The 72089-nt window shown below is 45.1% G+C and overlaps 1 protein-coding gene across 4 annotated transcripts; it reads left to right on the top strand.

The window, feature by feature from the left end:
* The first annotated feature begins 5525 nt into the window (after positions 1 to 5525).
* C12H19orf25 (chromosome 12 C19orf25 homolog) lies at positions 5526 to 37199 on the top strand. 4 transcript variants are annotated; one of them, XM_086946651.1, is made up of 3 exons: positions 5526 to 5775; positions 29853 to 30016; positions 35797 to 37199. In XM_086946651.1, exons 2-3 carry the CDS (start codon positions 29881 to 29883, stop codon positions 36006 to 36008), a joined length of 348 nt encoding a protein of 115 aa, XP_086802777.1. In that variant the 5' UTR covers positions 5526 to 5775; positions 29853 to 29880; the 3' UTR covers positions 36009 to 37199. The 4 variants fall into 4 exon arrangements, with proteins under 4 accessions (XP_086802777.1, XP_086802776.1, XP_086802779.1 ...); XM_086946650.1 differs by having other exon boundaries at positions 5752 to 5811; XM_086946653.1 differs by lacking the exon at positions 5526 to 5775 and adding an exon at positions 5782 to 5806.
* Positions 37200 to 72089: the final 34890 nt, after the last annotated feature.

Raw genomic sequence — 72089 nt, forward strand, 5'->3', positions numbered from 1 at the left:
TTAAAGACCTCCACTGGCTACCCGTCAATAAGAGGATCACTTTCCGACTGCTTACCCACGCACACAAATCACTCTACGACATCGGACCAGACTGCCTCAACTCACGACTGTCCTTCTACACCCCCCCCCGCCAACTACGTTCTTCCAGCCAAGCCCTCGCCACTGTACCTCGCATCAACAAGACCACCATGGGAGGCAGATCCTTTTCATATCTGGCTGCCAAAACATGGAACTCACTCCCCGCTTACCTTCGCCTCACCCCGAACCACCTAGCGTTCAGAAAGCAGCTTAAAACGTGGATATTTGACAAATAATCCTCCTCCCCTTCCTAAGCGCCTTGAAACCCTCCGGGTATGTAGTACGCTATACAAATCTTATGACTTGACTTGACTTGACTTGAAGAATTAAAATCAGTTGATGCGGAGTTCCTTATGCCAGATTTCAGGCAGCTATAAAAATGTCAAGATGACTCGTGATTAATGTTCCTGCTAAAAAGAGGGATTCAGAGTTTTGTTTAGTGGCAGTTTCGAATTGCCATAAAGTAGCACAGAGGGTTAATATGCCTGCTGCAAAGAACAGATCTGTATTTAAAGTGGATAGTTGAGTTGATTAGTAAAGCCAGACTTTACCAGCACTTTAAAACAAATGAAATGTATGAGAGAGAAGGGCTATGGAGAGATGAGGGGCCCTTTTGCTGTGTGATAGTGAGGGAATCTGAGGAGGAGGTAAGAGGGGGGGGCACCAGCACAAAAGCCGTCCCTGAAGCTTACGAAATCCTGCAGGCGGGGGAGGGGCGGGGGGATTTAGGGGGTTCTCTGTGGCAAGATATTCTTGTCTCCAATAAACACCACACTGACAATCCTCCCTCCATTTGATACTTACCACATTCAGTTGTGGAGCTAGGAGAGAGCCCTCACTGGTTGAGTAAGTGACTCTGGCAGGGCAGCTTCTCTAAAACCAGGGTCTCTGGAATTTTGTGGCAGTGGAGGACACATTATTATATGGTATAGTGTCATTTGTATAGCACTTCCTGTCCCTATCTGGGTCGCTGAAGCACTTATCCACACGGATAGCACGCTACCCTGCATGGGGTCTGCGTGGTTGGAAGAGAGTTGTCTCTCCGTTGAGCCTATGTAGGAAGTGTTTCTATGTCACGCACAAGGATCACTGAGGTGCGGCTCTGGCCTGTAGTGCTTGGTGATGTGAAGGATCAGGAAATCTGAGAGAGAAATGTTTACTTTGTGGTATGCTGGCAGCTCTGATTCGCGCTCCAATTCCATTTTTTATATCAGTAATTTCTAGTTTTTGTTCTCAGTCCAGTTTCCTATGCTAGCAGTAGCAGGATGTTCTCCTCTCCATTATTTGGATCCTGGGTGGGTTGGGTTGCAGGTGGGGAGAAAGAATGAGGGGATCAGAGGTCTGCCCAGATAGACTGCGCTTGACTACCTTTACATGATTGCCAATAAGTAGGGAGAATTGCCAAGACGCACTGCACCATGGTCGTCCTTTTATTGTTGGCTTTATAAAGTGTCAGTGCTCAGAGTTCGTGACAGTTCTATTCAGACTGATAAAGACTTACCAAAGGTGTGCACTGGTTATGCCATATTTAAACCAGTGGTGTAACAAAACTTGAGGGCCTCCCCTGCAAAGTAAAAAGAGGGGGCCCCCACCATCCGGACCCAATCAGGAGCTCTCAGGCCAGGGGCGGTCTGTCCCCCTAGGAGCTCGGGCCCCCCGTACCACAGGGGCTGTGGGGCTATTGTTACGTCACTGATTTAAACATATACTAAAACCGCCTCTGCTATAAATCAAGTCAGTCTATGTTTGCAGACCGTATGAGTCTGAATGTACAGGATGGATCAGTCATCACAATGATTTTTTATTACTTTGTGATCCAAAAGAACATAGTTTACAATCACAATGCTGGAGCGCCTCATGAACAACTAGGGACATTCCATCATATCAAATTATCATTCATTTGATTTCAACAATACAGAACACATTTGTGCAAAGGATATCTAAAGTGACAATAACCCATCACCGTTGTGGAAGGGTTTTAAGGGCAAGAAATGCCCACAGAATAATATTTTGCAGCAGATAAAAACAACTGTTTTTTGTATGTTGTTGTTGTTGTTGCATTTCTTATATAGCGCCAGAATCAACCCCCGAAGGGGTATCTCCGCGCTTGCCTTGGGAACCCGTCCTGGTTTTTCCCTGTGAGATAGCCCCTATAGGGCATCCCCAAGGTGAAAGCCAGGCATCCCGCCGCGGGGGGCCGTTGTGGAGATTAAGCAAGCTTAATGCCCAGAGTTGCATAGTGTGAACCTATGATTAGGTCAGGCACCGAAGCGAGAATTATCGAGTCCGTGGACATTTGAGCTCAACACCCTGCCGCGTCGGGAATCGAACCCTGGTCCCGGGTCTGACCTCTGCTTCAGGGTCTGCTTGCTCTAACCAGTGAGCCACACTTCTCCATAAAGGTTAGTGGCCACCAGTCCATCGGTTTGGATTTCAAGTGGGAGTATTGTTTCATGTAGTTCTTCAGAGGATGTAGTATCTTTCCCACTGTCAAAGCGAGATTTCCCCTTTGGGTAAATATTCTACAAAATACACATTCACATACACTCCATTCACTTCAAAGAGGAGCAAAGAGGAAAATAGAAAAATTATAATGGCTTCATAAAAAGTATACAATTTATTCAGATACAAGTTAAAAACATACTACACAGTACAATTTGATAAAAATAAAACAATAGTACACAAAATTATACATCAGTGGGAGACAAAAAAAAGGAAGATATAATTCCTATTAAATTGAGGTAGATACAATAGTCCAAGCCACAATCCTGCTCTAGCACATGTATTACTATCTTGGTTAGAGTCGTTGCTTCACGGACTTAGCGTATCGTATTGCATCAACGCGTTTCAGTGGGCATATATTTAAAAAGCTAACACCTTCTTCAGGATAAAATGTATGAATCCCACAACAATATAGAATATCTGAAATATATAAAAAAACAGTACATACAATAAGATACATCTTTATAAATTCCATACTAGCAGAACATTCTTTTTTTTTAAAAACACCACAGTATTTTTACAGAACCTCAGAGCTCCAAACTTTGTCACCTATTTAACATTCGTACATAAATTGAACTATTTGATCGCTTTAGCATAAACAAACCTTACTTTTCATAAATTACAGATAGGCATCCAAACATACTTAGACTGGATCACTATATGTATACCGCACATTTTAGGTAGCAGTATTAAACGCAGTTATCTATCACTATATACATATAGATAATAGAAAATGTATCATTACCTCGATGATCTGCCTTTGGAATAGAAAAATATATTTTTTCTATCCCAAAGGCAGATCATCATACAAATCTATTACGGTATCGTGACGATCTGTGTGGATATCTGGAGGTTTGGTGAAACCCCTTTTTCGAGGTAATGATACATTTGCTATTATCTATATGTATCTACTTATAGATAACTGCGTTTAATACTGCTACCTAAAATGTGCACAGCATTACCTCCTTAATATTGATTAAAACAATGCCCAATATGAAATAGCTGGTTATAGAGGTGGGTAACCCAATATACCCTTGCGGGCTTGGGCAGTCAAAGTGTTTAAGGTAAAGGTGCCAGCAAGGGATTTGTTTACTGCTTAAAGTTTAACAGTGTAGTGAAGTCTGTATTATTTAGACTTATCAACTGAGTGGAACAGCAACTGTTCAACGTGTTTTCAATCTGTTTCAAAACTCTATAGAAGCTACCACACTAGCCCCATATAAGTGCAACAACTTGAACAGATTCACAGCAATTTTTATGGTTATAACCAATAAATGAAATATTGGAAACATATTTGGAGCACGAAGCCTTAGTTCGTGCTCCAAGGTTCCTTAGTGTCGTTTACTTGTAGAGGCAGACACCTTCAAACACGGAAGAGCGGCAACCTTTGTGGATAACTAGGAGAGACAACATAAAACACCCCGGGGAGAAAGGAACGCGCATGACTGAGGGTTTCACCCGTGATTGATAAATACTTTAAGTAGCGCTTGGAGCACGAAGCCTAACGCTGAAGTCGGGAAGGTTTACCGATATTGCAGTATTACCCTGTCTTGGATTTCCAAACGAGCAGAGAGGTTTTACACGGACATAAGAGCCAATTGAATAATTATAAAGTGTTGCCGACTCGAACACATGATGGATTGTAAATAGCCCTAGTCCTGAAGAGGCCAGAATTGATTGGCTGAAACGCGTCGACCATAAAGAGACGGCAGATACATATAAATAATTTTGATTAATTGGAATAGTGTGATGAGGGATCTTTAAGACATTGGGTTTTAAATCATTTTGACCTATTTGTTTTCCTCATATGAGTCTGCGTGATCTCAATAGGAATGTCTGTTTTAGGTTTTGTTGAGACATCCTAACTCAAAACGAAGGGCTTCTATTTTGTTGTATATATGTAAAAAGTATTTGTATATACAAATGTGTTTGAAATTACAATTGAGAGATATATAAACTTGTTTATTTGATAAAAAGAAAAAATAAAAATCATTTGGTAATAACTTCTAACGTGTTTGTGGGTCAAGATGAGATAGGGGACGATATAAAAGAGATATATATACTTAGTTTGGTCACAGTGATACAAACACTAAGATAGGGAATATTTTACTTATATTCCTTACTATTTCAAATTATTATACATACCGCGTACACCAAGGTACCATTTTTGAATTTAAATGTAAATGACAAGGACATTTATTTATCTGTATTCAAAATCAAATCATAAATACAAATTTTGTCATTTACAATGCCAATAGCTCAAACTTTCCAAAGGCGAAACCATTGCATTGTAAATGCTTGTTTTCTGTTTGCATCCTTAATGTAACGCATGTCATCCTAAATCCTTATGGGCCATATTATCAAGAAAGGGTGAAACAATTTCGCCGCTTTTATCGGCAGGAAACTGCCGCTAAGGCAGCGATAATGGGCTTGATAATATGCCCTTGTGAATTCCCATAGAAGCCCATGTTCTGGTGTTAACCTGGGCTTCTATGGTAATTCACAAGGGCATATTATCAAGCCCATTATCACCGCTTTAGCGGCAGTTTCCTGCCGATAAAAGCGGCGAAATTGTTTCGCCCTTTCTTGAAAATATGGCCCTCAGTTTCTCAACTGGTTCTTATGTAAAGCGCTCTGACACCTTCGGGTAAAGATCGCGCTATAGAAAATCGCATAAATAAAATAAATAAATAAATAAAGCACCGGTCACGCGGCCGGCTTGGGGGTCAGCGCCTAGAGGCCCTGGGGTACCAGTGGGCGCTGAGTGGATGTCTGGAGCTGGGGGCGCTCTTCTATCCGCCCCTCCCCCGGGGGGTGCCCGTTACTGGGGGCTCTGGGAGAGCCCTATACAGGCTTTATGGGGCCGTCTGGGGCCCCTCAGTGAAGGGCCACGGCGGCGCCTGCACGCTTCTTCCGGTTTCCGGTCGCGAGCCCTGCGGTTCAAAACACAAGACGTGACGCTGCGTCCGCGCTATTGTACTTCTAATGGCGGAGCGCGGGTCGCGCGACGTCGTGTTGCTATTGGTTACGCTTGCTATTGCACCGCACTGCAGGGCCCCGTGACTCGTCGCTGCTCACGGTCGTTCCTCTCTCGGAGCCGTCACGCTCCTTCGGGTTGGCTGCGCCGCTAGTCCTTCTTCTGTGTCTATGACGGAGCCAGCAACCGGTGACGTGGTGCCGGTGACGTAGGGGCAGGTGAGGTCCGGAGGGGTCTGCAGTGAGGAGGGTGAGGTGAGGCTGGAGGGAGGGGCGTGCAGGGAGATCCGGGTGAGGGCTGGAGGGGCGTGCAGGGAGTGCAATGTGAGGGTGAAGGGAGGGGGGGGGGTGAAGGGACGTGCAGTGAGGGTGATGTCAGGGGGGTGGAGGGGCGTGCAGTGAGGGTGGAGGGGGGGTGATGTCAGGGGGGTGGAGGGGCGTGCAGTGAGGGTGGAGGGGGGGTGATGTCAGGGGGGTGGAGGGGCGTGCAGTGAGGGTGGAGGGGGGGTGATGTCAGGGGGGTGGAGGGGCGTGCAGTGAGGGTGGAGGGGAGGTGATGTCAGGGGGGTGGAGGGGCGTGCAGTGAGGGTGGAGGGGGGGTGATGTCAGGGGGGTGGAGGGGCGTGCAGTGAGGTTGGAGGGGGGGTGATGTCAGGGGGGTGGAGGGGCGTGCAGTGAGGGTGGAGGGGGGGTGATGTCAGGGGGGTGGAGGGGCGTGCAGTGAGGTTGGAGGGGCGTGCAGTGAGGGTGGTGGGGGTGATGTCAGGGGGTGGAGGGACGTGCAGTGAGGGTGGAGGGGGTGATGTCAGGGGGGTGGAGGGGCGTGCAGTGAGGGTGGAGGGGCGTGCAGTGAGGGTGGTGGGGGTGATGTGAGGGGGTGGAGGGACGTGCAGTGAGGGTGGAGGGGTGTGATGTCAGGGGGTGGAGGGGCGTGCAGTGAGGGTGGAGGGGGGTGATGTCAGGGGGTGGAGGGGCGTGCAGTGAGGGTGGAGGGGGGTGCAGTGAGGGTGGAGGGGGTGCAGTGAGATTGGAGGGGGGTGATGTCAGGGGGTGGAGGGACGTGCAGTGAGGGTGGAGGGGGGGTGATGTCAGGGGGGTGGAGGGGCGTGCAGTGAGGTTGGAGGGGTGTGCAGTGAGGGTGGAGGGGTGATGTCAGGGGGTGGAGGGACGTGCAGTGAGGGTGGAGGGGGGGTGATGTCAGGGGGGTGGAGGGGCGTGCAGTGAGGTTGGAGGGGTGTGCAGTGAGGGTGATGGGGGTGATGTCAGGGGGTGGAGGGACGTGCAGTGAGGGTGGAGGGGGGTGGGGGGGCGTGCAGTGAGGGTGGAGGGGCGTGCAGTGAGGGTGGAGGGGTGTGATGGGCGGGGGCATGCAGTGAGGGTGGATGGGGGTGATGTCAGGGGGGTGGAGGGATCTGAAGTTTTATTTATTATTTATTTATTTATGCATTTTTATATAGCGCAGACTTTACCCGAAGGCGTCAGAGCGCTTCACATTAGGAACAGGGGGTGGAGGGGCGTGCAGTGAGGGTGGAGGGGGGTGCAGTGAGGGTGGAGGGGGTGCAGTGAGATTGGAGGGGGGTGATGTCAGGGGGTGGAGGGACGTGCAGTGAGGGTGGAGGGGGGGGGTGATGTCAGGGGGGTGGAGGGGCGTGCAGTGAGGTTGGAGGGGTGTGCAGTGAGGGTGGAGGGGTGATGTCAGGGGGTGGAGGGACGTGCAGTGAGGGTGGAGGGGGGGTGATGTCAGGGGGGTGGAGGGGCGTGCAGTGAGGTTGGAGGGGTGTGCAGTGAGGGTGATGTCAGGGGGTGGAGGGACGTGCAGTGGGGGTGGGGGAGGCGTGCAGTGAGGGTGGAGGGGTGTGCAGTGAGGGTGGAGGGGTGTGATGGGCGGGGGCATGCAGTGAGGGTGGATGGGGGTGATGTCAGGGGGGTGGAGGGATCTGAAGTTTTATTTATTATTTATTTATTTATGCATTTTTATATAGCGCAGACTTTACCCGAAGGCGTCAGAGCGCTTCACATTAGGAACAGAAATGAAACATAATGAGAAACATTACAAAAGAGCAGAGTACAAAAGCATACGTTACTTACATAAGGTAATAGTGACAATTGTGAGCAAACAAAATACATGAGGTAGTAAAAATTGTGAGCAACCAAAAATACATGAGGTAGTAAAGGTAAAAGTGACAATTGTGAGCAAACAAAATACTTGAGGTAGTAAAAATTGTGAGCAACCAAAAATACATGAGGTAGTAAAGGTAATAGTGATAATTGTGAGCAAACAAAATACTAGAAGTAGTAAAAATTGTGAGCAACCAGAAATACATGAGGTAGTCAAAAGTGCACAAGAGGAAAAGTGACAAGTGTGTAGTTATAAGAGAAAACAGAGTATAATTTGAGGTATAATACTGCAATAAGTGCTAGGCACAAGAACAAGCGTTACGTAGGCAAGGTGGCACTTGTGCAAGTATCAAAGGTAAAACATGTGAGAGGTAGCAACCGTGTGTTACAAGGGCAAAGTGGTGTGTGCATGTTACAAAAGGGCACCAAACACAAGTACATGGAGAATACTGCAAAAAGGCAGACACTCCAACCACAGGACAAACACTGGGAAGGCACTTCCATGGTCATGGAAAGTAGAAAATATCAGTAGTGGGAAGTCTTCCTCCAAATAGCAAGAGGACGTGAATTACTTTTGGAGGTGTCTCTGGAGGAGGAGAACTTTGAGGTCCCTTTTGAAGGCCTGGGAGGAGGCGGTGGTCCGGAGCTGAGGCGGAAACGAGTTCCAGATTCTCACTGCGTTGCCTGAAAAGGATTGGGCCATTGTTCTTTCCTTCTTGAAAGTGGGAGGTTCAAGCAGTAGATTCTCCGCATTGCGTGAAGGTCTAGAGCCTCCAGAGAGTTTCGGTTTATTCGCCAGGTAGCGGGGAGAGGAGGAGTGCAAGGCTTTGTGGGTGATACAAGCGGTCTTGTAGATAGCTCTAGCCTCGAAGGGAAGCCAGCGGAGGGTGGATAACATCGGTGTGATGTGATTGCTTCTTTTGGCCCCATAAATGAAACGAGCTGCTGAATGGAAGACAGACTTAAGTGGGGACAGGTGAGATTTGGGGAGGCCAGTAAGAAGAGAATTGCAGTAGTCTAGTCTGGAGAGGACCAGCGATTGCACCAGGGTTATAAGGTCCTGCTGCGGGAAGAAGCAACGGATTCCCCAAAGAAGGCGCAGTTGGTAGCGAGCAGATTTTGCAATAGAATTGATGTGGGGAGTTAGATTGAGTTTTTTGTCTAGAATGACACCAAGGGATTTTGCGCTGTCGACAATGATGGGTTTATTGTTGAGTAGATTCATCTGATCCATCCATGATTGAACCCGGGGAGGAGAGAGTGAGGAGGAGAAGAGGAGGAATTCAGTTTTGGAGGGATTCAGAATCAATTGATGAGATGACATCCAGTTTTGAATGGAGTCGAGAGTGGAGCTTAGGATGGAGAGGTCATGAGTGGAGGCAACCTTGAGGTAGAGTTGAGTGTCATCTGCATAGAGATGATAGTGAATCCCGGATTTGCTTAGGAGGTTTCCCAGTGGTTCTAAGTAGAGATTGAACAATGTGGGTGCAAGTATAGAGCCTTGGGGAACACCTTGACCCACCGCCACAGGAGAAGAAAGACTGTTCGCTATTTTGATCATTTGAGATCTGTCAGAGAGGAAGGATGCAAACCATTTAAGCACAGTGCCCTCCAAGTCCATTCTCTGTTGAAGAATATTGAGGAGGGTGTTGTGATTAACAGTGTAGAAGGCTGCGGAAAGGTCAAGGAGAATTAGCAGACAGGGTGAGTGTGGAGGGATCTGCAGTGAGGGTGGAGGGGGGGGTGTGATGTCGGGGGGGGGGGTGGAGGGGCGTGCAGTGAGGGTGGAGGGGGGTGTGTCAGGGGGGCGGAGGGCGTGCAGTGAGGGTGGAGGGGGTGTGTGATGTCAGGGGGTGGAGGGGCGTGCAGTGAGGATGGAGGGGGGTGATGTCAGGGGGTGGAAGGGCGTGCAGTGAGGGTGGAGGGGGGTGATGTCAGGGGGGTGGAGGGGCGTAGAGTGAGGATGGAGGGGGTGTAATGTCAGGGGGTGGAGGGACGTGCAGTGAGGGGCATGCAGTGAGGGTGGAGGGGGGGTGATGTCAGGGGGTGGACGGGCGTGCAGTGAGGGTGGAGGGGGGTGTGATGTCAGGGGGTGGAGGGGCGTGCAGTGAGGGTGGAGGGGGGTGTGATGTCAGGGGGTGGAGGGGCATGCAGTGAGGGTGGAGGGGGGGTGTGATGTCAGGGGGTGGAGAGGCGTGCATTGAGGGTGGAGGGGGGTGTGATGTCAGGGGGTGGAGGGGCGTGCAGTGAGGGTGGAGGGGGGTGATGTCAGGGGGGTTGAGGGGCGTGCAGTGAGGGTGGAGGGGGTGATGTCAGGGGGTGGAGGGACGTGCAGTGAGGGGCGTGCAGTGAGGGTGGAGGGGGGTGTGATCTCAGGGGCGTGCAGTGAGGGTGGAGGGGGTGATAGGGGGTGGAGGGGCGTGCAGTGAGGGTGGAGGGGGGTGTGATGTCAGGGGGTGGAGGGGCGTGCAGTGAGGGTGGAGGGGGGGTGTGATGCCAGGGGGTGGAGGGGCGTGCAGTGAGGGTGGAGGGGGGGTGTGATGTCAGGGGGTGGAGGGGCGTGCAGTGAGGGTGGAGGGGGGGTGTGATGTCAGGGGGTGGAGGGGCGTGCAGTGAGGGTGGAGGGGGTGTGATGTCAGGGGGGTGGAGGGACGTGCAGTGAGGGCCCGGTGAGGGTGGAGGGTCGAGGAGGCCTGGGTGTCTTCTTGTCTGTCTCTTGCCCGGTGTCAGGCTGGGTTGAATGCACGCGCCATGCCCTGTCCTTTCCTCTGTTTTAAAGGGCTCAGATTATGATGCTGGGGAGACTCTTAGAATTAAATGTGTTGCTGATGAATTGTGTGAAAGACTTTCACTCCAGAAGTGAAGGTCAGAGGGGAGAAGAGGGGTGGAGTAAGTGTGTGAAGTGGGGGGTAGGGGCAGGTGAGAAGTGGAGGGTGGGCATATGAAGTGAGGGGGGAGGGGAGGTTTGTGAAGTGCAGGTGAGAGTTTGAAGGAACAGGGAGGATTTGGGTGCACAAGAAATAGAAACCGTTTAATAATCTAATAAAACATAATATTACAGTGATCTTCTAATCGCTATAGGGTGTACCCGACATGGATAGCGCCTGCAATACCCTGGGTTCTGATCGTGGGTGGGAACTATATGTATCAAAGGGTTTTACCCATTCTGTGTCTATGGGAAAAAGTGTTCATACATATGGTCCTAAGAGGGATCAAGCGAACAGGGTCAGTCAAGGAGGTAAGACGGATAGGTAACATTTGTGCTCACTTTGCCCACCCCGAAACCTGTCCCAGCATGCTTGTTTCTGGTCATAGGGGACCTGGCTTGGCAGTTCGGGCTGGACTGTTCCCATGAGGCACAGGGTCAGACTGATTTGCATATAGCCATGTCTGAACTGGGGTGGCAGAGTGGGCTAAAGAACGGTGATGGATTAAACCCAGATCTGTGACTGGGTGGAGTGTCTGAAAAGTTTCTGCGCTCCGTCCATCATCCCCTTTGGTTTTGCTTTGTTCGCCCTAAGTTGGCAGGGTATGCCCAGATGTGTTTCCCTTGCTTACTTTGCCACTGGATTCAAGCTAGCCTGGCTGATGAGGGGTGTTATCCCGAAACCAATCCCAGGAAGATTGTTTCTGGTTCAGGGAAGACCTGGCTTGGCAGTTCGGGCTGGACTGCTCCCATGAGGCACAGGGTCAAGACGGATTTGCATATGGCTGACTCTGAACTGGGGTGACGAAGTGAGCTAAAGAACGACAATGTATTCAACCCAGATCTGTGACTGAGGGTGACTGTCTGTAAAGTTTCAGCATTCCGACCATCATCTCCTTGTGTTAACATTTGTGCTGTGACCTGAGGCAGCAGAAGAGCTCTGAGAGGAGAGAGCTAGAGCTAATAAATAAGCAGGTGGTGGAGAGACAGGTGACAATTGGTATCAGAGGTGCATAAAGTGAAAGAGCTGTGATGGGTAATAGGGAGAAGTACAAGTTGGGGTTAGTGGTGAAGCAGGTTAAAGTGAGTGAAGTGATCAGGGGAGGTAAGGGACACTGATGAACATTGTAGTAATATCAGGGGACTGGAAAGTCAAACATTGTAATTGCATTTATATAGTGCTTGCTACCCCTGACCACGCATTGAAGTGTTTTTTCGGCAAGTGGCACGCTACTCCGGAACCCATAAAGGATAGTTATTAATTAGTTTGGTGAAATATGGAAGTAATTTGAGTGGTGGATATGTTAGTCAGTTATTTGGATTGAGAAGGCTGGTGGAGTCCTAGAAGAGGGGAAAAGGTTTGCATTTATATAGCACTTGCTACCCCTAATGAGGTGTGGAAGCGCTTTTTCGGCAAGTAGCATGCTACTAGGAAGCCCATAAAGGATTAGTGGTGAATTAGAATAGTGAATTATGAAAGTAATTTGAGTGATGGATAGGTTAGTTATTTGGATTGAGAAGGAAGAGGGAAGGGTCTAGAATGTTTTAATTATTTGGGGGGGAGTTTATAGCAGAAGAAGGGGGATTGGGTGAGTAAAGGGGAGGTGGAGGAGAGTTAGTATAGGGAAATATGATATTTATTTGAGTGGTGGACGCTTTTACCGCCCTGCTGGACTTTTTTTTTCCCTGCTGAATTTCCTGCTGCCTCCTTGTCCTGCTGTCGGGTGCCTTCTGTGGCGAGCTCTGTACCCTCCCTGGGCCACCATTACCATTGCTCTCGCGGACCGTGGGAGCACTACAACCCCCAGAAGGCAGTGCGGCCGCGCGAGAATAGCTGCGAGAGGACCCGCACAACAACATAAAAGCACCTGGGAGCCCCTGTGGGACGTTCTTGCCGCCCTGCGTGACTTTTGTTTTCCCTGCTGGATTTCCCGCTGCCATCTTGTCCTGCTGTCGGGTGTTTTTTGTGGGGAGCTCTGTACCCTCTCTGGGCCACCATTACCATCACCGATGCTCTCGCGAACTGTGGACTGCCGGGGCACTACAACCCCCAGAAGGCAGTGTGGCCACGCAATAATAGACGCAAGAGGACCCGCGCAACAACATAAAAGCACCTGGGAGTCCCCGCGGCGCGGGACGCTCTTACCACCCTGCTGGACTTTTGTTTTCCCTGCTGGATTTCCCGCTACCTCCTTGTCCTGCTGTCGGGTGCCTTTTGTGGTGAGCTCTGTACCCTCCCTGGGCCACTATTACCATTACTGTTGCTCTCACAGACCGCCGGGGCACTACAACCCCCAGAAGGCAGTGTGGACGCGCGAGAATAGCCGCAAGAGGACCCGCGCAACAACATAAAAGCACCTGGGAGCCCCCACGGAACGCAGGCGGGCGGGCCCGTCCTTGCCCGTTTGTGGCTTTCTGAGGCTGGGCTGGGCTTAATCTCTTGGTCATGCCCCTGGAAAACAGCGATTACATCCTCAACAGCCAGTAAGAGTCTAATTACTATCTACCTTCGCCCAGTGAATACTTTTACTTCTTAAGAAGAGACTTGAGACTGTGACTCATTTAGTAAATCTGATCCAGTGAATTGGCAACCAGGGGGCGGAGTGGACTTATATTTTGTATGCATTGGACTTATTTATTTTTCCCTTCCTCTATTTCCACTTCTTATGTTCTGTTACAATTTGTAATATATTAGGAATATGGGGAAAAGGAAACTATCAAGTCCGAAGCAACCTGTAGGTAAAATAGCTATAGATGCCTCATAACAATCTTTACTGAGTTACCTTACAGGGGCCACGGGGGCCATAAACAAGCAGATAATTTCTGTAGAAGAATTCTTAGAGACAGGCTCCTCACGATTAACTACCGCACAAAATCTATCAGATGATCAAGCATCATCGAGGCAACTTGCAGCCCCCAAAAATTCCACGAATGGTTGTATACAAAATATCTCTGACGAGATTTCAATAAGTGACCCCGAATCCCTATCACAACAGCCGCAGAAAAAACACAAGCGCCCATCTCGTGTTGATAGCCTACGTATCGATAAGGCTACGAAAGACCAAAATGACACAGAAGTTACTACTCCCACGCTAACAAAACCCGCTAATCATGGGAAGAAAAGGGCAAAAGTGAGGAAAGGTTCCTGTAGGGGGAAGGAGGACTCTTTTGAGATGGGTCGAATAGTGATATGAAAAGATTAACCACCATAGTGGAAAGATTGGACCTTTATTTCAGAGTGACCTTGGATCAAATGCGGGCGAGATTAACCATTATTGAAGACTTTGTGCCCCTTGAGAAGAAGAAATGTGGCGACTCCACACTAGGTGTTCACGAGCAAAGGGAGGGAAACAAGGGAAATCCCTTGCAGATTAACAACTGTAGAATCCCACAAAAAGCTCACTCGAATGCCAAGGATAAAGAACCTTCCCTAAGGGATACACCCACTCCAATCGTTCGACCAAATCAACCAATAGGAGTCCCCGCCTCCCAGAGGATGTTAAGTAACATCTTACCCACCTTAGCCCCTGATGTTAGGCCCGGGGGCTTAGCAAGTCATCCAAAACACATAGGTCTTACATTCTCTCCATATTCCTTAGAGACTTGTCAACATCCGCCGCCCACTTTTTCAGGCCAAAACTGGGTAAATCCTGGGACAGATCCAGTCCTTGACCTTCCCCCGTGTGCTACACCATATGTTATTGTTTTAGCAAATGCCCCAATTAAAGGTACAACAGAGGTAGAATCTTGGGAATCGCTTAGGAACAAAGCCCTTCATTGGTTGGGTACGAGGACGAGCTCAGAAGGCCAATTGTTTAATGAATTTAAGATGGCGAGAAGGGTGCAGTGGGTGGTTAATACCAGGAAGTCGATGCCGGGAGACTGCATTGTACTTAGTTCAGATCTCCTATGCTGGTCAGGAAAATTCTCTGGGAGGCTGGTAATAATGTTTTGGCACCAGGTATGATAAACATTCTGCCACTTGGTTTTTTCTACCCTCCCTGTAGTAATAATCCAAGTTTACTTAAAACCAGAGTTACTGCCGCAATTTCAGTTGATTATTATGGTGTTCCAACTTCTAACAGATTTAACCTGTTTTCCGGTTTAGAGGGAATAGATTGACTGGCAAATCATAACCATACTGATTCTGGGTTATAGGAACCCTCGATCGAGACGCCAAATAACCAAACAAATAATCCTGCTCTCTCTAACTGCCACACCTATAATAAAGTAAACCGTAGCAAACTGACTCAAATTCCTCCGCCTATAGCGGAGATTTTCGGTCCACCTTTCTTTGTGTCAACTTGCAAAAATCAAAACGGGTTCAGTAGTATAAAGAACTCTGAATTGCATGGTGGACCGATCAATCAAGATCCCGAGCCCCTTGTACCCCCGTTTGACTCGGCTATTAAAATAGTTTTCTGGAACGTAGCAGGTCTGCGTTCCAAACTCACCAATGACATCTGGCTTCGATTTGCGGGACTCTTTCATGTGCTTTGTCTCCAGGAGACATGGGTTACCTTAGCCCTTCATATCGAGGGCTTCAAAACATACTTCTTTAGCGCGATTCCTTCCACCTTTGGAGAGAGCTAAAGGTGGATTGACAATCTTTATTTCTAATTTATTAGTGATTGAGAAAATTGTCTTATTTAAAGCAGAACCAAACTTCCAAATAATAATATTAGATACGGACAAATATGATACATATGACTTGGTAAATTTTTATAATGATCTCGTCCAGACTAATTTAATAGCGACCTTAAAAGAAATCCTGTTTTTATTACAGGATTTAAAAAATAACTCTAATAAAAATGTAATAATTATTTGGGGGGGGGGGGGGGTGATTTTAACCTCACTTTATGCGCGTAGAATGATAATTTCAACTGTGGCTTTCAGGATGAAAATGAAAATACTTTATCTCACTTCCCCCATATAACTAGCGGAGAGCAAATGAATGAAATATTATGTGTTTTGGAACTAGGGGTTGCAAACGAATTAGGGATACCCCCAGTTCCGCTCACAAAAAGTTTTAACGGCAGGGGAGCTTCCAGCATTATAGATTTTATTTCAGTTTTATCCAATGTAGCGTCCCGCATTGTTAATTTTAAAACCCATGACAACTCTACTAGTAATCATTTTGCAAATAGCATCACAGCAACATACTTAACTAATCGACCTAAGTGAAATTCTGTGAGTATATATGGGCAAGGAGCCCTATTGTTGCATAGTTTAAACGGATATTCGCTTAAATGGGCAAAGACCGACCCTACTGAAATCGCAAATTAAATAGTGAAAAACTCGCTCCAGTCAGTTAATGCGTTTAGATCTCAACTCCACTAATGCCGAGATCCTGACGAGTTTTTGCAACATAACATCAGCAGTAAAGGCAGCATTGCATAGGAATTTAAAGAATAGAACGAACAAAAGTAAAGGATGGTTCAATAAAACGTGTTCAAAAGCTGCCCTTCATAAAACGCAAAGGGATAAACAGGACATTGCCCATTTTAGAAGGGAATACAATAAAGCTATAAAACTAAGGAAAGCGGAACTGAAAGATGATTTATGGGCTCAATTGCATAGAAGTTGTGTAACGAAAGATAATATCGCGTTTTGGAAAGTTATTAGGTCACCTTTCCTTTCAGAAGCTAGTAACACTGCGAACATAGATATAGCTATTGATGAATCAACATGGGTCCAGCACTTTCTGGGGATTTTTGGTTTACCATCTCAGGAATCCTCTATTCAATTCCATAATGAGAATTCAAGTCAATCGCCAACTAAATCAGTCTTCCCCATTGCTCTAGAAATAACACACTTGGAGGTAGAACACGCCTTACTAGCCAGTAAAGGTGGAAAGGCGCCTGGTCCTGATGGAGTCCCAGTAGATCTTTTCAAGCATAACTTAAAACTGTGGACCCCCATACTGACCAGAGTCCTTGAGGCATCATGCGCTGTGGGCCTCCTAGATTCCTGGTCGGATTCTATCTTGGTCCTAATCTTTTAAAAGGGGAACCGCCACTGCCCATCTTGCTACCGACCCATATCCCTGTTAAATTCTATCGGGAAAGTAGCGTGTCGTATTATTCTTAACCGCCTTCAGCTTTGGGCAGAAAATAAGTAGAAACTCAAGGACATCCAATTTGGTTTCAGAGAAGGACTAGGAATCACAGAGCAAGTGCTTAACTTGTCTCTCCTTATAGGCAATATGTAAATGCAAGGGGCGGAAAACTTTATATGGCGTATGTTGACTTGACCACAGCCTTTGACTGCTTAAGTCACTCTAAATTATGGCATATTTGAACTGATATGGGGGTAGACTCTTTATTGGTAAACTTCCTTCGGGAGTTATTTTCTAACGCTACAGCTAGAGTGAGGTTTGGGAACAAGGTAGAGCTCATGGCCCCATTCGGCGTCGAGAGAGTGGTCAGGCAGGGATGTGTCCTGGCTCCCTTCCTTTTTCCCCTTTATACCAATGGGTTGGAACTCGCTATGATGGAAGGGTGCCAGGACCTACCCCTTATTAAAGGTTGTTCTATACCGGCCTTGTTATACGCCGATGACGCCGTGATCTTGGCCCGAACCCCCCTAGAACTTCAACGTGGCCTGAAGAGATACCACAGCTACATGGCCGAACTTGATCTAAAAATAAACATTAAAAAAACATTTGTCATGTCCATAGGTAACAGAAGTAAGAGAAACAAGGCTATCTTTGTTGAAAATACTAAACTTGAGACCACAAAGACCTATCCTTATTTAGGTATCCTAATGGACGATAAATGTTCATGGAGGCAGGCAATCGAGGCAAGAAAATTGCTTTTTATGCAGGCAACAATAGCACTGACTAGCTTTGCACAAAGGCTAGGAAGAAGACGACCGGCGGAACTGGTACAAATTTATCGGGCAAAGTGCATCAGTGTGGCGACTTATGGGGCAGGGGTATGGGGTCACGAAAAAGTGGAAGCCCTACAAAAAGTCGAGAATAGCTTCCTTCGATTCCTACTCGCTGTCCCTCGATGCTCTTCCACTTACAATTGCCATTTGGAGCTTGGCCTTTCATATATTACCGACATAGTCAAGCTCCAACCAATACTCTTATGGTACCGCCTCTGGTCTTCTACCATCGCCACTTTTAGCCAAGGGCTTCTAGAGGATTGTCTGTCCCTTGACAACGGGCACAAGATCAAATGGCTCATGTACATTAAAAACATTTTCTATGACCTGGGTCTGGCAAAGTATTATCATTCCAACACGACAATTTCCGAAATACCTAGAAAGGAATTCCAAAAATATGCCTGACCCATCTAGATCAACTCAGGTTGTCAAATGAGGCAAGTAAATCTTCCGTCCAATACGCATTAACAATACAAACAACATTGGCAATTCAACCATATCTTACCTTCAACTTAATCGGTTATTAAAGATTCTTGCTGATATGATTTAGGTGGAATATATTCCACCGCCTGGTATCTTTCCCGGAAACAAATGACTGGTCCATGCATTTAACGACTTGTCCTTGCGACGAAGTTTCAATTCAATCTACGTTGCATACGGCCTTATTTTGTCAATTTTACAAAGAGGCGAGACAGGGCCGGACTGGGAACCAAAACCAGCCCTGGCAAAGTGCTCGGCGACCCCCTCCCCCCACACCACCCTCGGGGGTTGGGGGTGCCGCCGAGCACTCTGCCAGGGTCGGTTTTCGGCCAATTTTGTTACAGGTCCGATTTTGTAGCTATGCTGCAAAAACGTCCCTGTAAGAAAATCGGCCCCCACCCGTTCGGCGCACCGGGGGATTGCCCGGTGCCCGCTATGGCAAGTCCGGGCCTGAGCCGAGAACGCGTTGGTTGATTTCGTTACTAAAACAATTGGGATTAAGGAGATGTCGTCCAGCTTTTCTTGTACTGCAATTTTTGGAGGTTCCTTTTCTGGCGAAAAATATTGTACAATTTTTGAAGTTTTGTGTCAAGCTCAGGGCGAATTTAGGATAGCCATGATTTCTATAGAATTGGAAATAACTAGAACATTGGTTATTCCTGTGTGTTTACAATTATTCGTAGAACTGTGTTAACAATTACTCATAGACGCCTCTTTATTGATTAGTATGCACCGTTGCACTTTGTACACTGGAAATGTAGTCACATTTTTAGCTATCTATATCCCTAGTGGATATTTTTAATTCTTTTAAACCAAGTATTTTTATGTAAATTGTGAAAAAGAAATTGTACCTTTATGGTTTTCTATATTTGAATACCGAATAAAGGATTTTTGATTGATTGATTGAGTGGTGGACATGTCATTCTGTATTTTGGATTGAAAAGGAATAGTGGAGAGCTAGAAGATTTTTTTTGACTTCATAGCAGTAGGAGGGGGTTTGGGATGAGTAAAAGGGAGGTGGAGGGGGAAGAGTCAGAGGGAAGGGTTTAGAAAGGCTTGTTTGGGAGATCTGAATAGTAAAAGAGGTATGAGATGATACTAGGAGGGGTAGAGGAGGTAAGAGTGTAGTTCAGCGCTGAGACACCGAAGGTTATTTGTGCGCTTAACAAATTGCATAAATAATTAAATAAGGGTTACTTTGGGGCTCATGGTAGTGGTATGGGGTTCGGGATGAAAGAGAGAGCAGGGGTAGAGGATATAATGATAGAGGTATAGTGTGAGAAATAGGGGGGGTGCATTGGAAAGAGAAGCAGAATGAGGTTTGTGGATTTTCCTAAGTCATTGGAAGGAATAGAAGTATTTTGGGAAGATTAAAAAAAAACATACATGTAGCAAAAAATATCCATGAAAGCAGTATCTACTGATGATCCAAATCAACAAAGCAAGCCTGCGGTCTGTGACGAAGTAGCTGTACTGTGACAAAGCGGGCAGACTCTAGTGATTACAAAGCGGTGCTCTGAACATCTGTGAACTTGCAAGTGCGGGCTGCACCACCCCAAAGTCCACCCAGGCAGGCAGTGTATCTGAAGTCGTCCATTCCCGCTCCCTCTTTTGCCTACCCGCGGATTCCTCTTCCATCCAGACTCATCATGTCCTTGTTCAGGGCCCTCTACACTCAAGCTGACCTGTGCATTCTGTTTTAGCCTTTGCTTAAGAGGCTGTGATAACAGTGAACACCTTCTAGTGGGGCTGTAGTAGAAAGGGGTGTCTGTTGAGTGCACTACGCGGCAGGCAGTTCTTTAGTAGGGGGCTGATGTACCCATGCCACCCCCAGCACACAGAGCTGACATCTCCATCCCATGAAAAGGTGCCAAGAGAAGCAAGGGGTCCCTGCTGACCATACCTGCATTCACTTGCTCCACACACCACTTCTTCCCTTTCTTCTCCCCTAAGTGAGGATAAGCACTGAGCAGCCTTTCATCAGACACAAGACTTATTCTTCCTTCTGCATCTAAAGGCTTTGAGTTAGGAAGGACAGCGGTTAAAATCGAATTATAAATTCAACCAGTACTGCTCAGTTGTACATTCACATTGTAAGTTCCAGATTGCACAAATAGAGTCTCAAAGCCCGGCTGCAGCCAGGAAAGAAGCCAGGTTGATCATCAGCAGTCTAGTTTTAAAGTGCAGTATTTGATACATGCGCGGTTGCGATTCTCCTGTCGTGGGAGCAGAAAGAATGAAACGCCCATCAAATCAGGCGCCTCGAGTTTCACGTTACCCCTACACCTGCATTTTTGTAACCAGAGTGGATGGATAAAACCTGTATTTTTTTACACCTAATTCAATCCGATCTCTAAGCGGAGGATTGCGTTACATAGTTTATTTATCCACAAGGCTTTCTGGAGAAACAAACACTTGACCATTGCTAATGCATCCCTTCCTAGCGTATCAAGCCTTGAGATCAGGAGTACAGGTCTCAAGTCTTTCTTTTCAGAAAGGCTCAAATGATCAGACATCTGTGGCCAGCAACTGTGCCCCATAAGGGATGAGTGGCACTATTGGAACTCCTGCAACATGGTCCTATGGAGAGCCAACCACAATGTCTTTTCAAATTGAGTAATACTCCCTGAAGAGGAACCAGCTTGTATCGTGGTGCTCTTCATATGCCCCAACTTGTTCAAAGATTAGGAGTTTAATTATTCCAGTATTGTGCCAGACGGTTGCATAGTAAATCTAGGCTTCTTTTTTTTCCCCAAAGACGAAAACATTCGTTTTTGTCTATATCCAACCTCCATTTGTGCTCAGTTGTAGGTTTGAACAGCTTGGAGGATCTGAACAAAGCCAGGTGAAATCTTCCAGGAAGTTACTTTCTTCTAAAGAGTCCTGCGATCGACCCCCGCTGCTCAGTTCAATACTCCAGCCGCCAGGCATTTAACTCCACAGATGATGAAACAATGGTCATTTTTGGAATGACCCTAGTGAAAGTCACCTTGTTCATTTTTTTTGTTTGAATATTTTTTGGGGCTTTTCTTAAGCAATGACATTTATAATTGGTACACAGAGTGATAAAAAGCAGTTGTGGAATATCAATAAGTAGATTATACATCAACCAGTACCACTTCATACCGTGTATGTGAGTGCTCCATCTAGCGACGAGTTGCTCTTAACTTTCGGGAGTTTAAGTGTGTGTCGCATAGATGTTGCAGAGAGTCTAATAAGGCCGCGTGCAGCCTGTCTCTGTATGTGTGTGTCGACATCCGTGTCCGGGATCCGCAGAGCGAGGGGTATAATAGCGAGCTGTGGAGTGGGTCTGGTTGTGTTTCCCAGTGTGTCGCTCCCTCCGGGTGTATCTAGTTGTCTACGTATGCTATATCATACCCCACTGTGACATGTGACAAGGTATTGAGTGCCAGTTGAAGTGTAAATGCCAATTTCTCATATGTAAGTTTTGCAAAGGGAGTCTTATCAACAGCGATAGCACCCTATTGTTAATTACAGGGCCTTCATGTAAACAGTGGGATGAGAGGATTCCGGGAAGAAGGGGGGGGGGGGGGGGGGGCGAGGGTGAAAAATTATCTTCCTATAGGCATAGTAAGTGGGGAAGAGGTAAGTGCAAACTAGGGAGGGGTTCGAAAAACCATTAAAATGAGGTGCGTGCGCTAGTTTCGGTTGTATTTGTGCGTGGATAGTGTCGGTATGGGGGTGTGGGGGAAGGCAGCGGCCAGTGGCGGAGATGGTGATCACATCCGGCTCGTGGGACGGGATGTCCTCCTGGGGGGGGGGGGGGGGGGGGGGGGGGGGGGAGACAGTGTAGCCGGTTTCATGCTTCTGGGAATTGTCCACGCCTATGCGCACTGGGCTCCTGTTCATTATGTGCGGTATTCCCTTCCGGCTTCGCCGTCAATTAGATATGCATGTTGCGTCGTGTAAGTAGGCACAGGTTGGGAGGGGGGCACCGGGCATGCGGGGCATCTGTCTATTCCCATATCTTCCGTCTGTTCCGGAAGTGCATCTAATTTCAGGTGATCCCTTGTGTTAAGCTAGCTTGTTGGAAGGACTTCAGCACGACATCCCAAAGGTGCTCAATTGGGAGTTTTCTCAGTCCCATTGTTTCCTCTCTGCGAAGCACTGTGCCCTCCGCCACTGCCCAGTTAGCGAAAGAGGTGTACCAGTGTCAAGCATGCAGGGGTCTGTTGTTTTTCCAATGCCTAGTGAGTAGACACTTGGCTGTGACAAGTCCCAGATCCCAAAATCGTGCCGGCACCTTATTCGATTTGGTCCTTTTGTAAAGGCCCAGGATGCAAGCCTCCCATGTCTGCGGTATTTCTTCGCCTGTGTATTGTGTCAGCAATGTTGTGATCGTGCTCCAGTATGACTGGATGCTGGGGCACAGCCAGAGCATATGTAACAGGTCTGCTCCAATCAAGGAACATCGTTGGCATGCTGCGTTGGTGACTGAGAAGTATCTGTTAATCTTGTCTGGTGACAGGTATGCACGGTGCAAGATGTAGAACTGCATGGTTTTAAAACGGGAGTTGCATGGGATGTTGACTGGACTTAGTAGCACCATTGCCCACTCTTTGTCCGTCCAGGCCCGCCCTCTGTCCACTTCCCATTTGTCTCTTAGTTGTCGGGTAGAGTGTTGTGTGTGTTCCAAGAGAGCTTGTGCCAGCCAGTGTACCACGTGAGTGCCATTGCCCATTACATGCGGCTATTGCATGAATTAATGCATTGGCGGTTCCTCAGAGATATCGCCCCAGGCGTTCGCCAATGTCCGCACCAGGGAGGCGTGGGTTAGAAATTGACCAGCTGGTAAGCCTGTGTCCGCTGCAAGTGTAGCAAAGGTGAGCAAGGCGCGTCAGCATAAAGGTCCCCCAATGTCTCCACTCCTGCCTGCGTCCATCTCTCTAGCACAGCCTCTGTCATTACTCCATCTCCTCTGGGAGTGCCCAGTAAGGGGAGCACTGGGGCGTATGGTTTCACCACTCGAGTCAGTTTCAAGCAGCGTAGGAAGCATTTGTGTGCCACCGCTGTGTGCAGTTGTGTGGGGCTTTCGCCAGCGGGTGGAACAGCGTGCAAATTTGTGTGTGGGTCCGGCGAGTGGTATCTGTGGCTGTATCTTCCAAATTTCTGCCACTCAGCCATCCCAATACCCATTGCAGTTGTGCTGCCAAATAATACAATTCCAGGTTAGGAACCGCCAGGCCTCCTGTCTCAGTTGTCATATACAACTTCGTCAACGCTACACGGGGTCTGCCCTTGTTCCAGATTAGGTCGCGAAGCAATGTTTCCAAGTCTCGGAACACTCTGGTAGGGACGTAGTTTGGGATATTAGCATAGTAATACAATAGTCGTGGTAGGACTATCATTTTCGTTAGTGCTACTTGGCTTGGCACAGTCAGGGGAAGGGTTTTCCAGAAAGTCACCTGAGCGCGTAATGAGGATATCGCTCTCATCAGGTTCCCATCCAGTATGTCCGTTGGGTGCCTATATATGTGGATTCCCAGATATCGGAACGTAGAGGGATACCAAGTGAGTCGTTCGCCCCCAAGTCTCACGTCGCATTCTGGTGTCTCCTGACTGAATGAATATGCACCCGACTTAGCCCAATTGACTCGTAAGCCCGACATTTCCTCAAAGGTCTGTAAGATTGTATCCAGAGACCTCGGGATGTTGGTCAGATCCTTGACGTATAGAAGCAGGTCGTCTGCATAGAGCGAGACTGCATGTACACCATTGAAAGTCCCCTTGTTGATGAGGGACATTTTTGGACAGACCACTGCTTCAGGGTATTAAGACCATTGTGTTTTAGCTGTGGCATGTATTACATAAATCCGGTGGTATTTACAGTCCTTGCTGGGGTCACTCTTTTAAAACATATTTTAACATTGGCCCCCACGTGAGGAATTCAGTAGATGTAACCCACTAATCAACATGATGGCAAACTTCTACTGAACCAATGTTTTTGGGCCCAGCCACTAGTTTCTCTTCATCAATAAAATAATTGCCTTTTTGCTTATTAGTTCAACGAGATTGAAAGTTCTCTCTTAACAGTAACAGGCTTGCAAAAATAGATTCCCTAAGCCATAAAAAAACAAGCATTTGCAATGCAATAGGTCTCGCAGCATTAAAGTTTGAGTTATTGGCATTGTAAATGACAATGCTTTGAATTAATTTTTTTTTATTAGCAATTAGTATATAACCATTGTTTGTGAATGGTTAGTTGGTGAACTAGTATTACTGATTATACTAGACATGTTTCTGCAGTGCCCATACGCACTTTGGCATGGCTTTGGTGTGCAATAGGCTGTGCAGCCAGCAGCGTCCTTTCATCCGTGGTCCCGAAGGAGGTTGAGATGCTGTGTTACTGCTACCTCTATTATTACTTTTTTTATATTTATTTATTTATTTTATGCGATTTTATATATTGCAAACTTTACCCGAAGGTGTCAGAGCGCTTTACATAAGAACCAGTAGCAAAACATAAGGTCTAAGGATTACGTGCGTTACATAAAAGATACAAACAGAAAAAATTGCAAATGTACAAGATGTAGCATTCTACCAAGTTCTATATATAAGCGACAGAAAAACAAACCACAACAAAAAGTGTTCCTGTACACTTAGGAAGCATAGTGCATTCAATCCCGTCGATTTCGCATTTACTAAGCACATGATTCATAAAAACTCCACTGAACAATGTAGTGGCCAACGACCAAATAATAAACCTGAATTACTGCCCAGTGTAAGGGGGAAACCTGGCAAAATATGATAAAGTCCAGAGAGGGGTACAGCTCTTGCAGGCGCTAAAAAAGTTAGACATTCGCTTTTTAGGGACGGGCGAGCAAAGTCCAGAACATAAAAATAAATGATGCGCTCAGCTTCAGAGGAGAAGCCATTGGTGAGGCGTTTAGTGTGAATTAGGGTAACGTTTATTTAAAGAATTGCAGGGGCAGACGCTGGAAAAGGCAACCATTTGGAAGTTACGGTGTAACAGAACGCTCTGACCCAGCTAGGCAAATAGTATTATCCACAACTGTAGCAGGATGTGCAGCAGATCTGCAAGACGACATAAGTTAACTAAAATTTGTGAATCAAGAAAGAATGACATAAGCCTCTCCCAGGTGCCATAAGCAGTCCACCAGGGGCGACCAGCAACAGAGCAGAATCCACCCAGCGAGCAGACCTGCATGCAGCAGGGCCAAGTAAAGATCGGGACATACGTTATAGAGACTGGACTTGTAAAAGGGCAATGTTGTGATATGTGATCGGAGACAACAGCAACACTGTCTCAAGGTAGAAGAATTCTTAGTGCTTGACAGGTTCCCGGGATCTTTAGGGGGTCTCTCACCAAAGGTGCTCAGCGCCTGGCACCACCCACTGCACTGAGGGACAGACACTACCCCTCCTTCCCTGCCCTGAAAAGCATACCAGGCCTGCCACTCCCACCTCACCAGAACCCCTCCTGCCCCTGGAGTGCTCTCCGTCCTCTAACCTTGACCGTCCCCAAGAACCCTTCCTGCACAGAAGTACCCCTTTATCTCATGTCTACCCACATTCACAACACCCCTGCCACCTGTGGCGTGACTCACCTCGCGAGTACAGGCACCGTGGCGACTCGAGGTCTAGGTCGGAGCTGAGCAGAGAGATGAAGTCCAAGGGCATCGCAGCACGGCCCGGCGGGAGATATACCGCCCCGGGCCCTGTTGCAGTGGCGCGAGGCGCCGGTTGTCCTCCACAGCGGCCCACCGGTTGCCTGCGCGTGAACCTCAGAGCTCGACCCTCCACGGAACCAGTGAACAGGGGGAGAGAGACAGAGAAGAATGCCTTTTCTATTGGTGGACATCCGGGGATCAACACTGCAGAGGGGACAGGGTCCGGAGGGAGCGTGTGCGGGCTCGGAATGAAGAGCCACTGTTTGTCTCTCTACGGAGAGGAGATGCGCGTGCGCACTGAGGCCTGAGCTGGCAGAACAAATCAAACACAATCCACTTTCAAAAGCAGCCCAAAACCGGCACAGACTACCGCTAGAAGCCAGCTGCAAGAACAGTCTCCATACTTCGAGAAAAAAGTTTGAGGGGTCGATTGATTCTTATTCTTAACGTAAAGAGAAGCGGTGTGAGGGGTATGTGTGCTCGCGTGTGTCTGTGTGTGCACGTGTGTGTATGTGTGCGACGGCGGGGATGGGAGGGGTTCTCTGTATGTATGTGTGCGTGCGTGCATGGGCGCTCTTGTGTGTGTCTCTGAATATGCGCATGCGTGTGTCAGCTTTCCAGTAGAGGAGACAGGAGCTGGCCACAGCGAGCGCGTTCGCGTGTGCGTGGCCCGCTCAATTCCGAGCACGCGGCCAGCTCCTGTCCCCTCTACTGGAAAGAAGAATCCCTGACAATAGGTCTCTGGCGAGACAGCGCTTCGCGCGGTTCAACGCCTACGAGACCTAAAAAATAGACCAAAATGAAATGCATGATACTTCGGGAACCGACGTTTGCAAAGATTGCAGATGAAAGGCAAAACAAAGGTTCACTTTTTCCCAGAAGTTTTACTTGTGCTTTTCTGAAATCATCTCACACCTTTCATGACAGTTTTTGTAGATGACAGCAAGTTTTTTGCTTTATTTGATTTCATTGTGGTAAAATCATTAATATCTTTACTTTTCCTAGAAATCCGAAATTTTCCTTTTGATTGCTTCTTATTAGCCGTATATCGAATGTCGCGCTTCTTAGTGTAAGCCTGTTGCTGCCTTTGGATTGACCTCTAGAGAGGAGTAGTCCTTTTCCCTGTTTGGTTTGAGCACCAGACTTGGCACACATCAAGATGGAGTGGGGTACCACTCTGGCCGGTTCTCCAGATCACTTCAGCGTAGTCCCATAAGGTCTCATTGTTTGAAACTCACTGGTGACACAGTAGTTGTCTCATGTCACATCTGAGTGAAGATGCACGGAGACCGAGGTTAGAAGGCCACTGGAGGAGCAGCGTCATCAGAGGTGAAGCTGGCTTGCCTCTTGATGTAAAGCCTTGGAACTAGGCGGCTCTAACATCAGCTTCTTCTGAAGCAAAAACAAAAAAAGCCATAGCTAGAAAAACATTCAAGGTACCTCTTGGCATTCCTAATCCATGCAGCTTGAACATTCGGCATTAAAACAGGTGCACAATGGGTGATCCCTCGTGTGAGAAGCAGGTAAACCCTGGCCCAGTGGATAGAGCGGTCGGCTCCTGGAAACGGGAAACCGTGCTCTAATTCCAGCCTCTGGAAAAAGTACGCATTGTGGTCGAAAGTGAAAAATCTATTGATCTGTTCCCCAGGAAAAACATACATCAGAGGCATAATCGCTATAAACTGCCAGCCTGTTTATTTCCGATGTCCACAGCAATTGTTCTTAATGTGTCGTTAATCAATGTAGGGGGTGAGGAATAAACTTGGGAAATAGTTTTGTTTCCACAGGAGTGAGCTATAACCTTTTCAGCATTTTGTCCCCCCCTCTGAATAACATTGTTCACCAATGTAGAATATAAAATAACCTTTGTGGCCCCTGTACCCCTTGCTTAGGGTCAAAAGGCAAATCATTTCAAACTATTTGACACTAGTATTGTTAAAGAAAAATACAGTTAAATGTGGCCAGAGTCCTAGTTGTATGGACAGGTTTAAGTTTCTAGATTTTCTACCCTGCCCCGTAACATCGGCTTAAAGACCGAAGAAACCTTGAATGGCGTTGTGAAATGAAAGGGCAAGCAACCCTTGAGCAGGGCTGAGCCCAGTCTTATCTCGAATTGAAAGGGCGAGCAACCCTTGAGCAGGGCTGAGCCCAGTCTTATCTCGAATTGAAAGGGCGAGCAACCCTTGAGCAGGGCTGAGCCCAGTCTTATCTCGAATTGAAAGGGCGAGCAACCCTTGAGCAGGGCTGAGCCTAGTCTTATCTCGAATTGAAAGGGCGAGCAACCCTTGAGCAGGGCTGAGCCCAGTCTTATCTCAAATTGAAAGGGCGAGCAACCCTTGAGCAGGGCTGAGCCCAGTCTTATCTCAAATTGAAAGGGCGAGCAACCCTTGAGCAGGGCTGAGCCCAGTCTTATCTCGAATTGAAAGGGCGAGCAACCCTTCAGTAGGGCTGAGCCCAGTCTTTTCTGGGCAAGAATAACAGTTTATCTGATGGAATACGAGCCTAATTCCGAGAGGTTCACTGAGAGGTGGACACTGTTCTAGCAGCCTAAATGGGGGTTACTGATATTTCCCCCTCATATGGGCAAGATGCTTTTACATTTGCCTTAAAACGGAATGACGTTGATGCTACTTTTGAGGCAGAGATTCCACGTCTTCCGGCTTACACAGTACTAGGGCTTTCAAATGCGCTGACATTCCCCCTGCGCTCCTTGCGGAGTAGGCAATTGGCATTGGCGCTACTGGCAGCGCGACAGGCTATCCTAGCGCACTGGGGCTCTCCGACTGTGTCGGATCACACGACTTGGCTACACAGATCATGGCTGACTCTTGCCATGGAAGGCCTCTCACTAGTGCAAGACCACAAGTGTGAGACCTACGCAGAATTATGGGCCCCTTTTATACATTGCTATCAGAAGAGTTTAGAGAAGTCACATGCTCCAAATAACTTCAAATACTGCATCTGATACCAGGGGCTAAGGAGATGGCGGCGTCCCCTATGTAGTAGGACAGTTTCTTAGCGGGGAATGCTAGGTGGAGGGGAGTGGTATCTGGACTAACTTGTATACAACGGTGCAGGACCCCTTCTTTTACCTTCTTTTTCTTTTGGGGAGGAGGGTGGGGGTTTATGTCCAGTTCCTCTCTTCTCGTGTTGCTCATGGTTTTGTTTTTCTTATTGATAAGTATACTTATGCAATCCAGACAACGCTGGCAGCCTCCGGGTTGTAGGCTCTTAAGCTGTGTATATTTGATTTATGCATCTATCCCACATTGCCGGTCAATGTGGTTGTTGGCATACAGCTGTGTATTGTCAAAGGATTGTCTCTCAAAATGAATAAAAGATTTGAAATGTGCCTCAGAAAATTAGAGCAGACACAGTTTCTCTGGCCCCTTTCAGCGTCATCAACATGCAAAGCTTTTTAGGACGAGATGCAGGCCCAGGGTGGGACTTGACACTGGGCAGCCAATAGGAGTAGGTGCAGATCAAACAGCTGAGCCCCACCGACAGTATTTCCACACATGCATTCCTCTTCACCCTACCCACCCAGAGCTCCTCCGCCCAGTTACGTGACTTAGTTACTAGTTAAACAGGAGCCTTCAAGAATCCAGGCCACTCATGCAGCGCCTTGCACCTGCAGAGAAGTTCTCCTTCGTTTCAGTGACACGTACCTCCAACCCTGTAAAGCGGGGTTCAAGCTAAGTAAGCGAGGTCTCTTGGGCTGCCTTTGAAAAACTGGTGAACCATTAAATCCAGTGTACCCAATGGGCCTTCTGGGAAAAGTCTCCATCTGCCTGGACCCAGGTTGGCTTTGAGGAGAGAACTAAATTGATTTGGCTTCTAAGGTATCCCTGTAGTTCATGTGCCCCAAATGGTGCCTTCACCGTGTCTCATGTGATGTGACTCCTGTCCTGAACAAAATGTTTACTATCCCCACCAGAATCTCATTTATGTCTTAGCATTTCCTTACATCAAATACTGCCCCCCCCCACACACACACACATAACGTCACCGCGGGTTCCGGCTTCTCCTGCATATCACCGATTCCCTCTTGAACATACCTTACTTTGAGAGCCACAGATTGACTCACTTTATAAAGTCCAATTCCTCGGGAGCGCCCACTTTGAGCTTGGGTTTTATTGCTGTCTTCCTCGGTGCTCACCCTGTGTAGATCCTTGTTTTGGACACCGTGGTCCTCTGTGTTCATGTGTTTTCTTGTTCCTTTTATCTAGTGTTGGGCACTTATGCCGCGATCCAGGTATGACCTCTAAAGCCAAGAAGCGCGTGGTTCTCCCGACTCGCCCCGAGCCCCCGACGTTTGAGCAGATCTTGGAGGATATCCATGGGGCTCTGCCTTCTGATCCAGTCTTCCTGTCTTCGGAAGAGACCAGCGAAGGTAAGGGGCAGTGGAATGATCTGAATTGGGCACGCAGCTTTCAAATATATCCATTGCAAGCCTTCGCACAGTCGGGAGCACGGCGAGGGTGAGCGTAGAAGCGTGGGTCGGATCTCTCTCCTGGATGAGGCTAGTGTGACTTCTTCGTGGTTCACAAATCTCAAATTGTTTAGCACTTTGATAAATGTTATATCAAGGCCAACCTCTGCATCGTTTAGTCGCTCACAAGACACCAGCGAGAGCCGCCCATGGTGGGACCTTCACCAGCGAGAGCCGCCCCGTGGCGGGACCTTCCACCAAAGTGGTCAGTCCTAAATTGTCATTCATTAAAAAAAACACGAGATGGGGCACAGCAGCGGTTTTGCAGCTATCCACGAATGATGACAGGCATGTACAGCTCAATTAAAGATACGTTATCCTGACAATTGTTAGTTCTACCTTCTCTGATAGAATGCATCAGGCTCACAGCAAAACATACAATCATCAAAAAGAATGGACACTTGTAACTACTTAACCTTTGGTTAAGATGGAACACCCTCATAAACGCAGTGTCTAACATGCGGTATATATCTTTCAACCGCCCCACACTCGCGTTAAGGCATTTTATCATTGGATGTTCCAAAGACGTGCTATATGCCAGCCTCATCCAGAGGCAACCTCTGGCTATTGTAGTAGTGTCCAGAGATAAAAAAATCTTAATTCAAAAGAGGCACCCCAAAGGAAATTGTAAAAAACAATGAACTTCACCAGTGATAGAAATTAATGGAGAAGGTGAGGTTATATGTTATTAAAAATTGGTCGGTATCGCTTGAGGTCAAGTTATTGGATCTCCTGATACCTTGGGTTAAACACAGTCAACATGTTTCTGCTCCATATTGCCCAGCCGGGTCTACGGAGCATTCGTCAGGTCAAATCAATACACACAACAGTACTTTTACTTACACGACTTGTGTAGTAATTAATTATTGTTATTGCAGTTTTTAGCTTTTACAGGATTTCTGGGGAAAAAACAGAAGAAATATACATTTGCATAGTAGGGATGCATGTATAGCACTTTCTAGATTGCTCATATTGAGAGAATTGTCGCTAGCACAAATTATGCACATAAAGTAATGAATCATCAAGAGGACAGCTAAGTATAAAGCTACACTAGAGAAACTAATGTGAATATTATCTTTTCATGGTAATTGTATTGGCTGTAAACAGGAGTAAGGGAAATAGGGATCCAAAATTGTAGTCCCTGTTAGATGTTATTTGTAGGTCTACAATAGCGTTATACAGCCTGGATGGTTACTCGGTTTATAGGAGGCGTAAATGGATTCATATCTTAAGAAGAGGTACCCTGAATAACTGGAGGTTCACTTCAGGCGTCAGCATAGAAGCGCGTAGAATAATGCTTATAAAAGTGTACCAAGTCAGCAAAAGAAACGCGACCAGCGTTAGCAGGGAAGCGCATTAGAGAATATTTATGCAAAGATACCAAATCGGCAATAAACGCGACCAGCCGGCATATTGCGGCTCTTACCTCAAATCGACAAAACCGATACTTCAACGGGTGGCACTGGGACTCACTAGTCCTAAGCTGGTGAAAGTGAGAAATTAGGAATGTGAAAACCCGGTCTTACCATATCTGCAGGACGCTATGTTATGCGTTTACAAGCCCTTCTTACCAGCACGTGCGGATACCGGGAGCTCATTTCCTGGTGATTCTTCTAAGTAACACAAAGAGGGAGTGAAACTAGAGAGAGGACTGTGTGTAGTAACCGAAGCTTAAAGATTATAGTCTTATCAGTAACAGAGAGAAGCCTTGCTTTTAGGACATTATACAGTCATCGATATTGTGAACAATATTTTTAAACCAAATGGGGTTAAAAATAAACGCATGAATTTTGGAAATAAAAATATGTAAAAAAGTGTTTACTCTTCGATGTCCAATGGGTATTATGTCTTGATTTCTGTGTTTTCATATAGAAACCATCATTTTACTAAGTCAAACATAGATGTGGGAGATAATGTTCAAGGTGTATTTGGAAAAGATTTGTGTATTAGGTCCCACATGTCTGAATGTGCCTGATACAGCTATTAACAAAATTGCACATAGGGCTCATGTAAATTGGTGCCATGGAATATTGTCATTTAAGCCCGTGATATGGGTCTTTAAGCGGTCCACCCATCTTTGCCCCTTCTCAAAAAGGATTTTTTCTGCATTACAGGTCTTATCTGTGAGTGTTTCAAGTACTGTCCACCTTAATTCTTCACAATTATGGCCGGTTTCAACAAAGTGGGAGCACAACTTGGTGGTGTTTTTTTTAAGTCTGATATTGCTTTTGTGTTCCCCAATGCGTGTTTTAACTTTTCTACACGTCATTCCTATATATTTTTTCTCGCATGGGCACCATATCATGTATACTACGTGAGTAGAATTACAGTTCATGTGTTGTTTTTGGATCCAGCTGAGGGAATCCGTGAGTTGAAGTGTCTTTGTAGTTGTTGTCAGTTTACATACTAGGCAAGTGCCACAAGGATGATGGCCAGTGACAGGTATCATGTCAATGTTCCTCATATTTGTTGGTCTCTGTCTTGGTTGGACCAGACGTGTATGTACTAATAGATCTTTAAGATTTTTTGTACGTTTGTTCGCAAATCTTGGTTTTGGCCAATCGTATTGTCCAGTGCCTAGGATGCGCCAGTTCTTATTAATAAGTTTCTGAATTTCATTTGTCGCCGGACAATAGGTGGTTACACATGTGACCAAGTCAGGGTTTAGTTCTTTTCTGTTGGTTTGGAGAAGGCATTCTCTGGGCTGATTCTTGGCTCTTTTACGACATTTGGAGATGGTCGATGGAGTGTAGTCTCTAGCTTTCAGCTTTTGGCTTAATTCCTTTGCTTGGACCTCATAATCTATAGTTTTACTACAGTTTCGCTTGAGCCTTAAAAATTGGCTGTAGGGTAAATTGTCCCGTAGGGGCTTCGGGTGGTAACTTTTATAGGATAAGAGACTATTTTTTGCTGTTGGTTTTGTGTAAGTTTTTGTCTCTAGTTTGCCATTTTCCATAAAGATCGTAAGGTCAAGGAAATCAAGTTGGGTGTTATTTGAGGTATAGGTGAATTTAAGCCACTTGTCTCTTCCATTGAGCCATTCGATGAATAGGCTGAGATCCTGGTCAGTGTGCCAGATTAATAGGATATCGTCTATATATCGTTTCCAGTATAATATACTGGAAACGAAAGGATTGCTCTCATTCAGAATGAAGTGGTTCTCGAAATGGCTCACATCGAGACCTGCCACTGATGGAGCGAAGGCACTCCCCATGGAAGTGCCATGGCATTGTAAATATAGATCGCCATTGTACTCAAAATAATTTTCTGTTAGTGCTAGACGGCAACACTCCAACACAAAATGTCTGGGGGTATTGTAGGGCCAACCTTCCATAAATAACAGGTCTTCCAGCATCTGAAGGGTCTCTTGTTGTGGGAGGCTGGTGTAAAGTGATTCTACATCTAAGCCTACGAGTAGCATAGTTTCTGAATTGAATGTTCTGTCTGATATTTGAGTCAGTAAGTCACGAGTGTCCTTCAGATAAGTGGTTTTTTTTTGTACCATTGGTTTTAAGTACTCATCAGCAAATTTAGATAATGGTTCTAATAATGAACCGATCCCCGATACTATCTGACGTCCTGGTGGTGGGTGTCTGTTCTTGTGAGTTTTAGGAAGCGAATAAAAGAACGGTGTTTTGGGTTCTTTTATTATCAGATATTCTGCTTCTTTTTTTGAGATCCAAGAATTCATTTCTGCCTCATATACCATGATGGCAATGGTGTTCTGAAGTCTAGGCGTTGGATCTATCAGTATTCTGACACACAGCAAAACATGGCACTAAACCAAATATGAGAAAGGGACCCCCTGCAAATTAATGGTAATGAGGCAGGGAAAAGACAAAGAACACAGAAAACAAAACCCGTCTAACCAGTCAATATCTTCAAATAATCCTTTGATGCTCAGAAAGGTTAATTCTTTAAATAACATTTTATTGAGAATATCTATTCAGTACATTATATATTTCATTAATACAGTGATGCAAGTTATTTTTTTCCTTCATCTAAGATTAGTTGCATTTTACAAACAATAGTACTCTGCAGGTGTCTCTGCAAACTTTTATATAAAACTGCTATGACCCACTCACTCAAGTGCATCCAACTCTCTAACTTTCCATTACTTTCCATTCTTTCTTTCATACTCCTATAAACATGCACATATTCTTTTTCATTTTATTTCTCTTTTCTTCAAAAGATAAACTCCTATAGCAAGTCATTCAATTTCCGTTAACAAACATGATTACTATGTATTGTCTTAAATACATTTTATCATATAATTCAATTATGGTCTACTATTATCTTGGTTTTTCCATTCTGTGAATATGGCTTATGTGGTTATGGTCATTGTTATACACATGTTTCGGCACACACGCCTTCCTCAGGATAGCCACTGTTTGCCGGACCTATGTAGGCATGAAATGACCCGCCAAGAGTCCGTCATATAAGTTCCCGATAATGGTCCCTTGTGCTTTCAGCACCCTCAATCAAATCTACCATTTTGGCTTAGAGTCGGAAATTTAGTCCCCATCTTGTATCCACTTTTTGTCCAATTCCTGTGCACGTCAAGTGCCCACCTTCCTAATATTGAAGTGATTGTGCATACTTCACAATAGTGGCAAAATCTATTGTGCTGAAGAGATAAATCCTCACATACATTCACCTACGCCAACGGTGTGTTTCTTCCAAGATATCGCGATGGCGCTTTCAAACAGGCAATGGCTTCTTCTCACCAGCACATAACTTCCATTCTTAAAGTTCTTTTTAGGCTTCTCACACACGTACTGTCTGTTTATTAAAGTTCGTCCAATGTGCAGGCCTCTCACTCGGACAAGTAGTTATTGTGGTAAAGCACTTCCTTTGATCAGGCCAAGGAAGCAGATCCATTTATTTCCTGGTAAAAAGATTCCCTTGAGCCGTCCTTTTACTTAATTGTTCTCTCATGGTCTAAGTGCTTTCCAGCAGGTAGCCCATCAGAGTCGCATGTTAACTTCATGAAAGGGCTTTCCATGTTTATGTCAGCACTACATTTGAGTTGAATGCATTGCTTTTGGATCACGTATATCATTTGGGTTACTAGATCTGTCAGTTTGGCAATATCTTTAAGGTTTCCTGAGGCCAGCATTGAGGGTGAAAGTGTCAGTCTGGCCAAAGGCCAATCCCTGCAACTAGGGTACACTCGGTAGAACTTATTGTCAAGCCCAGTCACATTTTGGGCAGGGTCATCGAGGGCGCACGTAGGTTAGCACTGAAGTCTGCTCTTTCTCAGCTACATTTCCTCTTCACTATAAGGTCATGAGTTCTGAACATGTGTAGTGGGTGGGAGGGGCAGGGGAACCATAACTGGTGAATCTTCGTTTTTTTTGTAAACTTAACATCTCTTCAATTGTATGTATCAACAGACAGAATCTACAGAGGGTATAAAAAATACCAATACTAATTAACACCGTTAGATTAGACCTTGATAACCGGTTCAGGGACGCAACTGTGAGCGAGTAGAATGATCTCCATAGCAGGGAAGTCACTGACCACAATCCAGTATGGCAGCCCCCGCGTCTAGTATTAACATATGAACTGGTGCTGCCTCATAGTATGACTCAAACGGCCTTTCATTTGGAGGACGCGTTGTTTGTTCTGATATAAAGATATGCTGATGGTATTTTTTTTGTTGCTCTCTCGTTCTCCAGGGTCGCTGCAGCCACCAGCCCATGCGCGAGAGGAGGAGAGCGGAGCAGAGAAGGACCGGGAGCAGAAGTACCAGCAAAGCCGCTCCTTTGTGCTGATGAACCAGAGGTTGCAAGAGATTCAGGGTATCCTGACGGCAAAATGCGAGCAACTGAAGCAGGCTGGAGAGTCTCTGGAGTGCAAGATTAGTGAAGTGAAAGAACGGGCCTTGTGAGGTACCAAGTAGCTCGAGATGCCCAGACACGTGCTACTTTAGGGGCACCCTTTGCCACCACCATGAGAGACTCCTTCATCCTGAAGGACATGATTCTTGGTTTCCCCAAGTCTTCAGAGGACCTTCGATGTGGACTTGCTTATGGGATAAAGATTTTTCGTTCCTATTCTTTGTGCTGTAATCTAAGAAGTCTACTCAATCGCCTGTCGACTGCCAGAGTATGGACAGAGCAGATCCGTAGGGGATTTCTGCCGGGTTCCAGACATTGTGGGCCTTTGAGTCTTGGGTCAGGGATGAACTCTTCCAGCTATGGATATGACTTCTCGCTTTGGTATTGTGAAGAAGATGAAAATATTGCATCCTGTATCTGTCACATGTTGGAGCAGCAGGGCCTCCGGGGATACTGCGAGCACCGTGACCAAGTGGCCGGGATGCTTGTCAGCTCCACCATCTGTGAAGTCATCCAGGCTAGCCGGGTTGCAATCCTTGTGCTGTCGAGGAGGACCGTCGTTGATCGCTGGCACCAGCGGATCACAGAGTGGAATCTAGTGAATAATGTGGAGCGTAACGGAGGGAAGATCATCCCTGTTTATGTGGACATCACCCGGGAGCAAGGTCCACTGCCTCTGAGGTACATGAACAGCCTCTCTTACAGCAACAAGTACTTCGAGAAGAGGCTCCTTGATAGCCTGAAGATCTCCGCTAGAGGAGAGCGAAAGGCTTCCTCGACACACTACTGATCGACACCAGCAGTCTGAGGACCAGGGCTGAGGACATGCCTACAAGAGCCTTGCACTGAACTTTGGAAGCAGCTGGTGGTGTGGCTCTTGTAGAGAATGGAAGGTTCCCGGAAACCCACGTGACATCATTGACTTCAATTAAAGGCTGCATTAGAGACGTTTTACTGTTTTTTTTTTTGTTTTTTTTTAAACAGATTGGCCAAACGACTTTCACTTTTCTAAAATATTGGTTGGCATTAAAAACCTTCCCTTAAAAGCTGCTTTGGCCTTGAGAGTGATAAGTGCATGGGAAAGGATCATGGGTTGTTTTGCTTCAAGATTTAAGACTGAGACCGGTAATGAGATGAAGGGGATGCGTCTACGGTACTGGGCATCTGTTATCATGGTTTCTTCCTTGTACGTAAATTTACTTCATCAATAAAACTGTATTGAAGTACAGAAAGGCCTTGTACCATGTCTTGGACTTGTGTTTGTTACTTGCTTTTGCAGCTCATGAACCTAAACCTAAATTTTGAAGCTAATCCGAGATAGTAATGGTGTCAGACTAATCAGAATCTTAATAACCAGTTGGGTTCATGTTACTCCTTGGCCCCTCTTCACAGTAAAAACACATCTGTTTATCATGTAGTTGTGACTGCCCTAAGTTTTATACTCTATGTGCTCGGTGCTGGTGCATTGGTTTACCACCATGGCGGCTGATGGGGAGTACAGCAAAGAGTGCGAAGACTTTTAATGACAGATTTTCTTCTTCAGTTGATATTTTATGTTCTTGCAAGAAGGATATAAACCAAAAATGTTAGATAAATCAACCTCAAATAGGTCTCCCTGGCTCTGGTGTAACTTTAGATCTAAGATAAAGGTGAAAAAAGTGAAAAAGAAACATGGTAACAGCAAACATGGAAACAAATTGCCTATGAGGAATAGTTAATACAGAAGTAAGTTTAATGCAAAAGGCAAAAAATTGGGAGCTCAAGGATTTGCAAGGATCTCCCTGCCCTGCCCATCTGGATAAATATCGCTAATGTGGAGCCATTAATAGCGCGCATCTTTGCATTTGACAAAGAAGAAAATAAAACTGGAAAATATAAATAATTAAAATAACCTAGTGAAGGTGAGAGAAAGAGTTATACAAAATAAAACAGGTGAGCAGCCAGTTGCCTAAAGAATATATTAATTTTTCTTCTCAAATTCATAAAGCAAATCCAGCTGCGCTAAAGCGTTGGCGAAAACTTCTGAAATACGTGACATTTCACCATCTCCGTTGCTTTCTCGGGGACGGTTGAGCAAGATATTACGGAGATACTTAAGGGCAAACATCCAAGATTTTAACTCCATTCCAGGTCCAATCGTTCATTGATTTAATTCGGTGTCCAGGGCCATACTCCTATTATATATATATATATATATATATATATATATATATATATATATATCCTTATAGTTAAATGAGATTTATATTGTCTTTTCCCTTGGAGTTCCCCTCAGATAGAAAACAAAGCTGTTTCTATTTTGTATTTGTGTCGCTTGGAAGATGTGTGCATATGTCTGTTCTGCTGAAGCTTTGATGTAAGGATATGGGGGCATATTATCAAGGAGGGCGATAAGAGATTTTCGCCGCTTTAGCAGCCGCTAAACGGCGATAATCCTATCGCCCTATTAGCAAGCCGTTGCTAACAGCAGTTAGCGACAGCTTGTAGGCGATAGCGAGCGGTTTGGGGCCCGCTTTGCATGTCAGCGATATTTATCGCTAATGACATGCAAAGTGGGCGTACCCAACCTGTAATCGACTAAAAACAGTCGCTAACATCGCTATTCCTATTATCAACGTAGGCGTAGCAATGGAAATATTCGCGCTAAGCGCAAATATCTCCAAAAACTAACTCCTGCTCAGACCAGTTCTTATCCATTATATCCAATGGGAGGTGGATATTATGGCTAAGACCCTATTGGCGTTAATGCGTGAATATCGCTGTATTCTCAGCGATATTCACGCATTTCGCCGCTAATGCCGGATATTTTATCGCTTTAGAGATAAACGTTGCTAATAGCACGTTATCTCTGCGATAATATCCGGCGATGCTTGGCGATAAAAAAAAAACTCGCTAAGCCCATTTAGCGATAAATATTGCTAGTTGTTGATAATATGCCTCTCTTTTCCCCCTAATAGAGGTCAAATTTTAATCTGTACTCCTCATCCCCTTGAAACATTCAGTTTATAATTTAGACAGTGCTGCTTTATGGACCTTTGTTTACCAAAACATACTTCGATCTCTTTGGTAACTATGCGAATAAAAACAAAGGCCCTCCCCCAGTTGTGGTTGATTTGTTCCATTAGTATTCTCTAGAAATACACTTTTGGGCATATTAGCAATAACTAGCGAAAATGATCGCAAACCACGCATAGCGCGAATTTATTTTTTTTTATTGCCTCCTATCGCTGAATTTTATCGCGGAGATAACGCAGTATTACCAATGTTTATCTCCACGGCGTGAAAAATCCAGCGATAGCGGCGAATCCCTTGTTTAGCGCAAGATTTCCAGTGATAAAAATGTTATCGCTAATGAAAATTTTGCTAATAGGCAGGTGGGGACTTAGCCATAGAATCCACCTTCCATTGACTATTATGGCTAAGTCAGGTTTTTACGAGGTGTAAAATCCTGGCGCTAACCGGGGTTAGCAAGCGTTTTTTATCGCGTCGGGGGTATTGCTAAAAGGCGATAACTGTGTTAGCGACTGCTTTCAGTCGCTACCTGTTTGGGTACGCCCACTTTGCATGTCATTTGCGATAAATATCGCTGACATGCAAAGCGGGCCCCAAACTGGTCGCTATCGCCTGGACGCTGTGGCTAAGTGGCGTTAGCGACAGCTTGGTAACTGGGCGATAAAAAAATCGCCGCTTTATTGCAGAAAGTTCTGCTAAAGCGTCGATAACGCCCTTGCTAATATGCCCCTTTGAGTTTATTGGCGTTTATAGATGCTAGCGATGCTCTTCAGTGTTTTTGTTCTGATTCTTCAAATGGAAGATCAATGTGTAATTTGCTTCTTTTTGGCCGAGCCGCTTCTCCAAAGTGCCTCTTGTAGGACTGAGCTTGATATCAGTTGTTCCAAAGAAAAAAGGCCCACCTTATGAGATTCTAGATAATGGTTTGCTGCTTGGTGTGCGAGATTGCTTGTTCATATCTCTCTGATATGGTCTTAAATTGAGTACACTGTGGGCAACACACACATCGGTCAAGAATGCCACTTAACTCGCAATCAAAATCTTACACTTGGTCACTTACAATCTGAGGTATTGTTCGCACTTTCAGGTCTTCACCTACTTCTGGTCTCAGACTAGCCTGCTTCTTGCCCAGGCCTCATGGTCACAGTTCTGAGGCCTCTCCTCTGCTTTTGCCCTCTGCCAGTATCGGGCCGTCTTCTTCTGTTGGCCTCTCTCCCTCTTGCCTTTGGCTGGTCACTGGCCGCCTCTAGTTGACCATGTCCACTCAGAGGACTCCTCCCAGATGTTAATGTCTCGGGTTCTTCTGTTAGTGGCCTCTCCTGCTCTTTTATCACTTCTGGTAGTCACAGGCTACTTATCTTCTGTAGAGTAAGAGACCTTTCTACATTTCTTGGCCTCCCACAGATACTTGTCCCTCTGTTCTTGCTCTTTCTGTGTCCTCTGATACGCAGAGGCCCTTCGCCTCTCATTGACTGTTCACTCCCAGTTATATGTCTTCCCTGCCACTCTTGGCCTCTCATTCCTAGTAGAGTCAGCACAGGCCAGTGCCAAGAACCAATCTGAGCTGAAATGATCAGTGCTGGGGCCCCATGAAGTCCTGTAGTAACCTGGGATGCAGAGGTTTGATGTGATATTCTGACTGCTCAGACCAAGTCACTCCTGGCGCTGAAAGCTAGCTGGGGAGTGCTGCTCTTTAAACCCCTGCCATTTCCTCCTAGAATGTAGACCCTACCGCTATACCTTCCACAGTGCGTTGAGGCCCCGTGACAAGTTAATCAAAAGGCAAAGGGCTTTAGAAATGATCCTTCATCTGATCGGAAGGGTATGCACCTGTTACAACGCATTTTTTACTCCGCACTACCACTACAACACAGGCATTACAACGCATACCGTTACAACGCATTGCGCTGGGGGGCGCTCTAGGATAAGAGGTAAGTTTAATTTACTATCCAACACCTTCCCTAGGGTCCACGGGGACTGGAGTTAGAATAGTAAATTATACTTACCACTATCCAGCACCCCAAAGCGCTATGCGTTGTAAATACCGGGTTGTAATGGTACGCGGAGTAAAAGTATGCGTTGTAACGACATACATCCGATCAGAAGCCAATGGAGTTCCTTCGGTGCTCCCGAAGCGGATGAACTTCTAGGCCTATGTAGAGCCAGCCTGGCTGCTACAACCTGCACTCGAGGTAGACTTTGCAATAAGAAGTCAGGGGTCCTACAAGGAGTGTGTTGCAATTATCCAACCTGCTGAGGATCACACTACGTACGACCAGAGATTTTGCAGGTGGAGGTAGTGGAGGTAGGGGGAGGTAGTAAAGGCAGGAGTTTTCCCTAACTCTGTAAAAGGGGAAACCAAGTCTCAGCTACTTTAGTAATGTGGCTTCCAGGGATAGCTTGCTATCAAAGGTCACCCCTAGATTGTGGCCAGAGTCTGATGGGGTGGGCTCTTCCTGTGTGGGTAGAGCCCAAAATTGGTCAGGAGACTATTTATATTTGTATTTTGTATTTATTAAATTAGAACAGTTAATTAAAACCATTGCAATGAAGCCGTCTCTGTGGCATATTAGCCGCATTAAAAAAACGAGACGGAACAACCGTCAGGTTTGAGGCACATGTTACAAACAAAACATCTTATGCAGTGGCCATAGCAGTAGTTCAAAGCAACAAGTTCGAAGATAAGATGAGTTTTATGGCTCAATCGATTTTTTTTTTTAAACGCAAAAATCTTTTTGCAAAATAATCCATAATAAATTTTTAGGGAGGGACCGAGTTTTGGGCAGCAGGAGAAGGAGAGAGCAGGTCATTCAAAAGTCTCACATATTTTCCGGACCATGCGAGCGATAGTATATCTGTACAGATAAAACAGAGAGCAGAAGGTGCTGATGCCCTTTTTAAGATATAGTGGTTTAAGGAGGAGCCATCTAGGGCAGGAGAGCAGCACAAAAGATGAAGCCATGATTCAGTCCTGTAGTTGCCGGATTGCGCCCATCGATTAAAAGCAATGGAGTGCAGACCTAGAAGACGCATAAACATATTTTTGCGGGCCACTGCATTTAAACTGAGAAAGATATAGTTGCGGTAACCACTCCGTAAGAACCCCTCCCGGTGTTGGAGGCCGGGGGTTGCTTGCCACACTATCCGCTATAGAGGTTATTAAGACTGTCGTAAATGTTATGTTATGTTATGTTTATTTTTGTATAGCGCACGGCTACTCAAAAAGAGTGTCCCGGCGCTTTCGAGGAGGAGACCTACCACACAATAACACAACACATTAAAAGACCTACCAGAGAATAACACAGCACATTAAAAGACAGGGGGATCGATGCAGTGAAAGAAAACAGAAGGAACAGCGGGAGACCTACTGAATAAATAGCCAAGTTTTGAGGCCTTTCCTAAATGCAAGTAGGCTGGTGGCTCCACGAAGTGTGAGCGGCAAAGAATTCCACAGCTGTGGCGCCAGCAGCCCAAAGGAGCGGCCTCCAATGCGAGCTCTCTTCACTCGCGGTACAACCGCCAGAAACAGAGATTCTGACCTCAGAGAGCGAGCCGGATGATAAAAGGCAAGTCTCTTCTGGAGGTACTTAGCGCCCACCGCATGGAGAGCTTTATAGGCCAAAGTTAATGCCTTAAAAGCAATCCGTTTGCGGATGGGAAGCCAATGCAACGTCTGCAGCAAGCCCGCAGCACTGGCTCGTCTGTTCAGACCAAAAATGGCCCTCGCGGCAGCGTTCTGCACGACTTGGAGCCGCTGTAGCAGGTACTCTGGCAGGCCCAGGTACAGAATGTTTGAATAATCTAACCTAGAGCCTTTCAGAGCCTGCACAGTCAGCTTCCTATGGTCCTCAGACAAAAGAGGTAAAAACCTCCGCAGCATCTTAAGGAGGCCGAAGCAGGTGCCCGTCACACCGAGGATCTGGGATTTCAGTGCGAGACCCTTGTCCATCTTGACCCCCAAGTTCTTAGCAATGTGGGATGAACAAGAAGGAAGAAACATGTCAATGGGCCACCAAGCTTGCCATTCTGGCTCCGTCGCACACCCGAAGAAGAGTACCTCGGACTTATCGGAATTGCACTTGAGGCTGTTCAGTTGGAACCATTTAAAAACAGCCCCAAGGCAATCCCGGATACTCTCCCCATCAAAGTCTCCTCCTCTCTTACAAGAGAAGAGGAGCTGGGTGTCGTCGGCGTAGGATACGATCTGGGCCCCGAACGACTCCGCCAGCGCCGCCAAAGGGGTCATGAAGATGTTAAAAAGGGTCGGGCTCAATATAGAGCCCTGTGGGACCCCGACTCCCAGAGGCGACATCACGGCGGAATCTGGGGAGGCCCAGACCGTTTGCCGGCGGCCGGCTAGAAAGGAGGAAAACCAGCTGAGCACCGTCCCCCGTAGGCCAATCTCATAGAGTCTTGCGAGAAGGCCGTCATGGGGGACGGTGTCAAAAGCCGCCTACAGGTCCAACATCACCAGCATGGCTTTGCCCCCAGTGTCCAGAACCCCTTTAATGGTTTCTGAAACCTCGAGGAGCGCGGTCTCTGTGCTGAGGTTTGGACGGAAGCCAGATTGGGTGGCATGCAGAATCTCGTGTGTTTCCAAGAAATTGGAGAGCACCAGCTGAACATGCTTCTCCAAAATTTTTGTGAGAGCCGGCAACAGAGAGATAGGCCTATAGTTGACTGGGGCTCTAGGGTCGAGACCAGGCTTCTTAAGCAAAGGGATGACCATTGCCTGCTTCCAGGCCTGCGGAACCACTCCCTGGCTCAGCGAGAGGTTCACGAGAGGGTTTGCCAGTGGGTTTATCACTTCCGCGATTTTTGCCAGGAATTTAGCCGGGCAAGGGTCTAGAGGCGACCCAGATTTAAGATTGCCCATCAACGCTAAGGAAGCGGGGGCTGAGATAGGTGGAAACACAGCCAACGTCGGGCTAGGCGGGGTCAGAGGGTACAGGTCATCCTCTGGGTTGGACAACCCCTCGGGCGCCACCGGTGGAAAAGAGTCTTGTATGAGTTTGATCTTGTTGGTGAAGAAGTTAGCAAGATCAGACGCCCAAGAATCCGAGGGCATCTCTTCCGATGTATTAGACCGCGGCGCCATGAATTCTCTCACTATAGTGAAAATCTCCTTACAGGAGTTGGAGGCAGCTTCTATCCTCCCTGCAAGGTAGGCTTTTTTTCCAAGGCGAATGTCCCGGTGATAGGCCTTAACCGCCGTCTTGTAGGTAAGCCTCACCACAGTGTCGTATTGTGAACGCCAGGCTCTTTCGGCAAAAGAGCTATGAGAAGCTGTGAGAAGCAGGCTGTATCTGTAGCCGTGGACAGACTGTAGGCAGGCTTTGAGCAGGTAGGGCGCCGGGGGTAGCAACAGAGACAGACAAGCGGGGCACACAAAGCTGGGCTGCAAGCCACACCCAACCTAGTCAGGCCGCCTCCGCGATTCCAAACCGAGGGCAAACACTTACCAGCCACCCGCTAATGGCGGCCACGCTTGCTAGGGCCAACCTTGCACACCTCCCTGCTGATGGGTGAGCTTGTCCAAGCCTACCTTGCTGGACTGGGCTGGGTCGAGTTGAGCTGGACGCCTGCTGCCCCGCTGTCATCAAAGCACTAAGATCCAAGGCCAAATCAGCCACGTGGACATATAGCGGATAATGGCGATAGCGGTGGCCGTAGCGGCAATTGCGGCTGGTGAAGTTTTTACTCCTTGGTACACCCCTCAGCGGGGAGCAGGAGTCAGTGGGGAGCAGCCTCCCCCTCATGCTGCCTCATACCCGCGCTGAACCGGTGCTGAGCCGCTTCACTGGGCTGCGGGCCGGACAGATGTGCGAAAAACCTAGACTGAAGCTATTTCCACAGCTTCAGGTAGCTTTCTCAGACTTCTGTGTCAGGAGACTAAAAGGAACTTTGGGGCATATTACCAACAAGTAGCGATATTTGTCTCTAAATAGGTTTACCAACGATTTTTTTATCGCTGGATATGTTAGCGGAGAAAACATGCTATTAGCAACGTTTTTCTCCATGTGCTAAAATATCCACGATAGCGGCGAAATGCGTGAATATCGCTGAGAACACAGCGATATTCACGCATTAGCGACTAAATGCTCTTAGCCATGTTATCCACCTCCCATTGGAAAACATGGCTAGAACTGGTCTGGGCAGGTGTTAGTATCTGGAGATATTCGCGCTTAGCGTGAATATTTCCAACGCTACGCCTGCCTTGCTAATAGGCGATAGCGACGTTAGCGACTGCTTTCAGTTGCTAACTGGTTGGGTACACGCACTATGCATGTCATTAGCGATAAACATCGCTGACATGCAAAGCGGGCCCCAAACCGCTCGCTATCGACTAAAAGCTGTCGCTAACATCAGTTAGCGACAGCTTGCTAATAGGGCGATAGAATTATCGCCGCTTAGCAGCTGAAAACGGCCGCTAAATTGGCGATACTTACCTATCGCCCCCCTTGGTAATATGCCCCTTTGTTGGCTGAGCAGTATAAATGCTCAGTGTTGTATCCGTTTCATTTAAAAGAATTGGCTTTCAGCCTCATGCAATTGTGTAAGAGCATGGTCTTTGCCTCGTGGTCGCTTTCCAATGACATAATTCATTGTCATGAGCATAATTAACTATGCAGATGTTATGGGTTTTAATAAGGGTCACCAGGGGTCTCATGTACAGATTGAACAAAATGGGGCTAAGAGCCGACCGCTGATGGGCACCGTATTTAACATCCTTGTAGGCAGACCAATAGGGAGGGAGAGCAACGGCCAGGCAGCGCTAAAACAAATATGATTGCATCCAATTCACTGCAACACCTCCTGTTCCTGCTGAGGTGAGCCTTTCTTGAAGGATATTGTGGTTTACTTTGTTAAAGGCGGCAGAAAGATCTAATAAGATCAACTTAGCTGATCTTCCGCCGTCGATTAGCATTGAAAGCTCATCCATGGCCATGAGTGGGGCTGGTTCAGTTCCAAGTCCAGGCCTAAAGCTGAACTGTTCCTTTCAAGTAGAGAGTTATGGTCAAAATGATGACAGAGAAATTTACTAGTTTGGAGTTCCAGTAATTTGATTGGAAAAGGCAGCAAATAAATTGGCCTCTAGTTTCCAGGGACAACTGGGTCTGGAGATGTTTTTATTTTCAAAACAGGGGAGACAATAGTTTTTTTCAAAGTTTGTTGAACTATGCCAATATCCAGGGATTGGTTACAAATTTCACATAGTAACGGGAAATATTCTTCTTCCAGATCTTTGCTAATCCTGTAGGGAAAGGATCAAGGGGAAACCCGGAAGATATAGGAGCATATTTACAAGGGCATTGCGCCACCGGAACGCTACTTTTAGTGAAGTGCCTGTGGAACAATGCCCTGCTCTATATTTTCAAACCACTTTGTATCTGCGTGCAAAGTAGTGTTGCACCCATGGCTTCTTGATTCTGCCCTAGATTTACAAGGATCTGAGGCAGCGCCAGAATCGAACGCCGTGCAAGAGCAGGCGTTAGAAAGGTGAAATGAGGAGGAATACCCTGATTTCTCCTAATTTTTACTTTTCCTATGTGTGTTGCATTCTGCTGCACACATAGAAAGAGCAAAACGCCATGATTGATTTTTTATGTGCAGGAAGGTGTCCCTTCCTGCACATAAACAATCATTGAATAATGACGATTTGCTACTCCTATGCGTGTTGCATTCTGCAGCACACCTACAAGAAACAAATCACCATGATTGAATATGTGCAGCCACGCTCTAGGGTGCAAGGGCGCTGCGTTGGTGCTAGGCAGCTAATTTTAGCGCCAGCGCTAGGGAAAACACAGAGGGCACTGTATTGTTGTAAATACAGCGCATCTCTGCATTTTGTTGGAGTGCGGCCCTGCCAAATTTGGCGCAGCTCAGCGCTCCGACATGTACATATGCCCATAGAGTTGGTCAGAGTGTAGAAGCGGTCAGCAGAGATGTCTTTGAATTTCTTCCCAGTGCAGCTAGGGTTAATCAAGGGATTGGTTAATTCGGGTGAATAGTCTGGCATGTTAGAAAGAGCGGAAAGATTTTCTTAAGAATCTTTATAATCCAGGTGCAAGTTGCTATTGCACGATTCACCTGCGCATTAAGGTTAAGTTCGGTATCAATCAGCGCTCCAAGGTTTTTGCCTTTTTCCCTGGAGTCGGGCAAGTTCCTAAAGACCGCGGCTAGCAGTTGCTATTCCAGCTAGGTGCCCCTGAACCAAAAATCATCACTTCCGTCTTTTCTCCGTTAAGTTTTAAAAAGTCACAAGACATCCATTCTGCCACTGTAGTCATGCATCGTGAGACATTCTCTGCGCCAGGCACGAGGTCTTGGGAATCGACATCATAATTTGAGTGTCATCAGTATATGACACTGCCTTCACTCCGAATGTCCGCATTATTGCCGCTAGGGGGGCCACATACGGATGAAAGAGCGTGGGGCTGAAGGATGACCCTGCGGCACTCCACAAGGCAGGGAAAAGACCTCTGAGCAGAGGTGCTGAATCTTCACCTTTTGAGATCTTTCCCTAAGGGAAGGGCGGAAGGGCTAGGGCTTGGTGAGAAATACTGAGGCCTTGAAGTCTATCCAGCAGCAGCACAGGCGAGATGGTATCAAACGCCGCTGATAGATCCAAGAGTATCAACGCCACACCCTGTCCTTCGTCCACTCGCCGCTTCATGCAGTCGGTGGCTGGGATTAATGCCGTTGCTGCAGCCACACCGGGAGTCATCAAGCCAATGCTGCGTGTCTGCAATTTCCATCAAATGGTCATTAAGGTGCTTCTCCAGAATCTTTCCTGGACCAGGGAGCAGGGAGATCGGGTGATCATTTTTGCAGTTTGTGTTATCCGGATTTGTTTGTTTTTGGACGGGCCTCATGGTGGCCTCCGTCCAGCTCCCAGGGTTAGCTCCAGATATGAGCACTTTGTTCATTAATTTGGAAAAGTGGATCAGCTATAATACTGGCCCAAGTGGAGAACTGCTGGTGGGCAGGCTGCCAGAGACGATCCCGAGTTTGTTTTCAGAAGATGTTGTTCTACCATCTTGGGGGAAAGTGTTGAAAAAACTGATTCATCTCTTACATACAGAGTGTATATGGCAACTTAATATGTGTGCATCTGGGATGTGTTTACTAGATATTAAACTCTTGCGTACAGAGTGTGTATGGCTACCTAATATGCGTGCTTCTGGGATGTGTTTACTAGATATTAAAGTCTTACGTACAGAGTGTGCATGGCTACCTAATATGCGTGCATCTGGGATGTGTTTACTAGATATTACACTCTTGCATACAGAGTGTGTATGGCTACCTAATATGCGTGCTTCTGGGATGTGTTTACTAGATATTACACTCTTGCATACAGAGTATGTATGGCTACCTAATATGCGTGCATCTGGGATGTGTTTACTAGATATTAAACTCTTACATACAGAGTGTGTATGGCTACCTAATATGCGTGCATCTGGGATGTGTTTACTAGATATTACACTCTTGCATACAGAGTATGTATGGCTACCTAATATGCGTGCATCTGGGATGTGTTTACTAGATATTAAACTCTTGCGTACAGAGTGTGTATGGCTACCTAATATGCGTGCATCTGGGATGTGTTTACTAGATATTAAACTCTTACATACAGAGTGTGTATGGCTACCTAATATGCGTGCATCTGGGATGTGTTTACTAGATATTAAACTCTTGCGTACAGAGTGTGTATGGCTACCTAATATGCGTGCTTCTGGGATGTGTTTACTAGATATTAAACTCTTGCATACAGACTGTGTATGGCTACCTAATATGCGTGCATCTGGGATGTGTTTACTAGATATTAAACTCTTACATACAGAGTGTGTATGGCTACCTAATATGTGTGCATCTGGGATGTGTTTACTAGATATTAAACTCTTACGTACAGAGTGTGTATGGCTACCTAATATGCGTGCATCTGGGATGTGTTTACTAGATATTAAACTCTTACGTACAGAGTGTGTATGGCTACCTAATATGCGTGCATCTGGGATGTGTTTACTAGATATTAAACTCTTGCATACAGAGTGTGTATGGCTACCTAATATGCGTGCATCTGGGATGTGTTTACTAGATATTAAACTCTTACATACAGAGTGTGTATTGCTACTTAATATGTGTGCATCTGGGGTGTGTTTACTAGATATTAGAACATTGGAATGTTGGGAGCTCCATTGAAAACAATGGAGTGCTCCGGGCTTATAATGGCTGGTATTAGCCCGGAGCTACAACATTCCAATGTTTCTTTGTTCACAGCTCTGGCTGTGAACAAAGGCTTCAGGGAACCTGAGGGGATTCCAATCCCCTCACGCTCCCAAAAGGCTTTGTTTTTTTTGTTAGAACATTCTGTCCTCTAGTGACAGAATGTTCTAATAGCCTTATAGCCCTTCGTAGATGGGCTATACCGCTATTAAAGTCCCTCTCCCTTGTTAAAGGCCCTCGCCTTCGGCTCGGGGCCTTTAACGCTGGAGAGGGCCTTTAATAGCCGGTATAGCCCTCTACCGCGGGCTATAAGGCTATATTAAACTCTTACGTACAGAGTGTGTATGGCTACCTAATATGCGTGCATCTGGGATGTGTTTACTAGATATTAAACTCTTACATACAGAGTGTGTATGGCTACCTAATATGCGTGCATCTGGGATGTGTTTACTAGATATTAAACTCTTACGTACAGAGTGTGTATGGCTACCTAATATGCGTGCATCTGGGATGTGTTTACTAGATATTAAACTCTTACGTACAGAGTGTGTATGGCTACCTAATATGTGTGCATCTGGGATGTGTTTACTAGATATTAAACTCTTACGTACAGAGTGTGTATGGCTACCTAATATGCGTGCATCTGGGATGTGTTTACTAGATATTAAACTCTTGCATACAGAGTGTGTATGGCTACCTAATATGCGTGCATCTGGGATGTGTTTACTAGATATTAAACTCTTACGTATAGAGTGTGTATGGCTACCTAATATGCGTGCATCTGGGATGTGTTTACTAGATATTAAACTCTTGCATACAGAGTGTGTATGGCTACCTAATATGCGTGCATCTGGGATGTGTTTACTAGATATTAAACCCTTACATACAGAGTGTGCATGGCTACCTAATATGCGTGCATCTGGGATGTGTTTACTAGATATTAAACTCTTGCATACAGAGTGTGTATGGCTACCTAATATGCGTGCATCTGGGATGTGTTTACTAGATATTAAACTCTTGCATACAGAGTGTGTATGGCTACCTAATATGCGTGCATCTGGGATGTGTTTACTAGATATTAAACTCTTGCATACAGAGTGTGTATGGCTACCTAATATGCGTGCATCTGGGATGTGTTTACTAGATATTAAACTCTTGCATACAGAGTGTGTATGGCTACCTAATATGCGTGCATCTGGGATGTGTTTACTAGATATTAAACTCTTACGTATAGAGTGTGTATGGCTACCTAATATGCGTGCATCTGGGATGTGTTTACTAGATATTAAACTCTTGCATACAGAGTGTGTATGGCTACCTAATATGCGTGCATCTGGGATGTGTTTACTAGATATTAAACCCTTACATACAGAGTGTGCATGGCTACCTAATATGCGTGCATCTGGGATGTGTTTACTAGATATTAAACTCTTGCATACAGAGTGTGTATGGCTACCTAATATGCGTGCATCTGGGATGTGTTTACTAGATATTACACTCTTGCATACAGAGTGTGTATGGCTACCTAATATGCGTGCATCTGGGGTGTGTTTACTAGATATTACACTCTTGCGTACAGAGTGTGTATGGCTACCTAATATGCGTGCATCTGGGATGTGTTTACTACATATTAAACTCTTGCGTACAGAGTGTGTATGGCTACCTAATATGCGTGCATCTGGGATGTGTTTACTAGATGTTAAACTCTTGCGTACAGAGTGTGTATGGCTACCTAATATGCGTGCATCTGGGATGTGTTTACTAGATATTAAACCCTTACATACAGAGTGTGCATGGCTACCTAATATGCGTGCATCTGGGATGTGTTTACTAGATATTAAACTCTTGCATACAGAGTGTGTATGGCTACCTAATATGCGTGCATCTGGGATGTGTTTACTAGATATTAAACTCTTACGTACAGAGTGTGTATGGCTACCTAATATGCGTGCATCTGGGATGTGTTTACTAGATATTAAACTCTTACGTACAGAGTGTGTATGGCTACCTAATATGCGTGCATCTGGGGTGTGTTTACTAGATATTACACTCTTGCGTACAGAGTGTGTATGGCTACTTAATATGCGTGCATCTGGGATGTGTTTACTAGATATTAAACTCTTACGTACAGAGTGTGTATGGCTACCTAATATGCGTGCATCTGGGGTGTGTTTACTAGATATTACACTCTTGCATACAGAGTGTGTATGGCTACTTAATATGCGTGCATCTGGGATGTGTTTACTAGATATTAAACTCTTGCGTACAGAGTGTGTATGTCTACTTAATATGTGTGCATCTGGGATGTGTTTACTAGATATTAAACTCTTGCATACAGAGTGTGTATGGCTACTTAATATGCGTGCATCTGGGATGTGTTTACTAGATATTAAACTCTTGCATACAGAGTGTGTATGGCTACTTAATATGCGTGCATCTGGGATGTGTTTACTAGATATTAAACCCTTACATACAGAGTGTACATGGCTGCTTAATATGCGTGCATCTGGGATGTGTTTACTAGATATTAAACTCTTACGTACAGAGTGTGTATGGCTACTTAATATGTGTGCATCTGGGATGTGTTTACTAGATATTAAACTCTTGCATACAGAGTGTGTATGGCTACCTAATATGCGTGCATCTGGGATGTGTTTACTAGATATTAAACTCTTGCGTACAGAGTGTGTATGGCTACCTAATATGCGTGCATCTGGGATGTGTTTACTAGATATTAAACTCTTGCATACAGAGTGTGTATGGCTACCTAATATGCGTGCATCTGGGATGTGTTTACTAGATATTAAACTCTTGCGTACAGAGTGTGTATGGCTACTTAATATGTGTGCATCTGGGATGTGTTTACTAGATATTAAACTCTTGCGTACAGAGTGTGTATGGCTACTTAATATGTGTGCATCTGGGATGTGTTTACTAGATATTAAACTCTTGCATACAGAGTGTGTATGGCTACTTAATATGTGTGCATCTGGGATGTGTTTACTAGATATTAAACCCTTACATACAGAGTGTGCATGGCTACCTAATATGCGTGCATCTGGGATGTGTTTACTAGATATTAAACTCTTACGTACAGAGTGTGTATGGCTACCTAATATGCGTGCATCTGGGGTGTGTTTACTAGATATTAAACCCTTACATACAGAGTGTACAGGGCTGCTTAATATGCGTGCATCTGGGATGTGTTTACTAGATATTAAACTCTTACGTACAGAGTGTGTATGGCTACCTAATATGCGTGCATCTGGGGTGTGTTTACTAGATATTAAACTCTTACATACAGAGTGTGCATGGCTACCTAATATGCGTGCATCTGGGATGTGTTTACTAGATATTAAACTCTTGCATACAGAGTGTGTATGGCTACTTAATATGTGTGCATCTGGGATGTGTTTACTAGATATTAAACTCTTGCATACAGAGTGTGTATGGCTACTTAATATGTGTGCATCTGGGATGTGTTTACTAGATATTAAACTCTTGCATACAGAGTGTGTATGGCTACCTAATATGCGTGCATCTGGGATGTGTTTACTAGATATTAAACCCTTACGTACAGAGTGTACATGGCTGCTTAATATGCGTGCATCTGGGATGTGTTTACTAGATATTAAACTCTTACATACAGAGTGTGTATTGCTACTTAATATGTGTGCATCTGGGGTGTGTTTACTAGATATTAGAACATTGGAATGTTGGGAGCTCCATTGAAAACAATGGAGTGCTCCGGGCTTATAATGGCTGGTATTAGCCCGGAGCTACAACATTCCAATGTTTCTTTGTTCACAGCTCTGGCTGTGAACAAAGGCTTCAGGGAACCTGAGGGGATTCCAATCCCCTCACGCTCCCAAAAGGCTTTGTTTTTTTTGTTAGAACATTCTGTCCTCTAGTGACAGAATGTTCTAATAGCCTTATAGCCCTTCGTAGATGGGCTATACCGCTATTAAAGTCCCTCTCCCTTGTTAAAGGCCCTCGCCTTCGGCTCGGGGCCTTTAACGCTGGAGAGGGCCTTTAATAGCCGGTATAGCCCTCTACCGCGGGCTATAAGGCTATATTAAACTCTTGCATACAGAGTGTGTATGGCTACCTAATATGCGTGCATCTGGGATGTGTTTACTAGATATTAAACTCTTGCATACAGAGTGTGTATGGCTACCTAATATGCGTGCATCTGGGATGTGTTTACTAGATATTACACTCTTGCATACAGAGTGTGTATGGCTACCTAATATGCGTGCATCTGGGATGTGTTTACTAGATATTAAACTCTTGCGTACAGAGTGTGTATGGCTACCTAATATGCGTGCATCTGGGATGTGTTTACTAGATATTACACTCTTACATACAGAGTGTGTATGGCTACCTAATATGCGTGCATCTGGGATGTGTTTACTAGATATTACACTCTTACATACAGAGTGTGTATGGCTACCTAATATGCGTGCATCTGGGATGTGTTTACTAGATATTAAAGTCTTACGTACAGAGTGTGTATGGCTACCTAATATGCGTGCATCTGGGATGTGTTTACTAGATATTACACTCTTGCGTACAGAGTATGTATGGCTACCTAATATGCGTGCATCTGGGATGTGTTTACTAGATATTAAACTCTTGCGTACAGAGTGTGTATGGCTACCTAATATGCGTGCATCTGGGATGTGTTTACTAGATATTAAACTCTTGCGTACAGAGTGTGTATGGCTACCTAATATGCGTGCATCTGGGATGTGTTTACTAGATATTAAACTCTTGCATACAGAGTGTGTATGGCTACCTAATATGCGTGCATCTGGGATGTGTTTACTAGATATTACACTCTTGCGTACAGAGTGTGTATGGCTACCTAATATGCGTGCATCTGGGATGTGTTTACCAGATATTAAACTCTTGCGTACAGAGTGTGTATGGCTACCTAATATGCGTGCATCTGGGATGTGTTCACTAGATATTACACTCTTGCATACAGAGTGTATATGGCTACCTAATATGCGTGCATCTGGGATGTGTTTACTAGATATTACACTCTTGCGTACAGAGTGTGTATGGCTACCTAATATGCGTGCATCTGGGATGTGTTTACTAGATATTAAACTCTTGCGTACAGAGTGTGTATGGCTACCTAATATGCGTGCATCTGGGATGTGTTTACTAGATATTAAACTCTTGCGTACAGAGTGTGTATGGCTACCTAATATGCGTGCATCTGGGATGTGTTTACTAGATATTAAACTCTTACGTACAGAGTGTGTATGGCTACCTAATATGCGTGCATCTGGGATGTGTTTACTAGATATTAAACTCTTACATACAGAGTGTGTATGGCTACCTAATATGCGTGCATCTGGGATGTGTTTACTAGATATTAAACTCTTACGTACAGAGTGTGTATGGCTACCTAATATGCGTGCATCTGGGATATGTTTACTAGATATTAAACTCTTACGTACAGAGTGTGTATGGCTACCTAATATGCGTGCATCTGGGATGTGTTTACTAGATATTAAACTCTTACGTACAGAGTGTGTATGGCTACCTAATATGCGTGCATCTGGGGTGTGTTTACTAGATATTAAACTCTTGCATACAGAGTGTGTATGGCTACCTAATATACGTGCATCTGGGATGTGTTTACTAGACATTAAACTCTTACATACAGAGTGTGTATGGCTACCTAATATGCATGCATCTGGGGTGTGTTTACTAGATATTACACTCTTGCATACAGAGTGTGTATGGCTACCTAATATGCGTGCATCTGGGATGTGTTTACTAGATATTACACTCTTACACACAGTGTGTGTATGGCTACCTAATATGCGTGCATCTGGGGTGTGTTTACTATAGCCTTATAGCCCGCCGTAGCGGGCTATACCGGCTATTAAAGGCCCGCTGAATCGTTAAAGGCCCGAGCCGAAGGCGAGGGACTTTAACGAAACAGCGGGACTTTAATATAGCCTTATAGCCCGCCGTAGAGGGCTATACCAGCTATTAAAGGCCCTCTCCAGCGTTAAAGGCCCCGAGCCGAAGGCGAGGGCCTTTAACAAGGGAGAGGGACTTTAATAGCGGTATAGCCCATCTACGAAGGGCTATAAGGCTATTGGAACATTCTGTCACTAGAGGACAGAATGTTCTAACAAAAAAACAAAGCCTTTTGGGAGCGTGAGGGGATTGGAATCTGCTCAGGTTCCCTGAAGCCTTTGTTCACAGCCAGAGCTGTGAACAAAGAAACATTGGAATGTTGGAGCTCCAGGCTTGTACCAGCCATTATAAGCCCAGAGCACTCCATTGTTTTCAATGGAGCTCCCAACATTCTAATGTTCTAATTGCCGGTATAGCCCTGCTACGAAGGGCTATAAGGCTATTAGAACATTCTGCCACTAGAGGGCAGAATGTTCTAACAAATTAAACAAAGGGTTCTCGAAGCTCGAGGGGATATACATCCCCTCGAGCTTCGAGAAGCCTTTGTAGAACATTGGAATGTTGCTCTGCGGGCCTTTACCGGCCCGTAGAAGCAGGGAGCACTCCATTGTCTTCAATGGAGCTCCCAACATTCCAATGTTCTAATAGATATTACACTCTTACATACAGAGTGTGTATGGCTACCTAATATGCGTGCATCTGGGGTGTGTTTACTAGATATTACACTCTTGCGTACAGAGTGTGTATGGCTACCTAATATGCGTGCATCTGGGATGTGTTTACTAGATATTAAACTCTTGCGTACAGAGTGTGTATTGCTACCTAATATGCGTGCATCTGGGATGTGTTTACTAGATATTAAACTCTTGCGTACAGAGTGTGTATGGCTACCTAATATGCGTGCATCTGGGATGTGTTTACTAGATATTAAACTCTTACGTACAGAGTGTGTATGGCTACCTAATATGCGTGCATCTGGGATGTGTTTACTAGATATTAAACTCTTACGTACAGAGTGTGTATGGCTACCTAATATGCATGCATCTGGGATATGTTTACTAGATATTAAACTCTTACGTACAGAGTGTGTATGGCTACCTAATATGCGTGCATCTGGGATATGTTTACTAGATATTAAACTCTTACGTACAGAGTGTGTATGGCTACCTAATATGCGTGCATCTGGGATGTGTTTACTAGATATTAAACTCTTACTTACAGAGTGTGTATGGCTACCTAATATGCGTGCATCTGGGATATGTTTACTAGATATTAAACTCTTACATACAGAGTGTGTATGGCTACCTAATATGCGTGCATCTGGGATGTGTTTACTAGATATTAAACTCTTACGTACAGAGTGTGTATGGCTACCTAATATGCGTGCATCTGGGATATGTTTACTAGATATTAAACTCTTACGTACAGAGTGTGTATGGCTACCTAATATGCGTGCATCTGGGGTGTGTTTACTAGATATTAAACTCTTGCGTACAGAGTGTGTATGGCTACCTAATATGCGTGCATCTGGGATGTGTTTACTAGACATTAAACTCTTACATACAGAGTGTGTATGGCTACCTAATATGCATGCATCTGGGGTGTGTTTACTAGATATTAAACTCTTGCGTACAGAGTGTGTATGGCTACCTAATATGCGTGCATCTGGGATGTGTTTACTAGATATTAAACTCTTGCGTACAGAGTGTGTATGGCTACCTAATATGCGTGCATCTGGGGTGTGTTTACTAGATATTAAACTCTTGCGTACAGAGTGTGTATGGCTAACTAATATGCGTGCATCTGGGATGTGTTTACTAGATATTAAACTCTTACATACAGAGTGTGCATGGCTACCTAATATGCGTGCATCTGGGATGTGTTTACTAGATATTAAACTCTTGCATACAGAGTGTGTATGGCTACCTAATATGCGTGCATCTGGGATGTGTTTACTAGATATTAAACTCTTACATACAGAGTGTGTATTGCTACTTAATATGTGTGCATCTGGGGTGTGTTTACTAGATATTAGAACATTGGAATGTTGGGAGCTCCATTGAAAACAATGGAGTGCTCCGGGCTTATAATGGCTGGTATTAGCCCGGAGCTACAACATTCCAATGTTTCTTTGTTCACAGCTCTGGCTGTGAACAAAGGCTTCAGGGAACCTGAGGGGATTCCAATCCCCTCACGCTCCCAAAAGGCTTTGTTTTTTTTGTTAGAACATTCTGTCCTCTAGTGACAGAATGTTCTAATAGCCTTATAGCCCTTCGTAGATGGGCTATACCGCTATTAAAGTCCCTCTCCCTTGTTAAAGGCCCTCGCCTTCGGCTCGGGGCCTTTAACGCTGGAGAGGGCCTTTAATAGCCGGTATAGCCCTCTACCGCGGGCTATAAGGCTATATTAAACTCTTGCATACAGAGTGTGTATGGCTACCTAATATGCGTGCATCTGGGATGTGTTTACTAGATATTAAACTCTTGCATACAGAGTGTGTATGGCTACCTAATATGCGTGCATCTGGGATGTGTTTACTAGATATTACACTCTTGCATACAGAGTGTGTATGGCTACCTAATATGCGTGCATCTGGGATGTGTTTACTAGATATTAAACTCTTGCGTACAGAGTGTGTATGGCTACCTAATATGCGTGCATCTGGGATGTGTTTACTAGATATTACACTCTTACATACAGAGTGTGTATGGCTACCTAATATGCGTGCATCTGGGATGTGTTTACTAGATATTACACTCTTACATACAGAGTGTGTATGGCTACCTAATATGCGTGCATCTGGGATGTGTTTACTAGATATTAAAGTCTTACGTACAGAGTGTGTATGGCTACCTAATATGCGTGCATCTGGGATGTGTTTACTAGATATTACACTCTTGCATACAGAGTATGTATGGCTACCTAATATGCGTGCATCTGGGATGTGTTTACTAGATATTAAACTCTTGCGTACAGAGTGTGTATGGCTACCTAATATGCGTGCATCTGGGATGTGTTTACTAGATATTAAACTCTTGCATACAGAGTGTGTATGGCTACCTAATATGCGTGCATCTGGGATGTGTTTACTAGATATTAAACTCTTGCATACAGAGTGTGTATGGCTACCTAATATGCGTGCATCTGGGATGTGTTTACTAGATATTACACTCTTGCATACAGAGTGTGTATGGCTACCTAATATGCGTGCATCTGGGATGTGTTTACTAGATATTAAACTCTTGCGTACAGAGTGTGTATGGCTACCTAATATGCGTGCATCTGGGATGTGTTCACTAGATATTACACTCTTGCATACAGAGTGTATATGGCTACCTAATATGCGTGCATCTGGGATGTGTTTACTAGATATTACACTCTTGCATACAGAGTGTGTATGGCTACCTAATATGCGTGCATCTGGGATGTGTTTACTAGATATTAAACTCTTGCGTACAGAGTGTGTATGGCTACCTAATATGCGTGCATCTGGGATGTGTTTACTAGATATTAAACTCTTGCGTACAGAGTGTGTATGGCTACCTAATATGCGTGCATCTGGGATGTGTTTACTAGATATTAAACTCTTACGTACAGAGTGTGTATGGCTACCTAATATGCGTGCATCTGGGATGTGTTTACTAGATATTAAACTCTTACGTACAGAGTGTGTATGGCTACCTAATATGTGTGCATCTGGGATGTGTTTACTAGATATTAAACTCTTACGTACAGAGTGTGTATGGCTACCTAATATGCGTGCATCTGGGATGTGTTTACTAGATATTAAACTCTTACGTACAGAGTGTGTATGGCTACCTAATATGCGTGCATCTGGGATATGTTTACTAGATATTAAACTCTTACATACAGAGTGTGTATGGCTACCTAATATGCGTGCATCTGGGATGTGTTTACTAGATATTAAACTCTTACTTACAGAGTGTGTATGGCTACCTAATATCGTGCATCTGGGATGTGTTTACTAGATATTAAACTCTTACGTACAGAGTGTGTATGGCTACCTAATATGCGTGCATCTGGGATGTGTTTACTAGATATTAAACTCTTGCGTACAGAGTGTGTATGGCTACCTAATATGCGTGCATCTGGGATGTGTTTACTAGATATTAAACTCTTGCGTACAGAGTGTGTATGGCTACCTAATATGCGTGCATCTGGGATGTGTTTACTAGATATTAAACTCTTGCATACAGAGTGTGTATGGCTACCTAATATGCGTGCATCTGGGATGTGTTTACTAGATATTAAACTCTTGCGTACAGAGTGTGTATGGCTACCTAATATGCGTGCATCTGGGATGTGTTTACTAGATATTAAACTCTTGCGTACAGAGTGTGTATGGCTACCTAATATGCGTGCATCTGGGATGTGTTTACTAGATATTAAACTCTTGCGTACAGAGTGTGTATGGCTACCTAATATGCGTGCATCTGGGATGTGTTTACTAGATATTAAACTCTTGCGTACAGAGTGTGTATGGCTACCTAATATGCGTGCATCTGGGATGTGTTTACTAGATATTAAACTCTTGCGTACAGAGTGTGTATGGCTACCTAATATGCGTGCATCTGGGATGTGTTTACTAGATATTAAACTCTTGCTTACAGAGTGTGTATGGCTACCTAATATGCGTGCATCTGGGATGTGTTTACTAGATATTAAACTCTTGCTTACAGAGTGTGTATGGCTACCTAATATGCGTGCATCTGGGATGTGTTTACTAGATATTAAACTCTTGCGTACAGAGTGTGTATGGCTACCTAATATGCGTGCATCTGGGATGTGTTTACTAGATATTAAACTCTTGCGTACAGAGTGTGTATGGCTACCTAATATGCGTGCATCTGGGATGTGTTTACTAGATATTAAACTCTTGCGTACAGAGTGTGTATGGCTACCTAATATGCGTGCATCTGGGATGTGTTTACTAGATATTAAACTCTTGCGTACAGAGTGTGTATGGCTACCTAATATGCGTGCATCTGGGATGTGTTTACTAGATATTAAACTCTTGCATACAGAGTGTGTATGGCTACCTAATATGCGTGCATCTGGGATGTGTTTACTAGATATTAAACTCTTGCATACAGAGTGTGTATGGCTACCTAATATGCGTGCATCTGGGATGTGTTTACTAGATATTAAACTCTTACATACAGAGTGTGTATGGCTACCTAATATGCGTGCATCTGGGGTGTGTTTACTAGATATTAAACTCTTGCATACAGAGTGTGTATGGCTACCTAATATGCGTGCATCTGGGGTGTGTTTACTAGATATTACACTCTTGCATACAGAGTGTGTATGGCTACCTAATATGCGTGCATCTGGGGTGTGTTTACTAGATATTACACTCTTGCGTACAGAGTGTGTATGGCTACCTAATATGCGTGCATCTGGGGTGTGTTTACTAGATATTACACTCTTGCGTACAGAGTGTGTATGGCTACCTAATATGCGTGCATCTGGGGTGTGTTTACTAGATATTACACTCTTGCGTACAGAGTGTGTATGGCTACCTAATATGCGTGCATCTGGGGTGTGTTTACTAGATATTACACTCTTGCGTACAGAGTGTGTATGGCTACCTAATATGCGTACATCTGGGGTGTGTTTACTAGATATTACACTCTTGCGTACAGAGTGTGTATGGCTACCTAATATGCGTGCATCTGGGATGTGTTTACTAGATATTACACTCTTGCGTACAGAGTGTGTATGGCTACCTAATATGCGTGCATCTGGGATGTGTTTACTAGATATTACACTCTTGCGTACAGAGTGTGTATGGCTACCTAATATGCGTGCATCTGGGATGTGTTTACTAGATATTACACTCTTGCGTACAGAGTGTGTATGGCTACCTAATATGCGTGCATCTGGGATGTGTTTACTAGATATTACACTCTTGCGTACAGAGTGTGTATGGCTACCTAATATGCGTGCATCTGGGATGTGTTTACTAGATATTACACTCTTGCGTACAGAGTGTGTATGGCTACCTAATATGCGTGCATCTGGGATGTGTTTACTAGATATTAAACTCTTGCGTACAGAGTGTGTATGGCTACCTAATATGCGTGCATCTGGGATGTGTTTACTAGATATTAAACTCTTACGTACAGAGTGTGCATGGCTACCTAATATGCGTGCATCTGGGATGTGTTTACTAGATATTAAACTCTTGCGTACAGAGTGTGCATGGCTACCTAATATGCGTGCATCTGGGATGTGTTTACTAGATATTAAACTCTTGCGTACAGAGTGTGCATGGCTACTTAATATGCGTGCATCTGGGATGTGTTTACTAGATATTAAACTCTTGCGTACAGAGTGTGCATGGCTACTTAATATGCGTGCATCTAGGATGTGTTTACTAGATATTAAACTCTTACGTACAGAGTGTGCATGGCTACTTAATATGCGTGCATCTGGGATGTGTTTACTAGATATTAAACTCTTACGTACAGAGTGTGCATGGCTACCTAATATGCGTGCATCTGGGATGTGTTTACTAGATATTAAACTCTTACATACAGAGTGTGTGTGCTGACAGTTGTTTACATAGTGTTCACAATTGTCCTTGATTTCTAACAATTGTAGTCCTGATTTAAAAAATTGGGTAACTTGAGCAATCTGATAAAGTAACATACAAATCCCAGCAGGCAAAGAAAAACCTGGCCTGGATAATCTACTCACGCATGGAACTGGGTAACTTGGGAGATCTGATAAAGTATGATAGTGTATGTTGTTACCAGATGGTGCCAAGTACCAGTCTTGGACTTTCAATAAGTAGATCAGTGCATTCTGGGATTTGTAGTTTTCATTCACCTCAATTGAACCAGCCAGTTATAGATCACGGTGGTTGGCAGAAGGAAAATATAGAGTGTACCACAGTGTCCCTGATGAGCTGTGTAGTAACCATGCACGTGCAGTATCTTTATCCGCGCTAAAGACGTCAATTACTTGTACCCACTTTTTAAGCTGTGTCTTTTGATATCGTACATTTACTGTCCTCAAGTGACTACAAATGAACTGTACACAGGTTTATAACTGTTACTAGTGATAAACAAATGCGTCCAGTTTTTATGTTGTTACTTGGGGTGTACATGCGATTACGGGTATTATTTCTTTAAAAGTTTTATATAGCGCTGCTTGATCGCTTTACAATTTGAAATGATACCCAAGCATAAAACTTACACCTGGCTAAACATGTATACTGTTAATATGAAATTACATTACACAGTTTTATAAAGAGCTGTCTGTAACACCTGGGGGCATAATATCAACCGCCAGAGATAATTATCGCAGGCCGTGCTTAGCGATAATTTTGTTATCACAGGCTATCTCTGGAATTTATTGCCCTGGTAGCAGGTTATTAACAACGCGTTTCTCCAGGGCGATAAAAATTCCAGAGATAGCGAGGTTATCAACGTTTTGCAGGGAACATTGCTGGTTGTCCAGCGATGTTCCCTGCAAAACAGCGATAACCTTGCTGATACGACCCACAGGGTTGTATCAGCATAATCCACCCCAATGCTGGGGATAGGTAAGTCTGCATTTTAGCAGATGTTAGTTTTTGGAGAAAACAGCTGTTTTCTCCAAAAACTAACGTGTGCTAAAATGCTGGGGCAGCCTTGTAAATATTGCGATGTGAACATCAGCGATATTTGCAAGGTAGTCCATCCGGAGTACGCCCTGTGACGTCCACTTTGCATCTCATTAGAGATGCAAAGGTAGGCGTTGGGAAAAAGGGTGCAAACATGAGATTATGCATGTTAGCACCCTCTTGTAAATAGGGTGATGGTTTTATCTCCGCTTTTTTAAGCCAAAAAGGGGGAGAGAAAGCCCTTCTAAATATGCCCCTTGGTTAGCTCAAAGCATTATGACAGAGTGTATATGTTTTAACAAAGTGCTGCTAGCGGACAAAAAAAGGCATGTTTGTGAAGGGAGAGTCCATCCAAACATACTTCAATAAATACTCCTGAAACTGTGTATTTTAGCTAGTCAAATGGGAACAGTTCTCTTTTCAGGCCTTTCTTGAAATGAATAGCTGTTGGGTTTGGTGCATTCTGTTCCCGGGGACCCATGGACATGTTTGATCCGGTTGAATTTTCTTATGGGTAAGAGATTTTCCATTGCCAAACCAAGATATCTGCTGAGCATATAAAGGAGGAGCTATTTTTACTTTTATCTTGGGTTGGGGTACAGCCTAGAGACTTTGATCTATACCCGTATGTACTACACATATGTGGTGCCTGAGATATACCCTTGTGTACCACACATATGTGGAGCTAGAGATATACCCTTGTGTACTGTTCTTATGTGGTGCTAGAGATATACCCTTTGTACTGTACAAGTGTGGTGCTGAAGATATACCCTTGTGTATTGTACTTATGTGGAGCTAGAGATATACCCTTGTGTATTGTACTTATGTGGAGCTAGAGATATACCCTTGTGTATTGTACGTATGTGGTGCTAGAGATATACCCTTGTGTACTGTATATATGTGGTGCTAGAGATATACTCTTTATTTGTTTATTTATTTATTAAGTTTTCTATAGCGCGGACATGACCCATGGGTATCAGAGCGCTTAACATCATATGGTATAGGTTACAAATACAGTGTACATATAGCATTGAGACATGCAGATTAAATAGTGCCGATTTAGACCTAGTAACTAAAGGCTAATATCGGGGATAGCAGCAACGTGTCGGAATTGATTAAGACCTAAGTTTACAAAGTTTTGAGGTATTATTCATAGCGGTTCACTCAATTCCTCTATTTGGTTTAAGGTTATAAAGTCCATGACAAGTCTTCGGTTACGTTTAACTTGTTTATGGGAGGAACTTGCTCATAAAAAAGTTCTTAATTTCTTTCTTGAATGTCGATGTGCTTCTAACTCTTCTAATGTTTGCAAGAAGGGAGTTCCAAATCCTGGGAGCTACGCCTGAGAATGTGCTTTCATATGTTTTTTTCTTCTTAAAGATAGGTGGTTTCAGGAGCAGATAATTGGCACTCCTGACAAGTCTGTTTCTTCCTCTGATTTCTATTTTGTGGGCGAGATATTTAGGTGTGTTGTGATGAATCGCTTTGTGGGTGATACATGCCATTTTCATCTGTACTCTGGCCTCGTACGGTAACCAGTTTAAGGCCTTCAGGTGAGGTTTGATGTGGTCAAATTTCCTCGATCCTGTAATAAGTCTTGCTGCAGCATTGAGGCATGCTTTTAAGGGTGCAGTTGAAATATTTGGTAGGCCAATAAGTGTAGTACAACCATATTCGATCCTAGATATGACCAGCGATTGCACCGCTAGTTTCAGGTCTGTCACCTTTAAAAAAGATTTCATCTTTCTCAAATAGTTCAAGTGGAAACGGGCATTTTTTGCCATAGAGTTAATGTGGGTTTTCATATCCAGGTTCTCGTCCAGTGTTATTCCGAGGGATTTCGTCGAGTGTACTGTTCTTAGGTGGTGCCTGACATATACCCTTTTGTACTGTACAAGTGTGGTGCTACAGATATACCCTTGTGTACTGTATATATGTGGAGATAAAGATACACCCTTGTGTACTGTTCTTATGTTGTGCCTGACATATACCCTTTTGTACTGTATATATGTGGAGATAGAGATATACCCTTGTGTATTGTACGTATGTGGTGCTAGAGATATACCCTTGTGTATTGTACGTATGTGGTGCTAGAGATATAACCTTGTGTACTGTACATATGTGGTAGTAGAGATATACCCTTTTGTATTGTACATATGTGGTGCTGGGGATGTACCCTTGTGTACTGTATGTTTGTGGTGCTGGGGATATACCCTTGTGTACTGTATGTTTGTGGTACTAGAGATATACCCTTGTGTATTGTACACTTGTGGAGCTAGAGATGTACCCTTGTGTACTGTACTTATGTGGTGCTGGAGATATACCCTTTTGTACTGTACAAGTGTGGTGCTACAGATATACCCTTGTATACTGTGCGTATGTGGTGCTAAAGATAACTCATGTCCTGTTGCATGTGGTGCTACAGATATACCCTTGTGTATTGTACATATGTGGAGCTAGAGATGTACCCTTGTGTACTGTATGTTTGTGGTACTAGAGATATACCCTTGTGTATTGTACATATGTGGAGCTAGAGATGTACCCTTGTGTACTGTACTTATGTGGTGCCTGAGATATACCCTTTTGTACTGTACAAGTGTGGTACTACAGATATACCCTTGTATACTGTGCATATGTGGTGCTGAAGATATACCCTTGTGTATTGTACATATGTGGTACTAGAGATATACCCTTGTGTATTGTACATATGTGGAGCTAGAGATGTACCCTTGTGTACTGTGCTTATGTGGTGCCTGAGATATACCCTTTTGTACTGTACAAGTGTGGTGCTACAGATATACCCTTTTATACTGTGCGTATGTGGTGCTGAAGATATACCCTTGTGTATTGTACATATGTGGTACTAGAGATATACCCTTGTGTATTGTACATATGTGGAGCTAGAGATGTACCCTTGTGTACTGTACTTATGTGGTGCCTGAGATATACCCCTTTGTACTGTACAAGTGTGGTGCTACAGATATACCCTTGTATACTGTGTGTATGTGGTGCTGAAGATATACCCTTGTGTATTGTACATATGTGGTACTAGAGATATACCCTTGTGCATTGTACATATATGGAGCTAGAGATGTACCCTTGTGTACTGTACTGATGTGGTGCCTGAGATATACCCTTTTGTACTGTACAAGTGTGGTGCTACAGATATACCCTTGTATACTGTGCGTATGTGGTGCTGAAGATATACCCTTGTGTATTGTACATATGTGGTACTAGATATATACCCTTGTGTATTGTACATATGTGGAGCTAGAGATGTACCCTTGTGTACTGTACTGATGTGGTGCCTGAGATATACCCTTTTGTACTGTACAAGTGTGGTGCTACAGATATACCCTTGTATACTGTGCGTATGTGGTGCTGAAGATATACCCTTGTGTATTGTACATATGTGGTACTAGAGATATACCCTTGTGCATTGTACATATATGGAGCTAGAGATGTACCCTTGTGTACTGTACTGATGTGGTGCCTGAGATATACCCTTTTGTACTGTACAAGTGTGGTGCTACAGATATACCCTTGTATACTGTGCGTATGTGGTGCTGAAGATATACCCTTGTGTATTGTACATATGTGGTACTAGAGATATACCCTTGTGTATTGTACATATGTGGAGCTAGAGATGTACCCTTGTGTACTGTACTAATGTGGTGCCTGAGATTTACCCTTTTGTACTGTACAAGTGTGGTGCTTTAGATATACCCTTGTATACTGTGCGCATATGGTGCTAAAGATAACTCATGTCCTGTCGCATGTGGTGCTACAAATATACCCTTGTGCACTGTATGTGGAGCTAGAGATGTACACTTGCGTACTTTATGTATGTGGTGCAAGAGATATACTCTGGTGTACTGTACGTATGTGGTCCTAGAGATGTACCCTTGTATAACGTACCTATGTGATGGTACAGATATACCCTTGAGTACTATATGTGTGTGATGCTGTTGTGTGTTGATTTAGATACTGTATATAGGTTTCCGGTTTTATGTCCTTTTATAGGCACGATTCGCGTAGCCCATATTTAGGCATAGAAATCCTACCCTTATTTAGACATTATCCATGCTAATCAAATACAGGCATGGCCACCTACATCCGTCCATCCACGTCACAACGAGTTCTTGGAAAACCAGACTCTTAAGCCTTTAGGACTTCCCCTTGCTTGGATTATTGATTTCTCCAAGAACTTTTTTAATATGCATGAACATCTATTCCTTAGGGGTTCATTCATGACGATTATCTGTCCGACTTTTACGTCAATACTGGCATTCCTAAACACCTTCAAGGTATAACTATACCTTCACTTGCCAAGGCAAACCACGATTGGGTTGCATACTTGCACAACACGACTCGCCACAGCAAGGTCGGAAGGAAGTCGAGTCCCCGCCTGATGCACTGACCAGACGCTGTCATCCTCCTCGCAGAGAATCCAGCTGCAGTGTTTCTGACTCCCCTTGCGGGGTGTTAGAGATCGAGACCCGGAAAGAGATTCAAACCTCTCTCATTCTAAGGTATGGAGCAGACTAGAACCTAGAGGGACTTTTGGCAAATCTTGTCAACACCAATCCAAACTATAGCTAAACTAGACTATAGAAAAACTGCACCTACTTCTTACCTTGTACTACACTTAGGTTAGGTACACTGGGGTAGAACTAGCTAGAAGCATCAGATGAGTATCCACATTTTAGCCTGTGTTATTTATGCATGTATTTTTATGAATATATGTCATAGCTACAAACCATGCTATTGCAGTATTATTATATCTTACTGCTAACACTGAAAGTATTATACTTCGCATTCTGTCTTACGATTGTAGTAGTTCATATCTCTTGCATGAGAAATAAGACTGTTCACTAAACCCTTTTTATTGAAACGCCCGTCTATCTATTTCTGTGTAAACTCTGTAGAAACGAAGCACACACAATTGACTGAGTGAACCTGTTATCTATTGTTACCACGATTCTGAGACTGTTCCGATTCAAAAAGGGAAACAAAGTTGTCATGCTTATGCGGTTGTCAGAAACTAATCCCTTCTTGTTTATTCGAGAAGTTTCTAGTGACCTCTGAGTTAGTTGGCACACACAAGTAATTAAGTTTAATGCACTCGATAGAAACATACTGACTTCAGTCCTATGTCAAGACTAAAGTGTATTTTTAGGGCTCCCGGTTTTCCATTTAAACTGATTTTTACATATAAATGCAGACGGAAAACAATTTTTCAGTTGTCTGTATTTATATGTAAAAACGGCAAAATACTAGAAAATGCTGTGAATTCTTTTCCGGGCACACACAGCCGCACCCGAGTACTTCACAGGTCTTTTGAAAGACCATTTACTTGTTAACAAGTGTAGGAGAGTAGGGTCTGCTTCCTATGGTCACCCCACTTTTTGCTTTTGCTTTACTGGTTTCCGACTTGGGTGTGGCTGTGGGCCTGCTAATCAGACCCACAGCCCAGATGCACTCTCTCTAAATTTAACCTGTACCCTAGGTACAACCACAATTGGGAATTGGTTCACCTTGTCAGCCCCTGTATAGTGTATCCTAGGTACTCAGGGCATAGGTGCAGCCAAGGCCTACCAGGGGCTGCAGCATGTATTATGCCACCCCTGGCTGGCCACTCAGACACAACTGGCTGATCACTCAGCTGGGGCAAGGTCGTGTAATCACCCCTTGCCTAGGTATAGTATTCCCATAACTTACATATAGACACACAGTAACCTATACGTCACTCCTATGGCAGGCCTTAACCATCCTGAAGGTAGAGTGCTTGGTTATATGTGAGATGGTGCTCTAGCATGAGCTGAGCCTGTCTGCAGCTTTCGGAACCATGTCCTTATAGCTGCTCTATGATATCGCCATACCATATACTCTTAAGTGCATTATAATTCTTGCGGTTAGATGCTAACTTTGGTTTGGCTTTATCCAAACATGTCGTGTAAGGTGTCATACGCTTTGGAATACTACCCCCTCGCCAATTCTGTGACGGGAGTAGCATTCCACCCTTCTAGAGGGAGAAGACATGTTAACCCTACTATTCCCGGTTAAAGTTAACCAGAGCCCCAGCATCACAAAATGGATGCTGCCACCACAGACACAAGTCTTACCTCCTGCTGCTGGGAGTCCTTCCAGTCACGGAGGTTTGGACAATATGTTTCCTGCTTGGGGAGGTGCGAGCACCAACCCAGACAGGAGGATGTGTATTGGGACAGGGAGGGCTGAATAGAATGATACATGCCTGGGGCACACTAGGTGCTTCATGCATACCCCAGTTCAGACCGGTTGCTGGGGCAATCCAGCCCCAGCTCTGGCGCGAAACTGGACAAAGGAAAGGGGGTGTGACCACCCCCCTTCCTGGTCCCACCCAAAGGAGGGACCTAGTGAGTAAACCAGCCCCCTTTAGTTGGATAAAGGTAGGAGCTGACCCAGTAGACTTTAGATCGATCCTGGAATCGACTTGAGATGAAACTCTGGACCCTTCGACATTCATCCAAGCTGAAGACTGAAGAAATCTCCCTTGTGGCCAAGGAGTCACCACCCTGGGCAACCAGGCACCATCCAGCAACTCGACGGCTTGCTTTGTCCCCGTTCCCGCCAGAATCCGAGCACAGAGCCTGACAAGACCTCGACTCCCGGACCTCTCTGACCCCACTGCAAGACTCCAGCACAGCTGAGCCCCATGGAAGGCGTCGTAACCTATGGAACCAGGCAACATGGAAAGTCTTCAACCTGCTAACAGCGCAGCTCCTGAGGCCTCCTCGAACCTGTGCACTGGGGACTGAGACACCCCAACACCGAGCTCCACCTGCACCGAAGACCAGCCCTCCACACTCCACGAGATCTGCTTGGGGCCCTTCTGCTTGTGTTCTGCTCGACGCGTTGTCCGGTTGCTGGCCCGTTGGCTAGTAGCCTCTGTGACAACACTCCTTTTGAATCACCTCACTGGTCTGGTTGCTCCAGACTGGCCCTTGCCTCCCTGCAAAGGTGAGGCACCTCAGACCCTCCTGGTCTGCACCAGAAGCCTTTTGTGTATCCTGCGTGGGTTGCCTTTGCTTAGGCTTGTTGGCTCCGATCTTGAAGTCGACCCCTCCATCTGCGAGAACCTTATTGGGGCAGCTCCTCTCCAGCACCTGGTTATCCTTGACGCCTCCTGGTCAGCGTGGCTGCAACAACAAGCTTCACGGCAGCACCTGATTGCTTCTCGACGACGTCTGGTTCCTTCCTGGTTCCACCCGGTCACTGGCTAGTGACCTAGACTCTGTCCTCTCTGCTTTCAGGTCTTCTTCAACTTTGATCCACCCTTGGATCCACCCGGACATCTTCCTCCTGGCCGCCTGCAGCATTTTCTTCCGAGGCTCCATAGGAAACAACGAGAAAACCAGACACACTTTGACACCTATGCACCCGGAGCCCGTGGGTGAGATAACGCGAGTACTTCGGTGCTCCTGTAGGGACTGACTATCCTAGTGTCTAGTTTTGTTAGTTGTGTAATCTTAGTTAGACCGGAAGTGTCCCAAATCTTCATTACTTACCTTTTTACGTTTCCATTGACTTTCTATTGACTCTCGCGTGAGTGTACTGACACTGCACGCGCCGCCTGTGGGCCTCCTACTCCTAACCTAAGGGTCAGATAGTTTAGCCCCAGCGATTCCCTAGGCCCTAGGCCTTCTCCTTTCACAAGTCGTGGTTCTTATACCACTTACTTAGTATATGGTTTTACGCGCCCCTAGGGCCTAACTGTAAATTGTGCTATTTAAAGTATTTCTGAGTGTAACTTGTTATGTGCTTTTGCCTCTGATCTCATAAAGAGTTCAGAGGGGTGTGTTAGTGAATTAATACATATATATTTTATATATATCCTGTGTGGTGTTCTTTCATTTGGTATTGAAGGGGTTACATATGGTAAAACAGCTGGCTTTACAAGCCCTCAAGAGTCTTTTAGCCTAAGACTGTTCGGTCCTCGCTACCTCTAGGATAGCTGATCTATAAGGTTGACTTTACAACCATCACCATAAGGGTTGTTTGGACTGGTGCAAGGTGTTCACTAGAATAGTGAACATCATATACCAGTCCAACTTCTCACACACATTTCAAAGCTACATTGGGTGCAGCGGTTGGGATTAGAGCTAACTGTTGTTTTACCAATTGTAATCTTGAGATATCATTTGAAAGATCACATATAAAAACAAGTCTTAGTATACTTAAGTTCTACTGAACTTAGCTGTTGTAGAGCCTGGGCCTAGCACACCCTAACTACAACTCCCAGAGAGGTTCTGTAGGAAAACACATAGTGTAGGTAGGTGCAACACCCCACCTTACTAGAAACCATGTCTCAGACAGTGAACCCCAGTGGTTCTCTGCCTACAGAGGTAGATCCCTTGAGGACTGCTTCGAGATATGAAGCCTTAGCCTTCCAAGAATTGAGACAATTGTGTACTTCTAGAAGGTTAAAACAGGGGTCAAACCCTACCCTCAAGTTCCTGGTTGAGCTCTTAGAAGAGTATGATGCTCAACAGCCACTGCAGACAGGTGACACAGGCAGTGCAGATGAAGTCCTTCCCTCCTCAGATGATAATGCTGATACTCCAGTTCCAGATGAGGAAGAGGAAGAAGGGGGAGAAGGAGATGATTCTGATCTTGAGACAAACAGTCAGACCATAGTCAGAAGACTTAGCCAGGCTAACTTAAGCATACATGGGAGTCAGTATGGGCAGCCCTCACACAGACCCCCAAGTGGGATTAACCAGAGGCAGAGGAGAGGAAGATCCCACTCCAGGGAATCTCTTGTCTCTCATGCTTCAAACAGCTCTCATGGCCCTGCTCAGAGAGGGATGACCTCTCCTCAGAGAAGGGAACATGAGGCCAGAATGAGAGAGGCTAATCTAAGGATTGAGAGGCAAGAACTTGAAGTTGCCTTGGCCAAAGAGAAGCTTGCTCGTGCTAGACAGCACAAAGAGAGTGGGTTAGAACCCACTGGTGGCAGCAATATCCCTAAGGATAAAGATAGGTCCTATGAGAATAGAAACCTAAGTAAGATTGTCCCTCCCTACAAGTGTGGGGATGACATCCACAAGTGGATAACTGCTTTGGAGAGGGCTTGTAAAGTACAGCAGGTACCCCAAAGTCAGTGGGCTGCAATCTTATGGCTCTCCTTTTCAGAAAAAGGAAGAGACAAGCTCCTCACAGTTAGTGATGAGGATGCTAACAACTACTCTGTCCTGAAGAGCGCTCTGATTGATGGGTTTGGCCTAACCACTGATCAATATAGGTTGTTGTTCAGAGACACCCAGAAGACAGA

This window comes from Lissotriton vulgaris, chromosome 12 (genome assembly GCF_964263255.1).
Source record: "Lissotriton vulgaris chromosome 12, aLisVul1.2, whole genome shotgun sequence".
Lineage (NCBI taxonomy): Eukaryota > Metazoa > Chordata > Amphibia > Caudata > Salamandridae > Lissotriton > Lissotriton vulgaris.

What these genes read in the sequence shown, in the direction of transcription:
- C12H19orf25 (XM_086946651.1), top strand. Translation starts at nt 29,881, where the DNA reads ATGACCTCTAAAGCCAAGAAGCGCGTGGTTCTCCCGACTCGCCCCGAG. An exon ending in TTCGGAAGAGACCAGCGAAG is followed by an intron (nt 30,017 to 35,796) that starts GTAAGGGGCAGT and finishes CTCGTTCTCCAG; the next exon opens with GGTCGCTGCAGCCACCAGCC.